General features: G+C 36.4%; 1 protein-coding gene, 1 long non-coding RNA gene and 2 other non-coding genes across 5 annotated transcripts in view; 3 read left to right on the top strand and 1 right to left on the bottom strand.

Moving 5' to 3' along the window:
• The window catches only part of LOC121174964 (uncharacterized), a 2,080-nt gene extending 2,050 nt beyond the window's left edge, over window positions 1-30 (bottom strand). Inside the window, exon 1 of the long non-coding RNA XR_005891792.1 lies at window positions 1-30. This exon is cut by the window's left edge and continues 767 nt beyond it. This is a non-coding gene — a long non-coding RNA (uncharacterized lncRNA).
• A 20,239-nt stretch (window positions 31-20,269) lies between these two features.
• LOC113002058 (small nucleolar RNA R71) lies at window positions 20,270-20,376 on the top strand. The gene has a single exon (XR_003267586.1). It is a non-coding gene; the product is annotated as a small nucleolar RNA R71 (small nucleolar RNA).
• An 8,688-nt stretch (window positions 20,377-29,064) lies between these two features.
• Window positions 29,065-34,763, top strand: LOC100788501 (polynucleotide 3'-phosphatase ZDP). 2 transcript variants are annotated; one of them, XM_014776683.3, is made up of 10 exons: window positions 29,065-29,232; window positions 29,402-29,473; window positions 30,935-31,006; window positions 31,163-31,219; window positions 31,363-31,439; window positions 31,616-31,766; window positions 31,873-31,989; window positions 33,894-34,033; window positions 34,147-34,216; window positions 34,515-34,763. In XM_014776683.3, the coding sequence occupies exons 1-10, from the start codon at window positions 29,191-29,193 to the stop codon at window positions 34,557-34,559; spliced, it is 843 nt and encodes a 280-aa protein (XP_014632169.1). In that variant the 5' UTR covers window positions 29,065-29,190; the 3' UTR covers window positions 34,560-34,763. The 2 variants fall into 2 exon arrangements, with proteins under 2 accessions (XP_014632169.1, XP_003525976.1); XM_003525928.5 differs by having other exon boundaries at window positions 29,068-29,232; window positions 31,616-31,697.
• A 19,026-nt stretch (window positions 34,764-53,789) lies between these two features.
• Window positions 53,790-53,896, top strand: LOC113002054 (small nucleolar RNA R71). The gene has a single exon (XR_003267582.1). It is a non-coding gene; the product is annotated as a small nucleolar RNA R71 (small nucleolar RNA).
• Window positions 53,897-72,089: the final 18,193 nt, after the last annotated feature.

Genomic DNA, 72,089 nt, shown 5'->3' with positions numbered 1-72,089 from the left:
ATAATTTATTAAATAATAATTGAAATTTTTTTATTATTTAAAAATAATTAATATTTTTGTTGTATATTTTTAATGTGTTTTTATTTAATTAATTATATTTTTTTTGAAGTTGATTTTTAATAAATAATTTATTCAATAAGTAAATGATTTAAAAAAAAAATTTATTTAAAAATGAATGTATAACTATTATTGTTATTTATTTATTTTTAAAATATAAGTAATTTAATTATATTTGCTATTTAAAATATTTTTTCTATAAATTTGTTAAATATCATAAATTCTAAATTTTTATTAGTATATATTTCTCAATTTACTCTAATAAGAAAATTTAAATTTGTTTTTAGTATTAAATATTTATATAAATAGTGTTTGGAAGTATAAAATTAAAATTTCTTCATTTGCTTATAAATATTTAAAAGTATTCAAATACTAATTTGTAAAAAAAATGACATAGTCATTTATAAGAAATAAAAAATAAAATTGTACTTAGATTTTGGTCATTAATTTAAGTTTACTATAATTAGTGATGTGAAGTCTATAAATTTTAGAAAAGAATTTCTATATTCATTTATGAATATATAAAAGTATTAAAAAAGTTATTTAAAAAATAATAAAATATTTATTCATGAATTATTAAATAGTAATTGATTCAAGTATTATTTGAATGATGACATTAATTGTTATTACTGTTTAAATGTGTAGATTATGATTAGAACTAGAGGATTGTGTCAAGCTTTAAGCTGAGTTGTAGGAAGAGCCTTAGGGACACACGTTAATGGTGATGCGGATGAACACCTTCAGCGTCGAAGGCCGACAACATTTGAACATAGATAACTGGCAACTGCACCTGTTGTTGAGGATGTTGAGCATGTGGATCATGTAGCTGATGAGGTTCATGAGCAGCCTCAAGAGGTAGTTACTGGTGATGTATGTGCTGATGCCCAGGATTTTCCAGGCGGGCTCCATGATACATTAGTTTTCACGAATTATGTTCATCATGTGACAGCCACAGTTTGGGTAGGAAAGATACTTATTTCTTGAATTATATGATATTTTCATAACTATTTTTCATTTAACTTGAAGTGATTAATATTTTTTTCAGGAGTGTCCTGAGTTGAAGTTGTCCTCTCATGGAAGGGAGGTACAAAAAATTGCAAGGCCTGCACCAAAGATTGAAGGTATAGTGGTTGCCATATGACTTTGACTGCATGTTCCTTGGACACTGGTGACATGGGACTTGTATCTGCTTTTGCCGAGAGGTGGCACAAGGAAACTAGTAGTTTCCATCTTTTGGTAGGAGAAATCAATATCACCCTCGATGATGTGGCATCGTTGCTACATCTGCCCATTACATGCACCTTTCATACCTTTGATGCTCTTTGTTAGTTGTCTTATACGACTAACTTTTGTATAAAAAATATTTTCTAAAACTTGTATAGTTCCCCAATTTATAGTTATTTTGTAAGAATTTGTATATAAATCTTGTTTTGTTTGAATAACTATCTTTAAAGTATCTCCCATGTAATTTAATGATAAAATTTGCATAATTTAAGGTCAAAAGAGACTAAAATCTTGAAGTGCTAAAAGGAGCAGTCGTGCTCAGCGGACCCTGTGGGCTCAGAGCGCATCCACCGCTAAGCGCAGCTTTAGCGCGCTTAGCGTGACAAGGGAATCTGAAAGAGCACAAGAATCAAGGCCGCGCGCTAAGCGCGAGATCAGCTTGCTAAGCGAGACGTTTGTCTCTTGACAGGCTCAGCGCATGACTGGCGCCAAGCCCAAATCCACTTACTCGCGCTAAGCTCGAGGGTGGTGCTAAGCGCGACGTTGCGATTTTAGAGCCTATTTGAGCCTGAATTGTCAGAATTTGGGTAACGAATTTTGGAGACCATAGCTGCATACTTTTGCACAGAATTCGAGATAGTGCTCTAGAGGCAGCAGAGAGGCAGCAGCTAAGCAAGGAAGCTAGGGTTCATCACTTTGAGAGATTAGAGAGTGTTTGAGTGATTGTGAGGTGCCAAGAAGAGGAGGAGGGATCCTCCTTCTTGTGTAAGTAACAATTACTCTGTACTTTCTGTCTCATTTGCATTAGGGTTCCTTGTATGGCTGGTTAAACACCCTAGTTGGGGATTTCTAAGGAACAGTTGATGTAATTATCTTTAATATCTAATTAATTGTGTTTTGTGTGTTCAATGCTTCTTTCAATGCTTAATTATTGCATGTTCTTGGTCTGATCACCCATTTGTGTGTACTGTTAGGTGACTTTAGCATTGGGAAATGTACTGTTGCCTTAGAACTTGATAGAAGCAGGACTAAATAACTACATTACCAGGGATGGACTGTGGGGTTTTGGTTTTCTGAATATGCTGTGATGATAATGCTGTTTAAGTTAAGCCTAGTCTTACAAGAGGGATCTACGGACGAAGCTTAGGTTAAATTAGTCTAAACTTATGAGGGATCGAGGTTTAGTACTTTAGGCTACAACATAGAACACAAGAATATGATTAATTAGAGAAATATCCTTATATGCATAAACTCATTTGTTAGAAAGACCTAATGCTTTTTACCTATTGCTGTCAACTTTTACTTACTTGCATTTACTATTTTTACCATAGAATTAGTTTATTTCTGTTTTTAACCATCAATTATCAATGTTTGTTCCAACAATGCTTTACTTCTTAATAAAACTCTATCTAATAAGCAAGTTCCCAAAGTTCGATACTCAATGCGCTTTCCGGTATTTCATTTCCCTTGAATATATTTGTTAAAAGTTGGAGAAAAAGGAACCATATGGGAAAATGAACACTCTTCATGTAGACCAAGTCATGAACTTGTTAGTTGAGTTGCTTGAAGTCAGTACACAAGAAGCAAAAGATGAGACATTTCAATGTCATGGGGCATATGTTCGGATAGCCTAACTACGAGACATTTATCATATAATACGTGACATAAGACAATGGACCGTAGCAACTTGAGCATATTTGTTGCATCAATAGGTTGCACATTGTTTGCTAACAAGTGTAATGCCTTGAAATTTCGATAACTGAAAATATATGTTTGATGTTTTTCTTGTGTTATTTGATTACTTGATTAATTTGGATGAGTTAAGGTATTGTGTGAATTAGCCATGTGTGATTTGCTTGATGTGGATGTTGAGTTATGTGGAATTTTATTGACTTAGGTTGAAATTATGAGATTTCAAGTTTTACCTAAACCTGTTCCACTAAAACCGTGATCTTGGATTCATTAACTGTTGGATCGCCTTCAAATTTGAATTATAGGCTTGCAACCCAAGTCGGTATGTCTTAATCGTTGGGATTTTCAAAATAATATCTGGAGTATGACATGTTATATTTTCACCGAAGAAGTAAAATTTGTTGGAGCATAATTCGCCTAGGCGAGCAAAATTTCGCTTAGGCGAGTCTTGCAGGCTACAAATACATCAAGTAGCGTAGAACAACCATTTTACCTCCATCTTCTTCCCCTAAACCCTCCCCCAACACCTCCAACCTCCTCCTCCACCACCATTGATCACTAGTGACTGCCACAAGCCACATTTGCTTACCGTCGGACCACCGCAAGGAGATGAACAATTTAATGGGAACAGAATCTTCCAAACTCAACTCGAGGGTTTGGTAGAGAATGGAGCCTCCAATCCTCCCTTTGTGGTTTTTTCGAGGTAACCGTTATTTCTAAACCTTTTCCTAGTTAGTTTGAGCCTATCTTTGCATCTCTTGTGACTTAGGTACCATTATGGATGTTTTTACACTTCCTTTGAAAAACCCTTGAAAATGAGACATTGTAAAAGTTGCCATTTTTATAAAATAGACTTTGTTTTTGTAACATTTGTTGAACCCTGGTCACAGTGGCGTGATTAGAATTTCAAAATGACGTCTCTTTGATATGGATCTCAAAACACCCCTTTAGCCCCTTTTTAAATTGAATGGGTATTTGACCCCAAAAAATGATATTAACCTTGTCTTTGAAATCTATACTAAATTATCTTTGATCTGGTATATAAAGGTCTAAGTTTAGACGAACGAACGTGAACCTAAGAGATCTTAGAACAACGCCGCAAGGAACTAATGAAGAAATATAGATAGGTCAAGGAAGTTTACAACTTTTGATACCATAGTTGGGGTCGGGGAACCAAATTATGGGGATGTATGTTTGTCCCTGTGCATGCTGGTTTTCAAGAAAAATTGTGTTTTTAACTAATGGGATGTGGTATACTTGTTATTGATATGCATGCTGGTTTTCAAGAAAGACTGAGTTTTTAACTAATGAGATATGATATATTTGTTATTGATGATTGAAATTGTCAATGATGTTGTTGTTGTATTGATTGGAATTTTTGGGAAAAGTCTTAATTACAGAGGAGACTCTGCCCAAAATTTTACATTTGTTCTTCTATTTACTTCTTTATTAAATTTTAAATGGGCATAAGAGTTTGTTTTGAATACCATAGTTCTCCTCTTTAATTTAGAATTTTCCTTAAAACATCAGTCTCATGATATTATGGATTCTTGTTATATGAGGTTTATGTTGCCTGAAGACCTAGGGAATGTGAATCCCATGCATGAATTTATATTATATATGTGGAATGTGATTGCTTATGATGTTGATGATGATGTTGAGATGAGATGATATTGATGTTGATAATGATATTGAGATGAAATGGTGTTGATGTTGATGATGTCATTGTGATGATCTATGTTATGTATGTACATGGGGGGTGTAGTGACCATGTTAGATATCCCTAGATGGGGAAATAAAGTATTTAAAGAGTTTTAAGCATCCTTGAGGAAGAAGGGGATGACTTAGAATCTTTAACTATCCATGGTCAGTGCATTGATGATGTGTTTCATACTTCATATTGCATGGAAATAGTATAAACTTTGTTAGTAAGTACTCGTAGTTTTTTCATGAGGAAAAATACTTGTACTTGGGGACATGTCACTCGGTTTGGAACTTCCTTGAGACTCATGTTGATCACCGGGGGGGGGGGGGGGGGGGGAGTTGCTTGTGCATGACAGGGTGACCTCGACACTTGCTGCCTAGTTTCCCTAATTGAGAGTGTCATATGGACGCTTAGGCTATTTCTTGATAAATGGTACCACATTGCATTTTAGAGTTGAGTCAGGTATATGCATCATTCTGAACATAATTGATTTAAATTGTGGAAAATTTGATGACTAGTCTGTTAAGTGTGCGTTGAACCGATGAGTTATTGAGAATGATTGTGGTTATTGTTATTGTTTTCTTGTTAATCATTGTCATTTGGTGTTTGTTGATGTTTTATAATAAACCCACCCTTGCAATTTTTGTACCGTGTGATTGGTGCCTGTGATGATCTCGAACTTTTGTCCGTGGGAGCATCTGAGTAGCATTAGGTGACTTGGAGGGAAGTTTTTTGTTGGAGCCGCCAAACCGACATGTAATGTTGGAAATTATTTTGGGGGAGAGTTGTGTTTTGTTATCAACTCTTCCTTAGTTGGTTCCTTGACTCTTTTTGATTGGGCATGTAAGTCCCAAGTTTAAATATATGTAAAAACTGAATTATGTTCTGACATTTGAATGATGTATAATGGTTTAATATGAGTGTGTGTGTGCGTGTGTATGTATTTATTCATGTATTTGAGCATTGTTTGATGAATTTATATCGCCAAACTAGAAGCTACTCGTAGGGAGCAGCTGCTGATGTGTCATCATTTTCTTCTATTTTCTAAACCCTTTTTGCACCATTTTAATTACTGATTGGTCTTAATTGTCAATTAATTAGGCAGTTTTATTATTTGGGCCCATTTAGCTAATTTGATGTTTTAAATCTAATTTCAGGAATTAATGAAACATTGGGCTTAATCCGGATTTTGGTTGTGGACTTGAAGAGGGCAAATAAAGCAGCGCTTACCTTAGTTAATTTCTAATTAGGAAATTTCGCAATTTTATTTTATGTTGTTCAGTGTTTATTTCGTTTTGGGCCAGAGTATTGTAATAGGGCCCAACGACTTTAAGTGACTCTTTTTAAATAGCAGCCTTGGGATTCGTGCAAGGCATTCTGTTATGCTATTTTCATTATTCAGAGCTTTGGTTTTAGGTTTTCACGTTTTTCTGTTCCCTTGTTACGGTTTTCGTTCTTAATGCAAATTTCTGTTTTCTGCTTCTAATTACGAGTTCATTCTTGCTTCTTCTTCTACTTTCATTTACGTTTCTGTCTCATTTACGTTTCTGTTCATTTACGTTTCTGCTTCATGTTTCATTTGCGTTTTCTGTTTGAATCCATGGAAGGCTAGATTTTCTGGTGTTGTTTCCTTTTGAGGACGAAGCCCAACTCTCTTTGAGGTTTCGCTTGTAATGTGATTTCATGGCAGTTTTCCCTTCACCAGTATCCCAAATTCGTGAATATTAATCAGTGCACGCTTCGTGTTCGATTAATTGCCTCTGAGCCTAACTTGCGTTCATGCTTAATGGACGAAGGGCTAACTGGTGTATGTGGTGCCTAATCACGTATTGACAACCCTAAGTTGATTTTCGCTTAGTAAATTGAAATAGGGTTGGATTAAGTGGTTGACTGTTAGGGACAAATTCTCCATAACCCAGGATAAGAGAATGACTTCTGACTCAGAGGAAACAACCTGTTTTTAACATTAGTAGTTTCGTATTCCAGTTTACTTGTTCTGCTCTTTAATCACAAAACAAACAAACCCCCCCCCCCAATCGTTACTGTTACTGCAAGTATATTATGAACATTTGGTTTGTCACTGCTCGTTGGGAAACGACCTAGGATCACTTCCTAGTTACTGCATTTTCATGTTTATTTGATTTGGGTACGGCCTCGATCAGCTGCATTGGTCCATATGTATGAGAATTTGAATGATGCATCAAAGAGATCCGCCAGGCAACTTGTAGGATATATCACATTGTTGTAGGTATTTATAATTTCTTTTAATTTTAATTATTAGTTTTATAATTTATATTTACTATTGATTTGAATTTTTTGTTTGTTTAATATGTCCAATGTTGGATCTATGAGCATTTCCCTACTATTGCTTCGTGTGTTGTTGATGAGGATTATCATGAGAGGAAACCACGTGCTTGTCGTTGTTAGTATGGGAAGGCATTATTGGTGTCAACGTATTGTAAGTGGTTGGATAAATTGACATCTGATGTTGGGTGTTGGATTCCTTATGGCGACCATCGTTCATTCAGAGAATTTAAGTTGATCTCCTTATTTTCCAAACAAATTAGATAGGGTCCATCTATTGTGATACACTAACCAGAGAATGTTGTGTGACAGTTTGCTTATGCGCAGACCATTCCTCCACACCCTGTTGCCCCATCTTTATCTATAGAGGAGATTGACGATAGATGGATGCAATTCTCTGAATGCATGCACTAGTGGGTCAGACTTTTGTTGCTCCTGGATAGTGTGCAGTAGGCTACATGAAGTGGTTCTACATGATATCTCACCTGTTGATGAGTCAGACACAACCTGGGGATCCTCCAAGACATCCATCCATGGTGCACAATGATACATTTATTGAACCAGGTCCTCCTCAACAACCTGTTGCCGCAACAGCTATGCCAGAACCACTTGCACATGCACTTGCTGATGTAGACATGTCTCGACATGCAGTGGTATAATATATTTTGAATTCACTGTCTGCTAGTCATTTTATGTGTCATGCATTAAATGTTTACTTTTTACCTTGTTGTCAATGTTGTAGGAGGCTTGCCAATGGATAGCAGAAAGGTTGGAACACTTGATCAACATGAGGATAGTTACTGCTGGAACTGAAGCATACACTGTGACCGAGCAGTGCCAGGGAATCACTAGGGGTGTCACTGAGCAACAGAATATTTATGTTCGGTTGAGACGAAGGCGGCACACGCCGGACGCATGAAGATTCTTGGAATTGATTAAGTTCTAGAGGAATTATGTATGCAATATGACTGAACAGTGTTTAATATTTGGTATTATTTGACAAGCGGTTTTAATTTCCGTTTATGTAGTATGCGAATATTAAATTATTGACCTAACTAGAATATTTTAAACGTAGACCAAATTAATTAATCCTCAACCCTAAATAAAAACCCTTAACCATAAAACCATAAATCATAAACCCTCAATTAATTAAGGCTTAAACCCTAACAACTACCTCTTAAGTAACCAAACAATAAATAAACCCTAAGAAGTAACTTTGGCATAAGACATAAACCATATAACAAGTATACCCTAAACCTTTGTAAACACTAATCCACGAAAATAATAAACCGTTTGATATTTTGCCTTTTTTTTTCTAATATTATTATTTTCACAGTAGATGATTACGTAAAATAAATAATTATTTGAACGTCCAATGAAACACACGTTAATTATCGCATTACATGACAACCCCATAATTATTTCACAAATATGTACGTTACAAACGTCGGCTTAACAGTAACTAAATGTTCAATCTTCCCCTAAATCAACAAAGTGTGTTATCAACCTCATCAAATTGGTATATTGCTACATTCTACTAATATATGTTGTAGGCCAATGCTTTGCTTGATAATGACAATGTGTAGATCATAACAAAGCTACTGGCGGTAAGGAACTACTGTCTCTTAAAAATACCTATTACATAGGCACATACACATTCAAGTGATCACAATACATTTTATTACAAAAACTACACAAACAAGAAGATCATGATTTTACCTGAATAAAATGATTGTCATACACATGACCGATACATATAACGTGATGTACAAAACAATCTCATGGTGATTGACTTCTAAGAGGAAAAACGTCATGCTTTGTTGGAAAGAAAGAGAAACAAGGATGACATTATACCTTGATGCAATCACATATCCCATGTTGGTTATATTCATCCACTTATCCATGGTAACCTGCACGTAACAATTTTAATTAGATTTATTTAAAGCAAAATTAATTCATCAAAACGTAACAAAAAACTTATATACCATGGATAATTCATCAACAAGTAGCTACCACTTTAACTCATCAAATCTGTCTATGCCACCAAGCAAGTTGATATACTCATTAGACCATTTTGCAAGTCATTTAAGCAAATGGTTATGAACCAAAGACCATGAATCTTCACCCATACCTAATAAGACAACAATTGCATGATATCCACAATTACCATCATGTTTGACATTGACATTGTTTTCAATGAAATCATGAATGCATGGATGAAATTGATCCAACACGGGCATGTTCCTTTTTGGTTTTGGTTGTTTAGATGATGATCTAGTTCGTTTGACTGAAGAATTGCTATTTTGCACAAAATGTAATGCATCCACATACTCCCAGTAAGATAGATCATGCTTTGTTGATCTTTGATGTTTGGTCATCGGTTTCTTTTGAGCACCTTTTGTTTTCACCTTTTCTAGAGGAGCACACATAGAATTTAGATCAAGGTAGACAATTTTCCAAAGTTTACTCTTTAGAGTAATTTAGATCAGGGTTATCGGGCTCAAATAACCCTTGGTCTAAAAACCTTAGTCTCCGCCAAAACATATGGATTATGTCAGGTGGTATGGTACCAACAAGATATCTAGCTAGCTCACATGCACATGGAAGACCATGAGTAGTTCTCATTATACATCCATAACGAGAAGAATTTTTGCCAGCATAATGAACACTCTCAAACTCAGCAGCAATCTGATTTAAAGCATACCTTTATACCATGCCAAGTAGTTTCTTGTATAAGGTAAGTTTAAGAACATGTCCAACCACATGTGTACTTGTCTCAAAAGATGCCTTAATTTTAGTGTGTTGCAGCATGATCGTGTTGTTCATGGCTTCCCAAACACTACAAAGGTCTCCAAGGCTATTCCATAGTAGTCTCTTTCAGGCATAATGAGCATACTTAACCCTGCATTTGAAATACATAAACAAGTAAACAAAAACAAGTATTTTTATCCGTTAGACCTTAAACCCTAACACCAAAATATATTTACAATTTTTATACCTGTTAGTTGTTGTGTTTCCTAAATGCATCACCTTTTTTGTCTAGGCTTTAACAAATCTTTCTTTATGGGAAATCACACATGTTTGCTTCACATAGTCAACAAACATTGGCCATGTTGAGCAAATAATTTCAAACTTCATAAGGTAGTCATCAAACTCTTGCTCAGAAGGAAAATCCACCAGACTCCCCCAGGCTTCCATGACATTATCTCATGCATTTTTTTACCAACAAGGGTTTTACATTTTGCCTTCACATTCTTATCAATGTGAAACTGACACAAAAAATTGTTAGACTCAGAAAATAGTTTTCACTACATTCATCAATGCTAAATCTCTATCGGTAACAATGACTCTAGGAAGTGCATCACGTCTCAAAAAATACCTCTAAATCGTTTTAGAGCCCAAACAACATTGTTTAGACGTTCTCCCTCCAAATAGGCAAAAACAATTGAAAATGTCATCCCTATTGGTGTCACACCAACAATGTCAAGTAACAACAACCTATACTTGTTTGTTTTGTAGATATTATCTATGAGAAATACCAAATTACACGCATTGGATAATTTCACAGCATTAGAATGACTCCAAAATATATCACGTACAACATCTTCATCCTTCAATCTATGCTAATGAATATACTGATCCCATTCAAGAAGCTTCATTAGTTGTTGCATTTTAATATTATTGCCTCTTATAGAAGAACGATATGCATATATTGCATTGTATACTTGCCAAATTGTTGTATAATTGTTGGCATTGTGCTCCTTCAATGTTAGAAGAATATTTATTGGTTTGACCATTGACTTTGTCATATCACTAATAATAATCTTTTCATCCTTAGTTAGTCGACCAACATGTGGATGTCCAACTAATGACTTAATCAATGCATGATTATGACTCCCACATATTAACTTCACCATCCATCCTTCACCTCCCACCACTAGTTTCTCTCGTAGCTTAAAGAGACACCTACATTTTCTACCGTCAATAACTGTTCGTAATAAATCTTTCTTCCTGGCCTTATATTTTTCACTCCTTTCACAATCAATTAAAACAAATGAGATCCTTCCTCTAATTCCAGTATCTGTGTTTGACCTCATAATTACTACCACAAAACCAATATCATACGCAACAGAGCGAGCCCAATGCAAAACATCATCATGGGTAACAAACACCTAAAAAATGGATAATGCATGTTTTGTCTTCAAGGGACATTCATTTACTTACTTTAACGAAAACCAAAATCATATTAATACCTGAGAAGTATTGAAGGCATAAGAACAATCAATATGTTGAAAGACACCAGGTTCCTCTCCATTTTCTTCATTCATATTGACTTCTTCAGACATTATGTTGTCATACATCCACTGATCTTAGTCCATCTTAACAAAACATTTAAAAAAATTAAATGACAAACAAACGACCCCTAACGACACCATACATATACTATCACACAATTTTTTTATTTATTTTACTACATTTAATTTAATAATATAATACATTAAAATTGATAAGCATATATATATATATATATATATATATATATATATATATATATATATATATATATATATAAATTTAGACTTGCATAAACTAATATATGACACAATTTTATTATTTTTTTTTACTTCCATAAAGTAGTTAAGTTAATAATATTTACACAAAAATTATAAATCTTTAAATACTCATCCCGTACTAGCTACCAACAAAAAATATCAACTTTTTTAGGAACTAACCTTTTAGTCCTCGCTACAAAAAAAATATATACATAAATAATTACCTACAAATTAGTTATAAATATCAACTCTTTTTTATTACAAATTATGTTACGATAAATTACTTATGAATTACTTGTTAATATTTTTATTGTTAATTGTAATTCATAAAATTATAAGGACTAAACAATTCACTTTTAAAATAAAACAACTAAAATAAAATATAACTATAAGTTATTTAAAAATAAGTATACCACTTTCAAACTATAAAAACTAAAAGTTACAAATTATGAAACTATACGTATTTAAACATATTATAAATAATAAAACTAATTATATTAAAAAACATTAAAAAAAATTAAAATAAATTTTAAAAAAAGTTATTACGGATTGACAATCCGTATGTTTCTTATGGATTGATTTGTATGAACATTACAGATTGCTTATCCTATGGATTGATTTGTATGAACCTTACAGATTGTCAATCCTATCCTTCTTACAGATTGTCAATCTATATATTTTATACGAATTATCAATCCATAAGTTATATACGGATTACGGATTATCAATTTATATGCTTTATACGGATTTCAAATTCGTATAAAACTATATTGAAGTTGCAGAATGTACCTCCACCGTTAACAGCCACACAAACCACCACCACAACCATCACTTAGCAACGAACCACTGTAACCAATGCACCTCGATCAAAACAGACACAAGAATGAATGAGCACCTTTCATGAGAATGAAAGCAAAGAATAAAATGAATGTTGCATGATGAAGGAAATGGAAGAAGAAGAAAGTAAGCAGGGGTAGTTTTGGAATTAAAAAAATTGTTGGGTGCACAACAAATTTGCTGGTGCACAAAGCAATTCCTGATAATGGGGTTTGCGTGAGTTTAGGCTGACTTTGAAGTGCTTGGGCTGCTATGATTTTCATCACTTGGTGCTCGAGGTCGTACCCGAATCAAATAAACATGAAAATGCAGTAACTAGGAAGTGATCCTAGGTCATTTCCCAACGAGCAATGATAAACCAAATGTTCATAATATACTTGCAGTAACAGTAACGATTGGGGGAGGGGTTTGTTTGTTTTGTGATTTAAGGAGCAGAACAAGTAAACTTGAATACGAAACTAATAATATTAAAAATGGGTTGTTTCCTCTGATTCAGAAGCCATTCTCTTATCCTGGGTTATGGAGAATTCGTCCCTAACAGTTAACCACTTAATCCAACCCTATTTCAATTTACTAAGCGAAAATCAACTTAGGATTATCAATACGTGATTAGGCACCACATACACCAGTTAGCCCTTCGTTCATTAAGCATGAACGCAAGTTAGGCTCAGAGGCAATTAACCGAACACGAAGCGTGCACTGATTAATGTTCACGAATTTGGGTTGACTGGTGAAGGGAAAACTGCCAGGGAACCACATTACAAACGAAATCTCAAAGAGAGTTGGGCTTCGTCCTCAGAAGGAAACAACACCAGAATATTCAGCCTTCCATAGATTCAAACAGAAAACGTAAATGAAACATGAAGCAGAAACGTAAATAAACAGAAACGTAAATGAGATAGAAATGAAAATGAAAACAGAAACGTAAATGAAAGTAGAAGAAGAAACAAGAACGAAATTGTAATTAGAAGCAGGAAATGGAAAATTGCATTACGTGAATAGTAACATCCAAGCAGAAAAACGTAAAACCCTAAACAATGCTCTGAATAATGAATAGCATAACAGAATTCCAAGGTTGCTATTTAAAAAGAGTCACTCAAAGTCACTGGGCCCTATTACAATACTCTGGCCCAAAACGAAATAAACACTGAACCACATAAAATAAAATTGCGAAATTTCCTAATTAGAAATTAACTAAGGTAAGCGCTGCTTTAATTGCCCTCTTCAAGTCCACAACCAAAATCCGGATTAAGCCCAATGTTTCATTAATTTCTGAAATTAGATTAAAAACATCAAATTAGCTAAATGAGCCCAAATAATAAAACTGCCTAATTAATTGACAATTAAGACCAATCAGTAATTAAAATGGTGCAAAAAGGGTTTAGAAAATAGAAGAAAATGATGGCAAATCAAAACCCCCCATACTTAACCATTTGCACTCCTGGGCAAAATGAAACAAAGAACAAAATCCACGGGTATTCAAAGAGAGACAAACGAAAACATTCACATATTTCTCAATGAACATCAAGGAATGAAAGGAATGGGTAACATCTAACATAGGGAGATCCGAAAAGTCAAGACATTCATGAAAATCATCCAAGCAACCCAATCATGGCAAAATAGTTAATCAGCTCAAGAATGAAAAGTGATAAAGCCTCACAAGATATACACTCTATCTCTCAAGTGTCTAGGCTACTATTTACCCTCAAAGCACCCATGAAAACAAACACCACATAAACTTGGCAAGATTCTAAAATTGACAATCAACCCATAAACACAAGCACATCAGGATCAAAAGGTCTTTTAAGGTTGTAATGGGGCCAAGGACAAGGTATGGAAAAATATGGAATAAGTGGCTGAATCCCAAAGGAATAGAGGAGCAATGGGGAATAAGTGCATATTAAGAAAAAATAAGAAAATAAAATGAAGTAAAGATAAAATTTAAACATAAAGAGTAGAACCAAGAGCCTCATCATTCTTTTGTCATTTAAGATCTTATTCACTCAACTTTACTGCTTTTCTTTTTCTTTTTCGATTCTTTTTTTTTTTTAGTCTGTAGCCTTTGAGAAACAGCATCTCATTCAGCATGTCCAACATTTAACCAATATGCAATGTACATCAAGTATGGCTCAAAATATATCATGAAGCATGGCCAACAAAACATGTTATCCAATGAAACAAAAACCCCCACACTTATTCCCAAAACAATTCCAAAGCTCCAAAATTCCTTAAGGATATGGTGATATCATGGTTTTTCACTTAAGGCTTGTAGTGAGCTTCAAAACAAGGAAAGGGAAACAAGGCTCAAAAGGGCTATCAAAGGAATTAAGTCAAGGTAAGTCCATTTGGCTAGAAGCTTATAAGAACAAAATTGCCTCAATCATTTCCAAATATGCATGTGAATTAGGAAGCATCAACAAGAATCAAGCCAAGGCTATTGTGCAAGCAATCAATGGGGCAAAACACACCAAATGATTATGATGATGGATGGCTCAAATTCTTACAAAGGTAAACTTATCACTTTCAAATTGAGCTTTCAAAACTATCATGACATGTAGAGGAGAATCAAAGATTTCAAGTCACAAAATGTCAAAAACTTTTATTTTCAAAACAATTACCCATTTCTTGAACATATCCTATAATTCAAAGAAAAACATGCAAAGTCGTACATGCACACAGAATTGACCCAAAATATTAAACTAGAAATCCGACGAAAATAACAACATTAACAAATTAACACAACTAACAAATTAACAAAACCGACAAAACTAGCAAAACCAAAGAACACTCCCCCCCCCACCCCCCTCATACTTAAACAACACATTGTCCTCAATGTAGCACAATTAAGAGATTAAAAACAATTAAATCATCAAATAGAATCGGACAAGTGTAATAAAAGCAAAGAAGGAGATAGGAAAAGAAGAACTCCCTAAGTCATGGTGGAGGAAGAGTAGGGTGGAGTAAGGAAGTCTCTTCCACCACTACGTCCACTAAAGAAGGGTTCGTGAGGAATGGCTTAAGTCGATGTCCGTTGACCTTGAAGCTCTTGTTTGTGGAGTCGCTTTTGATCTCAACTGTACCATAAGGAAAAACATTAGTAACAACAAAAGGACCAATCCACTTAGACCTCAACTTACCACTCATGAGTCCAAGCCTAGAATTATACAATAACATTTTTTGCCCAACCATGAAGTCCTTCTTAACTATCATGCTATCATGGAACTTCTTGGTCTTTTCTTTGTAGAACTTGGCATTCTCGTAGGCTTCTAGGCGGATTTCATCTAACTCACTCAGTTGCAACTTTCTTTCTTCACCAGCTTGATCCACAGAGAAGTTGCAAGTCTTCACTGCCCAGTATGCTTTGTGCTCAATTTCCACTGGAAGATGACATGCCTTTCTAAAGACAACCCGATAAGGAGACATTCCTATGGGTGCTTTGTAGGCAGTCCGATGTGCCCAGAGAGCATCATCAAGCCTGGTACTCCAATCTTTCCTACTTGGCTGCACAATCTTCTCTAAAATTCTCTTGATCTCCCTGTTAGAAATTTCTGCCTGTCCATTGGTCTGGGGGTGGTATGGTGTGGATACCCTGTGTACCACCCCGTACTTTTTAAGCAAGGCATGCATTGTTCTGTTGCAAAAATGGGTTCCTTGATCACTAATAATTGCTTTAGGTACTCCAAACCTGCAAAACAGATTAGATCTGACAAAATCTGCAACAACCTTAGCATCATTAGTTCTAGTAGGTTTGGCTTCCACCCATTTTGAAACATAGTCAACTGCAAGGAGAATGTAAACATAACCAAAAGAGACAGGAAAAGGGCCCATAAAATCTATACCCCAGAAATCAAACACCTCACAAAATAGCATAGGTTGCTGAAGCATTTGTTGTCGCCATGTAAGTGTATTTCCTGCTCTCTGACACTGCTCACAAGTGCTGTAGATCTTCCACGCATCTTTAAAGATGGTGGGCCAATAAAAACCACAATCAAGCACTTTGTGAGCTGTCCTTTGAACACCCACATGATCTCCCGGTGCGGAAGAATGACAGAACTGCAGGGCTGAGTCAGTCTCATGATCTGGAATGCATCGTCTAATGACCTGATCACTGCACAATTTCCACAATTAGGGGTCATCCCAAATAAAATGCTTAGCATCACTTTTAATTTTATCTTTTTGGGCCTTAGATGCTAAGGGAGGAAAAACAGAAGCAACCAAATAATTGACAATGTTAGCAAACCAGGGAGTAGAAAGAGAGTCAGAAATACTATACAGTATATACAAATGATCATCCGGGAAATCATCCCGAATGGGTGAATTCGTATCTGATACACGTTCGATCCGACTCAAATGATCAACAACTAAATTTTGTGCTCCGCTCCTATCACGGATCTCCAAGTCAAACTCTTGAAGCCAGAGCATCCATCGGATCAACCTAGGCTTAGAATCAACCTTCTTCAACAAGTACTTTAGAGCTGCATGGTCAGAATAAACAATAATGCGGGTACCAAGCAAATAAGATCAAAATTTTTCAAGAGCAAAAACTATTGCTAGAAGCTCCTTCTCAGTAGTAGTATAATTCGCTTGGGCGACATCTAAAGTCCTAGAAGCATAGTATATCACCCTGGGCAATTTATTAATTTTCTTAGCAAGGACAGCCCCTAATGCATAATTTGATGCATCTCACATAAGCTCAAAAGGGGCTGTCCAATCGGGTGCCTGGATGATGGGAGTGGTTGTCAGCGCTCTTTTGAGGCAATCAAACGCCTCTTTGCATCTGTCATTAAAGTCAAACTCCACCTCCTTTTGCAACAAGTTGGACAGTGGAAGGGCTACTTTGCTAAAATCCCTTATAAAGCGCCTGTAGAATCCTGCATGACCAAGAAAAGATCGCACCTCTCGCACACAAGAGGGGTAAGGCAATTGTGAAATAACAGAAATTTTTGCAGGATCTACTTCACTACCCTTATTGGAAATAATGTGACCTAAAACTATACCTTGCTCAACCATAAAATGACATTTTTCAAAATTTAGAACAAGGTTAGTTTCAATGCATCTATTCAAAACTTTTTCCAAACTATCCAAACAACCATCAAAAGAGGATCCATACACAGTGAAATCATCCATAAACACTTCTATGCAATTTTCTAAGAAATCACTGAAAATACTAATCATTCATTGTTGGAAGGTACCAGGGGCATTGCACAGGCCAAAAGGCATCCTCCTATAGGCAAAAGTGCCGAAGGGGCAGGTGAATGTGGTCTTTTCCTGATCCTCAGGAGCAATAGTAATTTGCATATAACCAGAAAAACCATCAAGGAAACAGTAGTGAGATTTACCTGCCAGGTGTTCAACCATCTGGTCAATGAATGGCAAGGGAAAATGGTCCTTTTTGGTAACCTGGTTCAGCCTCCTATAGTCAATGCAGACTCTCTAACTGTTCTGCACCCGAGTAGGAATCAGCTCCTCCTTCTCATTTTTGATCACTATGAGGCCGGTCTTCTTCGGGACCACCTGGACGGGACTCACCCATTGGCTGTCGGAGATAGGATAAATGATTCCAACTTGCAAAAGCTTGGTTATCTCCTTCTTCACTACATCTAGAATCACCGGGTTGAGTCTTCTCTGTGGCTGTTTTACTGGTTTAGCTCCATCCTCTAAATTTATTCGATGCATACATGTGGATGGGCTAATACCAGGAATGTCCGCCAGGGTCTAGCCTATAGCTTTCTTATGCTTCTTGAGAATAGACAACAACTTCTCCTCTTGCTCATCAGCAAGGGAGGCAGATATAATCACTGGAAAACTTTTGCTATCATCCAAATAAGCGTATTTTAAATTTGATGGCATAGGCTTCAATTCTGGTGTGGTTGGTTGGATAGTGGTAGAAAGAGATGGTTTCTCAGCCTGTACCTCATAAAGAAAGTCAGGGGTATGTGTACTTCCTAAAACATGGTTAGTCCTATCTGACTCTATAAAATCAATCTCGAGAGGTAAAACACCACCACCAGACATGCAATCAATATCACTTTTAGATTCACTCTCAACATCAAATTCAGACATATGATCAAGTACAATTTCAGACTCAATGCATGAAGAGTGAGAGGCATGCAGATTAGAGTAAATATCAATCATGTATTCATCAACAACATGGTCAATTATTTCAGCACAAAATACAGAAAGATCTTCAGATGGGTATTTCATAGCATCCAGAATATTAAAATGAACAGTTATATCACCAAACTCCATGGATAGTGTGCCTGCATAAACATCTATCTTAGTTCTAGCAGTTTTCATAAAGGGTCTGCCTAGAATGATGGGAATTGATCCTTGAGAAAATCTATCTTCCATATTCAAAATATAAAAATCAACAGGGAAAATCAGTTCACCAACTCTAACTAAGACATCTTCTATGAAACCAACAGGGTAGGCAACACTTCTATTAGCTAAATGAATTACCACATCAGTTGACTGCAAAGGACCTAGAGATAGAGAATTAAAAATAGACAGAGGCATAACACTAACAGAAGCTCCTAAATCTAGCATGGCATTGTCAAACTTACTATTCCCTATAATACAAGGTATGATGAATGTACCTGGATCTTTACATTTTTTAGGAATTTGGGGAACAGATTTACCAATCAATGCGGAGACATTTTTGCCCATGCTAATTCGTTCACTTCCTTTAAGCTTCCTCTTATTAGTGCACAACTCCTTCAAGAATTTGGCATATTTTGGAATTTGCTTTATTGCATCCAGCAGAGGTATGTTTACCTCTACTTTTCTGAATGTTTCCAAGATCTCTTTCTCTGCCTCTTCCATTTTTTTGTTGGAAACTGCTCTTGGAGGGAATGGAAGAGGAGGGATGTGCCGCTTCTGCAAATCAGAATTACCAGTGGAAGATTCACTTGCACAGAAATTGTTAGGTAAATTTTTGTCATCACCTTTTTCTGGAGTAGAGTGAAGTTTGACAGGTTCATTTGCAGATGAGGAAGGTGCTACGGGTTAAGGTCCTTGACACTGCTTTCCCGACCTCAATGAAATGACACTGACATTTTTGGGATTTTGGACAGCTTGGGAAGGCAGCTTGTCAGAATTCTGGGACTGTTGTTGATTCAATTGTGTAGCCAAGTGTCCTATCTGATTGGTTAAGCTCTGAATGGAGGCTCTGGTCTCTTGTTGAAACTGCATGTTCTGCATAGTCATTTGCCTCACAAGTTCTTCGAGGGAAGGTTGTGGAGGAGCCTCAACTGTTGGCTGTTTCTGGGACTGTTGCTGTTGTTGGATTGTTGGAGGAATGTATGGTCTGCTTGGGCCAACAACATTTTGGAAGGAAGGAGTAGGATGTTGCTATTGTTGCTGAGGGCTAGACCATCTGAGATTAGGGTGATTCCTCCATCCAGGGTTGTATCTGTTGCTGGAGAGGTCGTAATTGTTCTATTGTGGATGATTTTGCTGTTGAGGTTGAGGAGGTCTATTGTAAATGTTTGCAGCATAAGCTTCAGGCTGCTCAATTGCTCCAGGTTGTTGCATGGAAGGGCAAAGGTCTGTATGGTGGTCAGCAGAGGAGCACAAACCACAGACCCTTGCAACAGGTACAGATTTCTGGTTCAAGGCTAGCTGGGTTACCAAGTTAACCAATGCATCCAGTTTGCCTTCAAGCTTCTTAGTTTCAGATGATGCAGCTGAGTTTGTAGCTACTTCATGCACTCCTCTAATGACTATAGCATCATTTCTGGCGCTAAACTGCTGGGAGTTGGAAGCCATCTTCTCAATTAAATTTCTGGCTTCAGTAGGAGTCATGTCTCCAAGGGCTCCACCACTCGCAGCATCTATCATACTTCTCTTCATATTACTGAGTCCTTCATAAAAATATTGGAGAAGCAGCTGCTCTGAAATCTGATGGTGAGGGCAACTGGCACATAGTTTTTAAAATCTCTCCCAGTATTCATACAGGCTCTCTCCACTGAGTTGTCTAATGCCTGAAATATCCTTTCTGATGGCCGTGGTCCTGGAAGCAGGGAAAATTTTTTCTAAGAATACTCTCTTGAGGTCATCCCAGCTCGTGATGGACCGTGGAGCAAGGTAATAAAGCCAGTCCTTTGCCACTCCCTTTAAAGAATGAGGAAAAGCCTTTAGAAATATATGATCCTCTTGGACATCTGGGGGTTTCATGGTGGAGCAGACAATATGAAATTCCTTCAAATGTTTGTGCGGGTCTTCACCTGCAAGGCCATGAAACTTTGGAAGCAAATGAATCAGTCCAGTTTTAAGAACATATGGGACATCCTCATCAGGGTATTGGATGCACAAGCTTTCGTAGGTGAAATCAGGTGCAACCATTTCCCTTAGAGTCCTCTCACGGGGTGGAGGTTGTGCCATGTTATCAAAATGTTCAAAATCAGAATGCTCAGAATCAGAATGCTCAAAATTATAATGCTCAAAATCAGGATGTTCAAAATCACCAATAACAGAATGCACAGATTCACCAGTAATGGAATGCTCAGGATGATCAAAAGGTATAAAATGATGCCTAACTAATCTATGAAATGTCCTATCTATCTCAGGATCAAAGGGTTGTAAGTCAGATGGATTGCTTCTAGTCATACACTACATTCAGCATGCACAACTAGTTGCCTTGTCATGTAAATAAAGGTGTAGGTTTGAACTACAACTACCCTCAAAAGATATCCAAATGATTTGAAATTTTGTGAGAAACCTTATAAAATGATGAGAAGATAGCACAAAAAATTTCAGGCAAAAATTCAAAGTCTAACTATGGAAGCTAAAAATGGTAGGTTAAGAAAAATAAGTGAATAAAACTTGAAAAATAAAAAACTTTTGACAGAATCACTTTTTTTGGATGATGGAGACCTCAGCCAGCCATTTTCTACCCCAAATACATACATAATAATTGCGATTCTGATAACCGGAGCAAAAATTATGGCTGTTTGAAGTTTCGACAAACACAAAATTTGCTACTTTTTTGGAACTTTCAAATCTGACCAAACTAAAGGCTCTAGCTATTTTTCCCACAAAATATAGATTAAAAGAAGTTACCGCAAAAAAATTCAGCCAAAAATAACAACCCTAGCCACTAAAATAAAAAATCTCAAATAATTCAGCATGGGTGGTCGCTAAAATCCATCTCTACTTGATTTCTACTATTACTTTGTTTTGCCGCAAGCAAAAGTGGTCGCTAAGTTCGTCGCAAAACACTATTCACAACAAAACACCCAAAACTGAAACAGGGGAAACACTTAATAGGAAAACTGAAACAGAACACACACTAAACAAAATACCAAGACACTAAACAACACTAACACACATACTAACACAATACTAATAATTAAACTTAAAACACGAAAGAATTAAACACACAACACTAGCTAGTTATTATGAACCTTTGGACACTGCTCCCCGGCAACGGCGCCAAATTTGCTCGAGGCCGTACCCAAATCAAATAAACATGAAAATGCAGTAACTAGGAAGTGATCCTAGGTCGTTTCCCAACGAGCAATGATAAACCAAATGTTCATAATATACTTGCAGTAACAGTAATGATTGGGGGAGGGGTTTGTTTGTTTTGTGATTTAAGGAGCAGAACAAGTAAACTTGAATACGAAACTAATAATATTAAAAATGGGTTGTTTCCTCTGATTCAGAAGCCATTCTCTTATCCTGGGTTATGGAGAATTCGTCCCTAACAGTTAACCACTTAATCCAACCCTATTTCAATTTACTAAGCGAAAATCAACTTAGGATTATCAATACGTGATTAGGCACCACATACACCAGTTAGCCCTTCGTTCATTAAGCATGAACGCAAGTTAGGCTCAGAGGCAATTAACCGAACACGAAGCGTGCACTGATTAATGTTCACGAATTTGGGTTGACTGGTGAAGGGAAAACTGCCAGGGAACCACATTACAAACGAAATCTCAAAGAGAGTTGGGCTTCGTCCTCAGAAGGAAACAACACCAGAATATTCAGCCTTCCATAGATTCAAACAGAAAACGTAAATGAAACATGAAGCAGAAACGTAAATAAACAGAAACGTAAATGAGATAGAAATGAAAATGAAAACAGAAACGTAAATGAAAGTAGAAGAAGAAACAAGAACGAAATTGTAATTAGAAGCAGGAAATGGAAAATTGCATTACGTGAATAGTAACATCCAAGCAGAAAAACGTAAAACCCTAAACAATGCTCTGAATAATGAATAGCATAACAGAATTCCAAGGTTGCTATTTAAAAAGAGTCACTCAAAGTCACTGGGCCCTATTACAATACTCTGGCCCAAAACGAAATAAACACTGAACCACATAAAATAAAATTGCGAAATTTCCTAATTAGAAATTAACTAAGGTAAGCGCTGCTTTAATTGCCCTCTTCAAGTCCACAACCAAAATCCGGATTAAGCCCAATGTTTCATTAATTTCTGAAATTAGATTAAAAACATCAAATTAGCTAAATGAGCCCAAATAATAAAACTGCCTAATTAATTGACAATTAAGACCAATCAGTAATTAAAATGGTGCAAAAAGGGTTTAGAAAATAGAAGAAAATGATGACACATCACTTGGGTCTAGTTATATCTTATTAGGGTAATTGTAATTATTTTAGGCACTTGTTATATCTTAATTTTATGACTTAATGTCCCTTTTGGTCCATTATATTTTGAATTTGTTTCATTTTAGTACATTAAGTTTTAAAAGTTTCACTCTAGTCCTTTATGTTTTCCAAAATATATCTTTTTTTATCCTTTTTTCAATTTTTTGTTAGAAACATTAGTATTTTATTAACTTTTAAATTTTTAAATGATTAATTTACACATATTGGTGGCTAAAAACTGTCAATGTGAGTTTTTAATATAGTAACAACCAACATTGTGCACTAGAGAACTCGCTTTAGATTTAGAATTAAACCAAACCAACAAGACCCTCTTCCCTTGTCTCCCTCCCAACCCCCACCAAAGAGAAGATCTAAGGAAGAAAAAAGACATCACTCTCTGTCTCTAGATCTTTCATCGTCGTTTTGTTTACCTATGAAACATGAAGATTTGGGAAATCACACCAAAGCAAGACCCAATGTTTTAGATATGAAGCTTAACGTCATCGTTAAGGGACATGACGTCAACACCGTTTGCCACGATGTTGCTTGGACTGCCTGGGCAGTCCAAGCATGGTGGTTAGGAGTGGTGGTGCGTTTGGGTTAAAGGTGATGGGCCACGGGTGACACGATCGATGATATTGTTTGGTGGATGGAGGTTGCGGATGTGAGTGGCACCGACGGTGACTTCCTTTCGTGCATCCACCATGCCCTATTGCTAGATCAACCACTATTGGTGTGGTCATTGTGGTGGGTGTAGGTGACAGTGGTGGAAGTTGAATTGGAAGAGGGTTTCATGGGAAAAAAAATCTGTGCGCACATTTGCAATGAGTGAGAAAAGACTGAAAATAAAAAAACTAAAATTGAATGGTGTTGGCATGTACATAATGGATCAAAAGTGATATTAAGCCTAATTTTGCTCTGCATTAAGTATTATTTTTTTGCGGAATAAAATTGGCAGAAAAATCCGCAAGAAAATTAGCTACAAATATATATGTTCATAGGAAATTCCTGTGAATTTTTTCCACAAAAAAATTTGCAGCAAATACATGTGGATTTTTATCCGCATAAAAAATTACAGCAAATACCTACAGGTTTATTTTCACATAAAAACCTATAGCAAACACCTGCGAATTTTTTCCACATAAAATTCTGCAACAAAAACCTACAAATTTTTTTCTCAAAAAAATCCATAGGAAATTAGCAAATTCCTAGAAGTGGATACAATGATACTTAGTGATAAATGTAAGCCATGAAAATCATTTCATTACTAACCTTCTCTTGTTGTGGAGTGAATATATACTAGTCATGCAATGCATAACTTCCCTTTATGATTTGATGATAAATATTGTTAATAAATGACAAAATTTTATTGTGAAGTTAAGCAATTTGTAGTAAGACAATTCTATGTGTATTATTGTAAATTATGGTATGACATGAATTGATTAATTTGATTGATTGTTAATTTTGAATACGAAAATTATATGTTGAATTGTCAATGGATATAATATAATATTATTTGTTTTTTCAAATGACCATTAAACATCTTTTTTCTCATATGAAAATAACATATTTATTGTGAAAAGATAAAATAGCACAATTGTTAATGTACCATAAGCATCAAACTTTGACGTCATAGAAAAACAATCACTTTGTAAATCATTCCTTAATTGTTGGATATTTTGACTATATCCTAAATGAAGACAATGCAAAGTAGATGAAAACTACACCAGTAAAAAAAAATTAGTAATAATGTATTCCAAACAAAATAACATGATTGATGTGTATTTAATATTGTAATATATAGCAATATTAGGTTGTTAAATAATTTCATGTCACCTCACGTTATGTTTAAAGTTGGTACTTTTTAAACTAATTTGTAATTTTAAGTATCATACATTGTATATTACATAGTCATATTAAATGTGAAACATATAAGACAATTTCTACATAGTCATAGTCATATTAACATAAAATAAAGTCGTTCACCTTTTTAGATTTTGTCAAAAACTTCATTGTATACAACATTTTTTATAAAAAATTTGTTATTTCCTTCTTCATCACATGTCAATATTTTTAATCCATTCAAGGTTTTAACTTTGGATAGTGTGACATATTTCATGAAAGAAAATAGAACATGAAAGATAAACTCTGACATGGGAAAGAGTTTGACCTTAACTCCTGTTGATTGTCATAGAAAAACACACAACTAACAATGAGAACATTGTTTTAGAGTTTACAATAACCTAACAATAACAATTTTTTATAAGAGAGTATGATTTCATTTTATTCATTTGGATTTTGGTGTTATCTTAATAAATAAATTACATCTTTCATGTGACCAAGTACAACTACAAATGCTAAAGAGTACAAATATAGGTTATCTAATATTTAGAGGGTGTATCTAAATTATGGTAATGTTATCTAATGCTAATTAACACTTTAAAAATTTATAATAAAAATTATAATAAACTCTTGATAATGGAGTGCATGTGAATGTCTTCATAAAGATAGCAATAATGATTTGGAGCATGTCGACACGATTAATTAAAAAATTAAATATGAAATAATAAGCATCATACTATTATTATTAAATTGTTTACACATTAGTTTAAAATAACGTGTACATTAAAAAAACACTAACATCGCCAAAAAGTTGATATCATTTCTTATATACATAATAGTAAATAATTTTTAGCAAGTGTGATTTTAGTAAAAAATTGTCGAACACATGAATACTCAAATTATATAAATGATCCCCTACATTGTATAGTCAAATCAAATATTTATATGGAGAAATTACATGTTAGTCCCAACTATATCACATGTCTCATATGGAGAAAAATAATCAGTATAAAGTTGTACTACAAAAAAAAATAATGAAACACATACTATTGAACAAAATCACTTGAAGCTAAATGCCAAATTTTGAAGTTTACATGTGTCCAAAGTCGGTATAAAAGGCTTTACACAAGTAACCAATCATACTTTGTCACATCATATAATAATTCTTTAATTAAATCAAATAATAAATAATTTAAAAAATAAAACAAAGCAAGTAAACAATCAAAAGAATCATATATTTTGTTTTCACATTCACAAAGACTCACGTTCCGTTGTGGCATCACACCACTCACTTTTCGTTGCAGCATTACACCGACATTTTTATTTTTCGACAAGGCTTGTGTTTGCAACTCCCTCATGTCAGTGTTGTTGCAACATCACACCCGCAGTTCTATTCACGCATCTTTTTGTCTTCGTAACTTGCTCACTCCCGCATTGTTTCATCATTGCACCTGCAGTCCTATTCATGCACCTTCCATTGTTGTCTAGCCTCACACACCAATATTGTATTCATTACAGGTTTGAACAATAATTTCACCTCATACTTTGTTACGTTGCTTCTTTATTCATTTATTTTCTTTCTTCGTTTTTGTTGGTGTACGTTCTCTTGTAAATGGTTCCTATTATCATTCAATAGTAGCCTATGTATGTGGGACACTTTTAATATGTATGTATGTATGTTCAGGTGATGTAAAGGGTAGTGTCCAATATGTTGTATTGAGGGGATATGTGAAGTTTGGTATATTGGTTCATAAGCCATTATTTGTTTTTCTTTGTATGTTAAACTTTGCACCTCTATTAGTTCTTGGTTGAGTCATTTCTTATGCCCCTTCTAAGTTCTGTTTTTAATGTAATTATGTTTGCCTATAAAAAAATTAACCACTTTGAATGTTATTGTTCTCAATTTGATTCTTCAATATATTTTTATATGTGTCGTTATTTGTTATTATTATCATCATCTTCACTATTATTATAACTATTATTATTATTTTGTTATATAGGAATGGAGATGACAAATGTTGATGAAGATTCCATTATGGAGGTTAGTTCTAATAATAGAAGTGAAAGTGATCTTGGTATAGACTATGCTGATACTGAATTACCATTGGAGCCTTTCGTAAAGCCTTATGAAGGAATGAAGTTTTCATCAATTGAAGATGCAGTGAAATACTACACAAGGTATGCAAAGAGGGCAGGTTTTAGTTTTCATATGGGTTATAATAGTAAATCAAGCACTAGTGGTATGATAGTTAGTAAAGAGATACTTTGTTCAAAGGATGGGTTTCGGCCAAAAAAATGTGAAAGTGAGAAAACATAGACTTGCAACATAAGACGAAACAAGGATAGTGTGCTAAACAATGTTAGATATAAAGAAAAGTGAGGATAAATGCATTATTTTTAGATTTTTGAGAGATCATAATCATGAACTTTTTTCTCCAAAGAGTTCATAGTTTCTTTGAGTACATAGGAAAAAAACTAAATTACAAAAAAAATTGATTGATGTGCTTGACGATTCTAGTTTACCTCCTAGCAAAAAAAAAGTCTATCTTGTGTACTCAAAGTGGTGGGATTGATAATGTTACATTTAGTTCACAAGATGTTGTTGATTACTTAAGTAAAAAAAGACAAAGGCAATTAGAAAAAGGAGATGCTCAAACAATGTTGACATATTTCAAGAGTTGTCAGTTGAAAAATCCTGGGTTTTTATGCCATTCAAGTGGATGTAAAAGGACAATTAGCAAATTGTTTTGGGGTTCATTCTAGGTCTAGAATGTCTTACAAATATTTTGGTGATATTGTGACACCCAACATACTTAACAAATCGATATAAGATGCCTTTTGTTTCATTTACTAGGGTTAATCATCATCAACAATCCATTCTTTTTGGTTGTGCTTTGTTATGGGATGAAATTAATTTATTTGGTTGCTAAGTACATGGTTATAAGCAATGTCTGGAGTTCATCCTAAAACTATTATCAAGGACCAAGATGTTGCTATTACTAATGCAGTTGCAAGGGTGTTTCCAAATGTTATTCATCATTATTGTATGTGACACATTCAGAAAAAAATTCCAAAGTACTTGAGCCATGTTTATAATTACCATGGTGAATTCATAAATCAATTTTACATGTGCATTAACCTATCTCTCACTATTGATGAATTTAAATCTGATTGGGAAGTAATAATAAATAAATTTGGGTTGTAAGATAGTCAACGGTTACAAAAGATATATTCTATTTGTCAAAATGGATTCCTGCATATGTACGCCATAACTTTTGTGTTGGAATGTCCATAACCCAAAGGAGTGAAAGTATGGATAAGTTTTTTAAGGATTTCTTGAATTTAAGTATTCCATTGTACAAGTTTGTGAACCAATACAAGAAGGTTCAAGTTTCACGTTATAACAAGGAAAGAGAAAAGACTTTCAAGACATTGAATTCAAAGTCATTTTTTAGACCTTTTTATCCCATTGAAGAAGAAGCTTAAAAAATTTATACAAGAAAAATGTTTAGAATATTTTAGGATGAGTAGGTTGGTTCTCAAAAGTTTAGTCTCAAGAAAGTTAATTTTGTTGCTAAAGTGGCCACATAAAAGGTTCATGAAATTAACAATGAGAAGACAACTTACAATTTGATTCATCATTTGAATTCAAAAGAAGCAAGTTGTAGTTGTCATCTATTTGAGTTTTTGGGTATCCTCTGTAGACATGTGTTAGCAATATTCATAAAGAAAAATGTCCATTCTCTCCCTTCACAATATATTCTATGTCGATGGACCATTAATGCTAAGGAGAAAGTGAAAACATTGACAGATGAGGAATTTGGAAAGGCAACAATGAAGCTTCTAGCACTTCATTATTTTACAATGTTATGGTTGGATGTCTTGAACTATTTGAAAAAGGTTCACGGTCAAAAAAGCATCATGATGTTGCAATTCAAGCCGTGCGAAAGACAATTGTGTTAGATATTGGCCGATTCATACCTCTCTTAATATTTTGATGAAAACAAATGTATAAATTTATGTTAACTCCTTTATTGCATGTAAGTCAATAAATTTGATGACTAGAAGTAGCATAAGGTAAGACTTATCCATAAATGGATATCTCATATATTAAAAGCAAGAAGTATTCGTCCAGTCCATTCAAACACCAATTTGAATACACATTTTTATTAATATATCAGTTTATGTCATTTTATATGATTCTATTTAAAAGGAACATATACGCAAATCTTGACCTTTGATAAACGTGAAACCGCACTTCATGAGGCGCGAAACTCATAACCCTCTGCGGTTCCTAATTTCGCCCAAATTCTCTTTCCGCCTCTTCACTCACTCACTCACACTCTGCTCCGTAAAACTGTAATGGAAGCATTCCATGCTCCGAATGACAAGTCTGAAGAGAAGGTGATAACCCAATTAGATTGATGTGTTTCTCTTTTTATTATTTGAATTTTTATTCTGTTTCTTATTGTTTTAACTTGTCTGCATTATTAAGAGTAAACAAACTTTGTTTCCTTTTGAGTTTTGTCCTAACTTATTCACACTGGTTGTGCGTTTTACAATTCTTTAATAGGTTCTTAATGCAATAGAAGATGTACAAAATGAACCGCAAGAGACTGAAGAACATGATTCAAAGAGATTTAAGGTAAGAACACACGGTGAAAGAGTTTTTGGAGTATCAAATACTAAAGGTTAGATAAAAATATTGTATATCTTAGAAAGAGAGAGAGAGTTGAGGGTGGTTTCATGCTTCCTGTTAAGAAGGTTTTCCATTTTTTTGGCTACATATTGTATTTGGTATTTCTTGATCTTGAATGAAGATATTGTAACCAAATATTAGAATTGTGGCTTTGATAAAGAAATATGTTTTGGAGATTTTTTGTTTTGTAATTATATGAAACTGTGTGTTACTTGATATTCTTTACTAAATGTCTGTAAAAAATGTAAACAGTTGAACCTGAAACCATGGAGTGTAGGTTTAGGTTGTTTTACAGGATTTATATATGGTGGTTCATGAAGAAAATGGACCACCAGTGGTCCAAGTTGTTAGAAATTAGAATCGTAAGCTGTATTATTAGATTAATGAATGGCTGGGATGTGAAACTTGTAACTTGAACAAATGACTAGTTTTACTGATATATATTAATTCCTATTTAGTTGTTTTTGTAAACTTTGTTTCTGAGATTGACCAGTCGGGACCCTTGTTCTTTCCAAGGCTGTCCAACAACTTGACCATATGTCTGTGTGAGGAATCCAATTGATTTCCATCTTATTGGGTGTCACTCCTCAACATTCAAGGATATGGTTGAATTGAAAGCCACAACAGTGATTGTTCTTTGAAATTTGGATGCCCATTCCTCCTCCGGAGCCCATGCAGTTGTGAACCAACTACCCCAAACCATGATGTTCATTGGTTACATTCTAATCTAGTAGCACAAGCAAAATATTCAGATTGCTTATTTTATATCCCATCATCAAGTAATCAATTTACCTCTTGATTTAGCATATGATGCCTAGATAGTGCTATTGGCTCATTTTCTGCACATTCCTTAACAGGCTGACCTCTCAAAAACAGTTGCTATGACTTAAATCAGTTGCTATGATATTGTATTTCGGTGTCAGATTTTAATTCTGATCATGAAAATAATAATCAGCAGACAAACAAAATGTGTGAATATATTTGGATGGGATTTGCTGTATCTAGTCCATTTCAAAAGCAATCAACTGGGACTTTTATATGTGCTGAAGAACTCTGGGCTTGACAAGTTTTTGGAATTGTCGCCACTTGCCTTCCATGTTTGAGGTGATCTCGTTTCACCACTATGCTTAAGGATAGAGCACAAACTCATGGTGCTAGAGAGGCTCGTAGAGTTTCTAGTTTCTGTAGAAAGATAAAGTAAACAAGGACTAAATTATAATTTTAAAACATTCTTAATAAATATTAAAATCATAATGTTACCTGTCACATCAGGTTTAAGACATGTACTATATCTGTGATCATCACCTAATGATCCTGTTTTCCAATGCATATTTTTTCCTTCAAATGCCTTATCCCTGCTTAGATTGTATTGCCGTTCTCTTTATTCTTCATGTTTATTGCTTGCAGTTGTGCACACCTGATATTAAAGCTGTGGTGAACATTAAATTTTCTGTTTCTGATGTCAAGAGCAATTACAGGGTAAGATTATGGCCTTTTCTGTTTGGTTTCATGATGGCTTTAATACTTGATAGTTAAACTTTATGACATTGTCATGCTTACATTTTTCTCTACTATTCTGATCTATTTCATGTCTTATGCTCATATTATGTTTAATCAAATTATTACCTGATTCAGGATGCTACCCTTTTACCAAAATGGAAGGCATTCCAAACAGTCATATTTCTTGAACGGGTGAGATTAATAGATTAATAGTTTTAATTGGTTTTGATTTGGTTGTTTGGTTGGACAGTAGATGAGTAAACCTTGTGAAATATGTCTGGTTAAAAATTCAAAACGAACATACATACATATGGTTTTGCTCTGATAATTTACAGGATGATGGTCTGTATGATTCAAGTAAAATTGCTGCATTTGATTTTGATGGATGCCTTGCAAACACAGATGTGAAAAGGTATTTATGCATCTGAAATGACTTTGCAATTATTAATTCTGTTGGCTTTTGTGGTGCTATGGATTGGATATATTTTATCAAAATTATGCTTTCAAACTGATGTTATTGTTATTATTGTCACTGGCTATAAACATCATAAGTTTGTGATTGTTAAGAAATTTATCCTCTTCTTTCAGAGTGGGTGAAAATGCTTGGTCCCTCATGCATTCGTCAATTCCTGATAAACTACAAAGCCTATACAATGATGGCTACAAGTTGGTGCGTCCCCTATTTTGGGGAAAGATACTTGATATCTACTATAAAAATTTGGCTGACTTTAGAACTTTAGTATTAATGCTCTCCCTCTCTAATTTGAACTTGTACTTGTTTAGTAATGCTGTCCGCATGAAATCTTATATGTTGCATGCTCTTCTGTTTTTGTTGTATACTACAGGTAATTTTCACCAATGAATCCAATATTGAACGTTGGAAGAATAAGAGGCAAGTAGCTGTGGACTCAAAAATTGGACGTCTAAATAATTTTATTGAGAAAGTGAAGGTTCCAGTTCAGGTGAATTTTTTTGGTACAGCAGATGTATCTGCTGTTATCAACAATTCAATTATGGATTATTGGTTTTGTTAGTTGAGTTACAATTGTCATACTCTTCTTCAGTTACTGTGTTTTCCATTTCTGGGCTTAAAATTACTTGGTTGAGAATGTTCTTACTAACTAGTGAAACAAAAGCAGGGTGATCTTAAAATTAGAGATGGTGTCTTTTGCGCAATAGGTTAAGTATTGTTGTTTTCTTTGTTTTTCCACCTGGTAGGAATAGGCAATCAGGTTTATGGTTGATATCACTACTATTTAGAGTATGAATGTATGATTGATTTGCTGAAAAATAAGAGCCAGCACACTGAGCATAGTACAAAAGATTTGTACCTTGTTTGAGTTTTAAAAGTACATGACAAAAAGCAGCTCAAGGGAATAAAACAGTGAATTTTTTACCCACTAAACCTGGTGAGAAAATGTTGTCAGCATTACAAGAGAGAAAGACCAATAATGTTTGTCACTTCATTTTCCATGCTCTAGTGCATATGCAACAATTCACAACATAAAGGGTATTAGAATAAACTGTGCATTGTTTTACCTAGTACTAGCAGTCTTGTACTTATCACAACACAATGACAGATAGACAAATTTTTAGTCCTGTGCTTGGGGCATTAAACAGCTAATAACACAACAACTATTCCTACTTGTCTCGCACTACTTTTGTGTGTTGTCCCTGAGTATGCATCAAAAGCACCCTTTAAGTTGACAGTTTTTCAAACTCAAAAATATTCAATCTGTCTTGTGACATATTTTCTTATCTTCAAACAGTATAATATCTTTGCCATTGTCACCAAAGAAATTTATCTTAAATTGTATTGGTTAGTCTGAATTTGAAAATTATTTTTTAATATTCTGTCATATTATCATTTATTGTGTTAAATAGTAATTAGATTTGACGATGCTGTTAACTTCTTAACCCATAATATAATTCTGTTTTGGTCAATTTTATTGTAAATTAGGATTTTTCGGTGTTATTTGAAGTGAAACATTTTTACTAGGCAATTCATACTCTTTGTCAGAACTAATATCTTCCTAGTAACCTTGTTTTTACTTTTTTACTGTTTTTCCTCCAACAGTTAAGTACATAAAATTTTACCTCGACTTTTAAGGTAATATAATTTTAAAGGTGATCCTGAAGGAAGTTAAATTGTGGCATCTTTGACATTTTTGCTTCCTTTTAACTGTTTGTCATTCAAGGAAATTCTTGATCAATCATTTTAAGTAAGTCCCAGTCATGTCCTTGGTGAATGCAATCTTCCTGTTAGTATTGTGCATTTCCTTTGTGACTCAAGAACAAACATCTTCAGTACTGGTCGTATTCAGTGGTATCAATGGTGGGACATGGCATAAGGCCGAAATTCTGCCATATAAACATGCCATTGCACCTTATACTGGGCCTCCCTTCATAAATTGCCTATGGGGGTTGGCAAAAAATCCGCCATGGCCACTATTTAACTACACTGGTTGTATCTTTACATTACTGCACAATGATTTTTTTGACCTATAAAAATTTAGGTCAAAGGTCTGTTGTTGAGTAGTTCCATAGTTGCAACTTGCAAGTTTCATTCATTATTTAACAAGAGTAATTCTAGCATACTCTCTTTTAAGTTATGGTGTATCCATGCACTTTGTACAAGTTATCATTGGATCTAAACAAAATGAATACACATTATTTATTTTGTCCAGATCTACTGATAACTCATAAGGTGTATGGATGCATCCTAACTCATAGTGTGCATTGTGAAAACCTTCAACACAGAGTATAGGAGGAAAAGAAAGACTTTGTTGCCCATTTGTTTTCGAAAATGTTTAGGAAATGCATGAGAAGCTGACCTAGTATCTATATATTTTTTTTATCTATACAGGTTTATATAGCTTGTGGTGTAGGCAGTAAATCAGGTAAAGCAGACAAAAAGGAAGATGATCCTTTTCGCAAACCCAAGCCAGGGATGTGGCATCTTATGGAGCAACACTTCAACTCTGGCATCGCCATTGATATGGATCAGTTAGTTTTTCTTCCATTCAAAAGTTTTTTATTTCTTTCATTTAGAATATTATACCATATTTTATCCAGGAAGGGATGATGAAAATGTTCAAGATGCATTTTCTATGTTGTAGATCCTTTTATGTTGGTGATGCAGCCGGGAGAGAATCAGATCACAGTGATGCTGATATTAAATTTGCAGAGGTAGTTAAACAATTTTAGCCATTGAAGTTAACTTAATGACTTTTTTTATACTTGATGCTTAACACCCTTATTCTTGACTGATTCAAGCGCCATTTAGAAAATGGTCCGTTTTTATAAGAAAATCTTATGGTTAAATGAATAAGGCATGACTTAACGCATAATTTGAGCTCATTTTTCTCTCTATCTCTGATTATTTTCATATTTGTGGGTGTGTACTTCATCCAGCTGTGAATATTATTAATACCTTAAGCAGCACGGCGTGTTCATGGTCTAATTTATTAATTTTCAATGATTTCAGGCCATTGGCTTAAAATTTTATGTCCCTGAAGAGTACTTCGCCTGAGCATCTAATTTAGTCCTTGGTTCATAGGAAGGCTAAGGTCTAATTTACCAGCTGGAAGTATGGAACTAGGGCTGGCCTGAGCATGGTTTAGAAGATTGGGAGGGACCCAAAACAAATATGCAGATATTTCAATTTTATTATTATTATTATTATTATTATTATTATTATTATTATTATTATTATTATTATTATTATTATTATTCATGCTTGGCTTTTCAGCTTCTACTATTTTGCCCATTAAATACCATCTTCATTCCTTTACATAATAAATAAGAACTTTTTTTTATTGGTAGGAATTGAACATTATAATAGAGAATGCTCAATCAACTAAATTAGACCCTTTGGGATAAGAATAAATTTTTGGTCCTAATCTATATATCTTCTATATATAATATGTAAAGGAAGCTTGAAAATATACCAGCTATTTTCACAATAGTCATTGATGTGTAAAGGAAGCTTAAAGATTTATCATCGTTTAGATGGAAATTTTAATTTGTAAGTCGTTCTTTGATTCAATAAATGTCTATTATACTTAAACGTTTGTTGGTCATTAGATCAAAATTTTAATTTTACAACAATTATTGATTTGGCTAACAATTTTTTTTAAAGAAAAAATGTTTGAACAGTTTATAATCATTTTTTTTATTATTAATTTAACAACAACCATTAATTTGATTCAATATAGATTTTTGGTAAAAAAAATAAAAAAATGGAGTTCTGCAAGACTGAAGAATAATTAGTAGACATCTTCACCAAGCCAATTGCAACAGAGAAGTTCATCAAATTCAGAGATATGCTTGGAGTTCAAGACTTTTCTAGATTAAGGGGGAGTGTTGAAGATTAATCTAGAAAACTGTAGATGTATAATTGGTGGTCCATTATTTAGAGAGTTTTACACCTATGGAGATGTTGTAGTGTGTAGAAACTTCTTGATGGATGTAGAAAAATATCTTATTATCTAAAGTCATAGAAGCACCTAGAACATTAGAGATGGATGGTAGATGATAGATGAGTCTAGAAGACTCTAGGATTAAGTAGTATAGAAGTGTGTAGAAATCACCTACGTAACCTATATAAAGGCATAAGTTGTAGCAAGTCATGTAATGTAAGTAAAGAAGCTAATAAGCACAATTTAAGTTAAGGTGTCAATTTTCTAAAAACTCATCCTCTTCTTACTCCCATCATTTCTACCATATACTTCCATAGAAAAAAGGCATAACCATGCCCCATATCTTATCAGTGGCATCAGAGTAGTGTTGATCCTATGGCCTTTGCTACATCACCTAGCCCACCAACCTTCAACTATAACCAAACCTTAGTTTCCATATTTAATGGGGAAGCATATGATTATTGGAGCATCCAAATGGAAACTCTATTCATCTCACAAGACTTGTGGGATGTTATAGAGAATGGCTATCCAGTCCCAGAAAGCCAAGAAGAATTGGCTACGTGGACAGCAGCAAAACAAAAGGAGTACATGCAAAACAAGCAACATGATGCTAAGGCTATGCTATTCATCCAACAAGGAGTTAGTAGAGAGATATTTCCAAGAATCATGCAAGCAAAAAATGCAAAAGAGGCGTGGGAGACTCTGAAAAATGAATTTAAAGGCACAGACAAGGTAATTTCTATTAAACTTCAATCTTTGTGGAAGGATTTTGATACATTAATAATGCGGGAAGATGAATCTATACAATCTTTCTTCTCTCCTGTCTCTAATATCTTCAATCAAATTAGAAGTTACGGGAACATGATTGAAGACAAGAAAATAATACTAAAAATATTACGAAGTCTTCCCGTAAAATATGATCATATTGTGGCTGCCATATAAGAATCGAAAGATTTATCTAAACTCACTCTAGTAGAATTAATGGGCTCTTTAGAAGCTCATGAAGCTAGAATGAAAAGATTTGAGTAGCCACTAGAGCAAGCATTCCAATCTAAAATTAATATCTCTAAAAATGATGGAGATAAGAAAAATAATCGAGGAGGAGCATTTACTAATCGTGGTAAAAGGAGAGGAAAGCAATGGAGTAATAATGCTTCAAGCTCCTATTGCAAATTATGCAAGAAAAATAATCATGATACAAATGATTGTCGTTACAAATGCAAAAAGTGCAAAAGGCACCTACACTACGAAAAGATTGTTTTTACCGACAAAAAGAAGAAGCAAATTTTCTAGAAAATAAAGAATCCCTTGATCATACTTTGTACTCCGCTTTATCTTCTCAAGAATCAAGGGATGTATGGTATGTTGATAGTGGTTGTTCAAACCACATGACAAAAAACAAAAGTTGCTTTGTGCAACTAGATGAGACAATAAAATCCAAAGTTACACTTGGTGATGGAAATGTTCAAACAATTGAAGGAAAAGGCACCATTGCTGTTAAAACTCAAAATGGTAGCCAAAAATATATCCATGATGTTTTTTATGTGCCAGGTCTTACTCAAAATCTTCTAAGTGTTGGTCAACTTATTCATAAAAATTATAAAGTCATCTTTGATGATGATAAATGTAATATCATTGATAAAAGAATCCAGAAACACAAAGCACCTATGTAACCTATATAAAGACATAAGTTATAGCAAGCCATGTAATGTAAGTAAAGAAGCTAATAAGCACAATTCAAGTTAAGGTGTCAATTTTCTGAAAACCCATCCTCTTCCTACTCCCATCATTTCTATCATACATTTCTACTATATCCTTCCATAGAAAAAAGGCATAACCACACCCCATATCCTAACACACACCAGGGCCAGATGGTTTCCAACCATTTTTTTACAAATCTTATTGGAGTGCCATTAGTCAAGATGTGTTGGCAACTTGTTTCAAATGCTTTCACCACAGGCACTATTCCTTTGAATCTGGTTGATACTCTCATTGTCCATATTCCCAAGATAGACTCCCCAGTTTTGCTTAAAGACTTTAGACCGATAAGTCTTTGCAATGTTTTGTTTGAAATCATTACAAAGGTTTTGGTTAACAGGACCAGACTCCACTTGGATTCTTTTATTGGGTCTCTTCAAAGTAGCTTCGTTCCTAATAGAGGACCAAAAAATAATGCTCTAATTGCCAAGGAGATTGTCCATCATATGCATAGGAAGAAAGGGAAATCCAACTGCCTCCTCTTGAAGATTGATTTTGAAAAGTTTATGTGACCATGTTGACTGGGAGTTTTGAGGGTTACATTCGGTGAGTTTGGCTTTCCTCCTCAAATTATTCAGTTGATCTTAAACAACACTTCCTATACTTCTTATGCTCTTAAATGGAATACTTCTATCCTTGATAGTTTTACTCCCCAAAGAGGTCTTCACCAGGGAGATCCTATGTCTCCTTATTTGTTTATGCTCTACATGGAGAAACTTGCAATTCTAATGCAGGAAAAGGTTGACTATGGTGATTGGCAACTTGTTAAGATCTCCATAAATGGTCTCTCTATTTCTCAGCTTTTCTTTGCAGATGATTGCATTTTGTTTGTGAAGGCCTCTTCTAAACAGGTGTGGTTGGTTAAAGAGGTGTTAAATCTTTTCTATAAGGTTTCAAGCTTTGAAGTTAATGTCTCTAAGTCTGTTTATAAGGTGTCTATAATATCCTTAGAATAAAGCAGGATAAATTCTCCTCCATTGAATTTAACCATACTACAAATCTAGGAAAATACTTTGGTTTTCCTCTTTTGTTAGGTCATGTCAAGAATTCTAACTTTGCTTTTATTGTGGATAATATTACTTCCAAATTAGCATGGTGGAAAAGAAACTTATTGAGTAGAGCGGGGAGGGTCATTCTTGCTAGCTAATTCGGTGCTTGCATTTGTGCCAACTTATACCATACAAAACTTGTGGTTGCTTGAAGGGGTTTGTGACAAAATTGATTCCTATATTCATGGCTTCATTTGAGGGGTCTTCATTGTCATTGGGTTAAGTGGGACACCATAACCACTAGATCTAAGAATAGGGGTGGTCTTGCTATATGCTGCACTAGGGAAGCTAATGTTTCTTTGTTCGAGAAAAAAAATTTGGAGTATCATTAGCGAACCTGACAAGCTTTGGGTCAGAATTCTTGTGGATAAATACCTAAGGACATCGCCTATTATGAACATTGCCTATTATGTTTCACATTCACTTGGCAGCTCTTACTCTTGGACCTCTATTCTAAATGCCTTAGATGCCATTAAATCGGGTTTTCGGGTGTGTATTGGTAAGGGAGATGCATCTTTATTATATGATAATTTCTTGGAGGAAGGGCCAATTTGTGGGATGGTGGATTTGGTTCACATTGTAGATGTCATCAATTATGTCCTTGTGTATTGTTCAAGACCCACAAAAATAAATGTGACATCCTACACAACACTCAGAGACACGTGTTAACCCTCCACGTCAGCCTTGTTACAGAAGTGCAGACGCTCGACCCTTAGCAACCAGGCTTCCCAACTAATAGGTTATCTCTAACCTATTAATATTCAAATATATTTTAATATCTTTATCTATTGGTAGGTAATTAATTATCTACAAATCCACACATTATCTACAAGGTACGATTACCTTCTACCTTTTATCTATAAGCCATTGTTTATCTCTAACATTATCTATTAGCTCTCGACTATTATCTACAAGTCAGAAATTATTTGTAAAGGCTACAATAGTCCCTACAAACAAGGACCGACAATTATGCTCCACTCCTATAAATACCATGTTCCATCGAACCCTTTACACTTACATTCGCTCACACCTCGAGCTTACACATACTTGCTCTCATATGCATATACTTGCTTATTTCTCCTAACTCATATTCTTACTTGAGCGTCGAAGTATTTTTGTTTTGCAGGTCCCCCCTCTTGTCTTCTTGATAGAGACACCTCTTAAAGCCAATGTGTGAAGTTGAAGAGCCCTCTTCGGCCACGTCCACCCTGACGTATGCTAGCTCTGGATTTTGGTAAGAACATTTGGCACCCACTGTGGGGCCGCGGTAAAACATACCTCATGGTCTCTCGTAAATTCTTTCATATTCGTCTTGGTTAGCACTCGGTTTGGCCTCAAACACGAGACCCCTCTTGAAGACTCCCATTCTTGTCCGATAGCTATGACAGACACAAACACTCTAAGCAACTCCAAACCCGTATCGTAAAGATGGAGCGATGCCAAGAGGAGGAGTTGAGAAAGTTAAAGGCTGACCATGATTAGTTGGAGGCTCGTGCCAGACGTCCCCTGGGCGATGAGCACTTTGCTTGAGCACACCTAGGGGGAATCACACCCCTGATGCATAGTTAACACTATAGATGACTTAAGTCTCTCCCACATGCATCATCCCGCAAGGCAGACTACCTGTCGATATCCTTTTGTCGACCGCATTATGGAGACAGACATACACTTGGGGTGGAAACCACTTAACCTCGAGCGACACGATGGGACAATAGATCCAGACGCTACCTGGATGCCTTCCTGACTCAGGCAAACCTCTACACTAATAACGACGTGATTCTATGTCGTGTCTTTCCAACGTCCCTCAAGGGGACGACATTGACCTGGTACGGTGGGCTCCCACCTAGATCCATAGATAACTTCAACACCCTCGTCAAACAATTCAGTGCGCAGTATGCCATCAGTAGGTCTCATTGCAGGACCTTGACTGCCTTGGCCAGTCTGTGACAAGCAGAAGACGAGTCCCTCAAAAAATTCATGGACAGATTTGGGCGCACAGCCGTCTAGATCAGAAATCTTAACCCCGCGGTAGCATTGCATTCCATGCTCCTAGCCTTACGCCCTGACAAGTTCGTGGACAATTTGTGCAAAATGCCACCTGGTAGCATGGCCGAGTTGTGTGAGCGACCTGAGGGCTACATTCAAATGGAGGAAATGTCCAAACTCAAAAATGAAGTCCGACAAGTCAGAAAAAAGCACAAGTGCGAAGCAAACACCAAGACCGATTTGCACAAGTCGGACAAGAGGCACAAGCCAGACAAGCACCAGCCTCTCCCCAAAGGGCCCAGGCATGAGCGTTACACACCCCTGACGACCAATCACACTACAATTCTGGAGGAAGCTTTCAACTTGGAGGTACCCATCCGATGACCCCCAACGAAACCTCCCTGGCTGGGGTCAAATGCAACCAAATACTACAGGTATCATCATGATATTCGTCATAACACTGAAGATTGTTGCGCCCTAAAAGACATGATTGAAGAACTTATACAGGCTGGGTACGTAGCCTAGTTTGTTAAGAGGCCATACAACCACCAAGCAGGAGCAAGACTAAGAGGACACCAAGAGGGAAATTTTTTCCCTAATATACATTTTTTTTATACCAAAATATACAACTCCCCCCATTATTTACACCAATATACAACTTTACTATTCATAGTGTAAATTCGGGTTGGGGGGACCTAAATTTACACTAATGTAAAAAATATTTGCATTTTAACATTGAGAATTCAGGTTTCCCAAACCCGAATTCTCGACGTAGTTTTTGATTTTTTTTAATTTTTTTAGAAATATATATAAATAAAGGAAATTAATACAATTGGAGAAGATTATGAAGTTAAACAAAATTAGTTAAAAATATTATAATGTAAATTTATTTTGAAGATCTACATTAGTATTAAATTATACAATTGAAGAATGTTCTATTAATTTATGAATGATGTGAAATGAAATACATTAATAGTACAAAAAAATTAATTTTCTTGACTTGAACTTCCAGGACGGTGGGAGCACCTATTTTTTGAATGACAAACTAGCCTGCAGATTGAACGCCATTTTTGTTGACCTCTTTCCCTCATCCATATTTGTTCGTATTCTTGTAGATTTTGGTAGACCTTTTTTGTTGCTCCTCATGGCTGAATTGGCACATAATTGTGGTCCTTCATATGGTGGTCAGTAATCATGATGATGCATGTCTGCTAATGAGACTTTGTAGACACTTGACATGTAATCCAATGTGTACACTAGACTAACGTATAACAAGTAATATATATTAATGTGCTTACATGCAGCAATGACTTGTGCACATGGCATGTGTAGCTTTTGAGGTTTCCCAAAATCACATGTTCTTTGATCCATCCTAACAGTGAATTTCCCCATTCGATGCCTCTCTCTCGTATTCACTCTTTCCTTAACTTGAAATTGAAATCTTTGGCGGTCAAACTGTTAAACGAAGTGAGTGTTGGACTTAGTTTCTTCTTTAGTGAGGAATTTGGCTACGATAAGTGTGTAAACTTTTCTAGAGGTGATCATTGCATCAGCCTGAGTCCCACGGTCAATGAAATATTTGTTTAACTTCTCATACGTGGCTTTGACCAATACTATGATTGGAAAATTTTGAATTTTTTTAAGCATTGAGTTTAGTGACTGCCAAATTAGTGGTCATGTGTCCTTACCGTTTTCCGTCATCCCATGCCAAGGTCCAGTGCTCCCTTGGTATTTGATCAAGTCATGTTGTGTCGTGCGAGTTGTCTTCTTGTAACTCCTGGTAGTGGCGAGAAAACTCTGATTGAGTCATGGCATACCTTGTAGTTTGAAAAAAATGTAAATATGAATGTTAGTTTAATGTTAAATAATTAAATATTATGCGTTAGAACACATGTGACAAGTTGTTTGCTATCCACCCACTATCAGGTTGTCTGTATGCACTTTTGATTGACTCGCGCCTGTTAGAGATTAACCATATACCATGTTGTGGTGTCACATGTGTTCTCAAGTTTCACAAAAAAAAAGTGTCACCCATTTACTGTCTCACCCTCAACAATGGCAAATGCCAATGGAAATATGTTGTTAGCGCCATCTTGTGCAATTGCAACTAACAACGTCCCTTTGTATCTTCCATATAGCCATGTTCCATCGATTTGCACAATGGGTTTACAAAATGCAAACGCATCAATGCATGCCTTAAATGACCAAAAAAGTCGATGGAATATGACCTTGTTTGGGATTGGTTGGTTGAACTCGTCCAGTACAGGAATAGTTTGAATCTTGACAATTGTGCCAGGGACGAAAAGTTGCAAAGCTTGTAGGTATTTGGGAAGTATGTTGTATGACTCTTCCCAATTACCATATACCTACTCGAGGGCCCATTGTTTTGCCAGCCATGCTTTACGATATGTGATGGTGTATCCGAACTCTTGTCTTACGAATTCAATGAATGTAGGAATGGTTAGTTGCTCATTTTCTTCAACCATCGCAACGATATTTTTGCCTACAAGTTTCAAATCCATCTTATTGTGATCTTGTGAAATGGTTGGCATGACACATGTGTGAGGCCCTTCTATCATTCTAATTTCCCAAACTTTTAGATTTTTTCTTTTGGACGCTTTAAGTTTCCATTGGCACCATTCAGTTGGGCAACATAAGACCCATGTATCCTTCACACACCTCTTGGCTTTGAAAGTTACATGGTTCTTAATGTGCCACATTTTTACCGCGTGTTTCAGGTCCTCCAATTGACGGAATCACTAACCAACATACAACCTGTCATCGTGCGAGTTAGATTGTTGTTGTTGGTCCAAAAAATGCCTATAGTCGGGGTTGTCAGGAACTTGGTTGTCACCAACATCAGCGCTATTTGGATATGGACGATAGACATTTTTAGTTGATGTTTGTTTGAAAAGAAACTATATGTCATTATCGTAGTTGTCGTCGTTGTTGTTGTTGTCCGCCAAAATTTCATCTTTGTCGTCACTGAAGTGACCAACTACTTTATCTGGAAACCCATTTTGAGCATGATAGTCATGTTACATTTCATTGCTTTCAGATTGAGCAACATGGATATCAATAATTGGGTCAAAATTTAGTTGTGAGGGCTCATTTAGTTGGGGAGTCGTCTCATAGTAGTTTGACGATCCACCAAGTAGTTGTGTGTACGAACTAATGTAGGTATTGAATTCGGTGGGTTCAAAATGAGGGACTTAATAATCATTTGGGGTCGTGTATGGGATTTGTGAGTAAGAGGATGGGCCTTCATGGTAGGTTTGAGTATGATAGTTAGTGTATGGTGTTTTGTGAATTTGTGGCGATTGAACGATTGTTTCGACATTGGTGGTAGAAGAAGGTTGTTGTTCGTATTGTACGAGCAACTAAAAGCCACTTAAGCATTGATGTTGGTTATAGACACCAAACATGCCATCAATATCCTCATCATCATTGATGGTAACAACCTGGTAATTGGACATGCCAGACCCAACAGAAATAGGGTATCGATAAATGACTGTGGTTATGGTTTGACCTCAGTTTAGGCCCATCTTATGTAGGATTTTTTATTTCAAGGCATTCAAGGTGATGCCCTTCCTCATTGAAATAAGTACATTGTTTCCACCCTTAAACTCAATGCCCTCGTCATAGTCGACTACATAGGCATTGTAGTAGACTAGGTCAGGGACATTTTTGTTTTTGCTTGCCATGGTGATTAAGAGTGATTAGGTTTGGAGACTGAGAGTGTTTTGGTTTGGAGACTGAGAGTGATTTGGTTTGGAGACTGAGAGTGATTTGGTTTAGAGACTAAAAGTGATTTGGAACTTATGTTGTGAAGTGTTTTATGTGTAGAAGAATATGTTTGGAGACCTATTTATAGTGTCGTGGCTACGGATAGATCCAACGGTCGTCATCGCACCAACAATTTTAACAGTCCAGATTGCCTCCACAGTGTCATGAATAGTGCACTGACAATTTTTGTGGTCAAAATTGCGTGAACAGTGTTGTGAATAGTGCATTGATAGTTTTTTGCGATAAAAAAATGATCTATAATAACGTGAACAGTGTTCTGACGCGCACAATGACATAACAGTGATGTGAATAGTGTTCTGACGCACATAGTGACGTGAATAGTGTTCTGCAAAATTCTTGGCGCGCACAGTATCGCTACAGGATTCCTGACACCGATAGCTTTTTGTATTTTTTTTAAAATTATGTCCAACACATTACTAATATCCATGACACATTTTTTTTTGTAGTTTAAACGTCAAAGAATAAAAAATATATCGTGCACCAATTCCATGGACAACCACCTCAAAATATGAGAACAAAATAAAAAAAAACTATGATTTGGACCTTTGCAACAAAGCTTAAGTGTCCATATTCTGTATTTTTTTAAAATTATGTCCAACACATTACTAATATCCATGACACATTTTTCCGTAGTTTAAACGTTAAAGAATCCAAAAAATATATATATCGTGCACCAGTTCCATGGACAACCACCTCAAAATAAAAAAAAACTATGATTTGGACCCTTCCAACAATGATTAAGTGCCCATGTTCTGTATTTTTTTAAAATTATGTCCAACACATTACTAATATTCGTGACACATTTTTTTCGTAGTTTAAACGTCAAAGAATCCAAAAATAAATATATCATGCACCAGTTCCATGGACAACCACCTCAAAATAGGAAAACAAAAAAAAACTATGATTTGGACCCTTGCAACAATGCTTAAGTGCCCATTTACCAGTTCATCTAAATGCACACTTAACACTAGTGACTCATCCAACTATAAAAAAATTCTATAAATACCACTATAACTAAAGACATTTGTAAAACTTTCAAATATTCATCTCAACCCCTATCACAATGTGTCACCCAACTGCATATGTTTTTGTTTACTACAACGACCAAATCTACAACACTAATAAGGACACCACCTTCGTTAGTAACAACACAAAAACTTTCATGGTCAACAAGGCCATAACCTTTACACAATTGCTTTAACTTGTTCACCAAAAACTAAACATTGGACCACAACAACATATCTAACATCTCCACTATCGATACTCCATATTTGAGTTAGGACATCATTTTATGTACACATCTTTTATTCTAGGAGATGATGCTGATGTTCAACAAATGTTCAACATTTTTTACAAAAACTCACCACTACCATTTTTGGAGTTATTTGCCATAATTTGTGACAATAATAACCCACCAAGCAACCAACATGACTCAACCTCCAATCTTGAGGACCTATCAAATGAATACGAAAGTTGTTGGGTCAAAAACCATGGTAGTGATATTGACTCCTCTTTCGGGCCTGAAGGAAGTAACATGTCTCCATTCCACGAAACAATATTCAAACGAGATTGGTAATCTAGGGATGATTCAAGTCTTAGTTGTTTCTGCTATGAGGTTTTGTTGTAGTTTCTTATGTCGGTGTTCAGTGATCACTTTACGTAATGAAATAAATTGTTTGTTTAAATTTAAGTTAACAATTTCCAGTTTACCCACTTCTACTGCAGTAAGTGGCATGGTAACATAACAACCGAAATTCACAACACTTTGCAATTTACACTAGACTGTTAAAAAAATAAAGGCTTCACCAACAAAACTGACATAAAATGGACAACTCAGAATCTCTTTTTCACTTTGAAAATTATAATGGACGTCTGCTGCATCAGGTACCAGGGAAAAATCACAGTCCAAATTGACAACACTTTTCAATTTGTACACGTCTCTAAAAAAATAAATGTCTCACCAACAAAACTAACATAATATGGATAACTCAGAATCTTTTTTTCACTCTGAAAATTATAATGGACGTTTGCTGCATCAGGTACTAGGAAAAAATCACAGTCCAAATTGACAACACTCTGTAATTTGCACACGTCTCTAAAAAGAATAAATGCCTCACCAACAAAATTGACATAAAATGGACAACTCAGAATCTTTTTTTTACTCCGAAAATTATAATGGACATATATACTGCATCATGTACCAGGGAAAAATCAACATTAGATTCCAGAGAAACCTTTAGTAGGAACACAATTCTAACCTTATGAGATTCCAATACACATCAACAGGACAAAATGCTCATACAACTATAAATAACACCAAACACCCTCAATACAACCACACAATTTCACACAACATACATTCACAAACCAAATTCAATCTTAATACTATGGTATTCTTGGGAGAAACAAGTAGTTAGACCATTGCTAACTCAAGATTAGCCTTCATTTTTCCAAATGGATCAATCACTCATAACCAAACTAGTGTTTATTTTCAAAGTCCCACTCCAACACCAATGCGAGTTCCTAATGACTATTCTTTTGAGACACTCAAGAGTAGAATACACAACACCCTTTAGCTAACCAACGATCAATTAGTGGATGAAATCTACTACCGACAGCCATTCATAGATGCAGGTTAGCAATATTTTTTTCAATCTCTACAATTGAAAAGTGATGATGATGTTTACACAATGTTAATGTGCAATGAGCAATACTCATGTGTTGGCCCTATAGAATTATTATGCACCATCAATAGAACACTAGATGGTATACTCAAACAACTTCAATCCATTATTACTCCTACTCATGATGCAATTATGTATTACAATGGGAAGTGGAACATACCACGCCAAGGTGGGTTTTTGGGTTACTCCTTCACTGGAACAAATCTAATAAGATTTGACATTCCTTCGGGATGTAGCATGGGCAAACTCAAGGATATAATCAAGCAAGTTGCACCTATGGGGGTTCCCCCTTATGGAATTCACAAATCACAGGTGGTCAGACAATTGTTCTTTCGACAACCAGGCCATGCTAAGTATTTAGAAAATTAATTGAATATGAAATAACAGAGTTGAAAAACGATGAAGACATGCTAAAGGTGTTAGTAGAATCCAACTACTAGAAATGATTCTACCCAATAGAAATTTTAGCTATTTTTAACAAACCAGTAACCGAAATGGAAGAAGACATGTCTCCTGCACAACATCTTTCAGACTATCATTAGTTTCATCATATTTGTGTTGTAATTATATTTTTTAGTATGTTTTGTTATTCTCGTCTATCATTTCAGTCACCACACTATTTAATTTTATGTCTATTATATAAGAAAGATGTATCAATTATTTATTCACCGTGTTTTTTAATTAGTTTTAATACAACTAACTAATTTTCTCATTTTTTTAATTAACGTGCATAACAAAACAAAACCGTCAATGACACATAAATTTAGCTAAAAAATACCTACATCGTAACTAAAAAATTATATTATAATCTTCTCTAATTTTATTAATTTCCTTTATTTATATATATTTCTAAAAAAATAAAAAAATAAATCAAAAACCATGTTGAGAATTCGGGTTTGGGGGACCCAAATTCTCAACGTCAAAATGCAAATTTTTTTTTTAAATCACAGTGTAAATTCGGGTCCCCCTAACCCAAATTTACATTGTGAATAGTAAAGTTGTACATTAGTGTAAATAATTGGGAAGTTGTATATTTTGATAATTTTTTTTATATTAGGGAAAAAATTTCCATCAAGAGGAGCAACACAAGAACCACAAAGCAGACAAAAAAAGAGCAGAAGATCGAGGCAGACAAAGACAACAACAACAGAGATGTGAGTGACAACCTCCAAAAGAATAGGAACCCACCCAGGAAATCAGAGGTGTAATCAACACCATTGCGGGGGGATTTTCCTATGGAGGGCAGTCCAGCCAGTCTCAAAAATGCCATCTGCACGCCATCCAGGACATCGGCATTTATTTTGTCAATGCACCGCTACAACGAAGTATCCCTCCTATCACCTTTATGGATAGGGACTTCAAGGGCATCAACCCTGTCAACCAGGACGAGCTAGTGGTCATCTTCATCATCATTGCAAACTTCATGGTGTCCAGAGTTCCTATTGACCAGGACAGTTCCACCGATATCCTGTATTGGAAGACTTTCAAGAGACTCAAGGTTTCCCTTGACACTATCCAGTGTCCACCGTCACGCCAGTCCACTCCTTGGCTTTGCGGGCAAGAAAGTAGAGACCAGAGGCTACATGGACTTCATGACCACCTTTGGTCAAGGCAAACTCTCCAGGAGCTTCACCATCAGATATCTACTGGTTGACGCAGACACATCACACTTTGTTTTAATCGGCATAAAGACACTTAACGAGCTTGGTGCCATAGTTTCCACGCCTCATTTGAAAATGAAATTCCCTGCCTTGAAAGTCAAAATTGTAACCATTATGGCTGACCAAAAGCAAGCACGACAGTGATATACAGAGATTCTGAAGGTAGCACCATATCCTTCCACCAAGGAGCCTTCCAAGCCTCACACTACAGTAGTTGAAGGCATTCAAGTCATGAGTGTGGATGAAAGGTCTCAAATCTGAGTCTTGACCATCTACCAATCAAGCTTGGGCAATGAATTTGACATAGATCCACAAGACGACACCTTTGACAGAGGCCCAAAACCTATCGAAGAGCATGTCAAGTTGCAACTCGAACCTAAACCTGGGTAGTGCATGTGGCTTAGTAGCGACCTCACTAGTCATGAGCACCAACGCATTGCCGACGTGCTACATGAAAACGGGAATTTATTTACTTGGCAGCCGTCTAACATGCCAGGAATCCATCCTAGCATAATCTACTACAAACTTGTTATATGTTCCTAGGCCAAAACAATATCACAGAATAAAAGGAAGATGGGAGAAGAATGGCGTAAAGCTGTCAAAGAAGAAGTGGATAAACTCCTCAATGCAAACTTCATTAGAGAAGTCAGGTTTTCCACCTGGCTCGCCAACATCATCATGGTCAAAAGGTTCAACAACAATTGACAAATGTGCACCAATTACACTAATCTGAACAAGGCATGCTCTAAAGACGCATACCCTCTGCCCAACATCGACAGGCTAGTCGATGGAGCATCTGGGTTCCAAGTGCTAAGCTTCTTAGATGCCTACTTTGGATATAACCAGATCAGGATACATCCACCAGACAAGGATAAAACGGAATTTATCACTGAAGATGCCAACTTTTGCTACAGGGTCATGCCTTTCGGCCTTAAAAATGCAAGTGCTACGTACCAACAACTGATGGACCGAACCTTTAAACAACAGATCGGACGAAACATCGAGGTATATGTGGATGACATGGTCATCAAGTCTCAAAGCATAGCCCATCATGTGGTAGACCTGGAAGAAATCTTTGGGGAACTACATAAATACGACATGCGTCTCAATCCTGAAATATGTGCTTTTAAGGTAGGCGGAGGCAAGTTGCTTGACTTCATGATCACTCACCAGAGGATTGAAGTCAACCCCAACAAATGCACTGCCATATTGGAGATGCACAACCCCACCAACATCCAAGAAGTCTAGAAGTTGAAAGCTAGGCTAACATCCCTGTCCAGGTTCCTCCCGAAGCTCGCTAAAAAGGCGAAACCATTCTACAAATTGCTCAAGAAAACTGAACCCTTCCTATGGGATGAGACTAGTGAACAAGCCTTCCTGGCTTTCGAGAAGACCATAGACACACCACCAATTTTGAGTCCACCTAGCCCAGGAGCACCCCTACTCCTGCATCTCTCAGTAGCTGATGAAGCTGTTAGCTCAGCCCTCGTATAAGAGGAAGGGAAGCACCAACTCCCTATCTATTTCACCAATCGCATACTCCATGATGCCGAGAAGCACTACCAAAGGATAAAAAAGGTGGTGCTAGAACTCATCACCTTGACCGAACGACTTAGGCCCTACTTCTAGAGTCATCAAGTGGTAGTCAAGACGAACTACCCCATCAAGCAAGTTTGGAGAAAGCGTGAACTCACAGGAAGGATGGTGGCTTGGTCTATCAACTTTCAGAGTTCGACATTTAGTATGAACCACGCAGCCCCATGAAGACACAACTCATGGTTGACTTTCTGGTAGAATTCGTTGGGAATGACACAACCACCCTAAACTGATGGACCCTTTACGTTGACGGTGCATCCAATATAAAAGGAAGCGGGGTAGGGATCATCCTCGAAGGCCTTTACAATATCACTCTAGAGCAAGCCCTCAAGATCAACTTCAGAGCCTCAAACAATCAGGCAGAGTATGAGGCGCTCATTGCAGATCTGAAGCTAGCAAGAGAACTTGGAGCGTAGAAGCAAGCTTCATGAAGATGAATCAAGTTGATTCAAGATGTTTTGATGATAACAAAAGATGATGACAAAAAGCCCAAGAGAATGATTTCAAGATTGAGTCAACACTTCAAGAATCAAGAGAAATTTAATTTCAAGATTCAAGAATCAAGTTTCAAGATTCAAGTTTCAAGAATCAAGAATCAAGAATAATCAAGTTGAAGATTCAAGAATCAAGAAAAGACTCAATCAAGATAAGTACTAAAAAGTTTTTCAAAACATTGAGTAGCACATGAATTTTTCACAAAACCTTGGTGCCTGAATGATAGGGGTGGTAGTTAGTGCTCTTTTGAGGCAATGAAAGGCCTCTTTGCATTTATCATTAAAGTCAAACTCCACCTCCTTTTGCAACAAGTTGGATAGTGGAAGGGCTACCTTGCTAAAATCTCTTATAAAGCGCCTGTAGAATCCTACATGACCAAGAAAAGATCGCACCTCTTGCACGCAAGAGGGGTAAGGCAATTGTGAAATAACCGAAATTTTTGTAGGATCTACTTCAATGCCCTTATTGGAAATAATGAAGCCTAAAACTATACCTTGCTCAACCATAAAATGACAATTTTCAAAATTTAGAACAAAGTTAGTTTCAATGCATTTGTTCAAAACCTTTTCTAGACTATCCAAACAAATATCAAAAGAGGATCCATATACAGTGAAATCATCCATAAACACCTCTATGCAATTTTCTAAAAAATCACTAAAAATACTAATCATGCACTGCTGGAAGGTACCAGAGGCATTGCACAGGCTGAAAGGCATCCTCCTATAGGCAAAAGTGCCGAAGGGGCAGGTGAATATGGTTTTTTTCTGATCCTCAGGAGCAATAATGATTTGCATATAACCAGAAAAACCATCAAGGAAACAGTAGTGAGATTTACCTGCCAGGTGTTCAAGCATCTGGTCAATGAATGGCAGGGGAAAATGGTCCTTTTTGGTAACCTGGTTCAGCCTCCTATAGTCGATGCAGACTCTCCAACTGTTCTGCATCCGAGTAGGAATCAACTCCTCCTTCTCATTTTTGATCACGATGAAGCCGGTTTTCTTCGGGACTACCTGGATGGGACTCACCCATTAGCTGTCGGAGATAGGATAAATGATTCCAGCTTGCAAAAGCTTGGTTACCTCCTTCTTCACTATCTCAAGAATCATCGGGTTGAGTCTTCTATGTGGCTGTCTAACTGGTTTAGCCCCATCCTCTAAATTTATTCGATGCATACATGTGGATGGACTAATACCAGGAATGTCCGCCAGGGTCCAGCCTATAGCCTTCTTATGCTTCTTGAGAGCAAATAACAACTTCTCCTCTTGCTCATTAGCAAAGGAGGCATATATAATTACTGGAAAACTTTTGCTATAATCCAAGTAAGCATATTTTAAATTTGATGGCAGAGGCTTCAATTCTGGTGTGGCCGGCTGGATAGTGGTAGAAAGAGATGGTTTCTCAGCCTGTACCTCATAAAGAAAGTCAGAGGTATGTGTACTTCCTAAAACATGGTTAGTTCTATCTGACTCTATAAAATCAATCTCAAGAGGTAAAACATCAGCAGACATGTAATCAATATCAAATTCAGATTCACTGTCACATCTAATTCAGACATATGATCAAGTACAAATTTAGATTCAATGCATGAAGAGTGACAAGCATGCAGATTAGAATGAAGATCAGTCATATATTCATCAACAACATGGTCAATTATTTCAACATGAAATACAGAAAGATCTTCAGATGGGTATTTCATAGCATCAAGAATATTAAAATGAATAGTTATATCACCAAACTCCATAGATAGTGTGCCTGCATATACATCTATCTTAGTTCAAGCCGTTTTCATAAAAGGTCTGCCTAGAATGATGGAAACTGATCCTTTAGAAAATCCCTCCTCCATATTCAAAATAAAAAAAGCAATAGGGAAAATCAGTTCACCAACTCTAACTAAGACATCCTCTATGAAACCAGCAGGATAGGCAACACTTCTATTAGCTAAATGAATTACCACATCAGTTGATTGCAAGGGACCAAGAGATAGAGAATTAAAAATAGACAGAGGCATCACACTAACAAAAGCTCCTATATCTAGCATGGCATTTTCAAACTTAATGTTCCCTATAATACAAGGTATGCTGAATGTACCTGGATCTTTACATTTTTCAGGGATTTAGGGAACAGATTTACCAATCAATGCAGAGACATTTCTGCTCATACTAATTCTTTCACTTCCTTTAAGCTTCCGCTTATTAGTGCACAACTCCTTCAAGAATTTAGCATTTCTTGGAATTTTCTTTATTGCATCCAACAAAGGTATGCTTACCTCTACTTTTCTAAATGTTTCCAAGATCTCCTTCTCCGCCTCTTCCATTTTTTTGTTGGAAATTGCTCTTGGAGGGAATGGAAGAGGGATATGATGCTTCTCTTTAGATTCACCTGCATAGAAATTGTTAGGTAACTTACTCTTTAAATTTTTGTCATCATCTTTTTCTGGAGTAGAGTGAAGTTGGGCTGGTTCATTTGCTGGTTGAGGTTCTTGACACTGCTTTCCTTATCTCAATGTAATGGCACTCACATTTTTGGGATTCTGGACAGATTGAGAAGGTAATCTGTCAGAATCTGATTAGTTAAGCTCTGAATGGAGGCTTTGGTTTCTTGTTGAAACTACATGTTTTGCATAGTCATTTGCCTCACAAGTTCTTCAAGGGAAGGTTGCTGTTTCCTGTTTCTGGGGCTATTGCTGTTGTTGCTGCTGGATTGGTGGAGGAACGTATGGTCTGCTTGGGCCAGCAACATTTTGAAAATAAGGCTGTTGTTGCTGTTGTGAAGGATTCGACCATCTAAGGTTGGGATGATTCCTCCACCCGGGATTGTACCTGTTGCTGGAGAGGTCATAATTGTTCTGTTGTGGCTGATTTTGCTGCTGAGGTTAAGGAGGTCTGTTGTAGATGTTTGCAGCATAAGCTTCAGGATGTTCAATTGCTTCAGATTGTTGCACAGAAGGGAAAAGGTCTATGTGGTGGTAGGTAGTGGATTATAAACCATAGAGTCTGGCGACAGGTGCAGATTTTTGATTCATGGCCAGTTGGGTTACCAGGTTAATCAAGGCATCTAGTTTACCTTCAAGCTTCTTAGTCTCGGCTGATGAAGATGAATTCTTGGCTACTTCATGCACTCCTCTAATGACAATAGCATCACTTCTAGCACTAAATTGCTGGGAGTTGGAAGCCATCTTCTCAATTAAATTTTTGGATTCAGCAGGGGTCATGTCTCCAAGGGCTCCACCACTGGCAGCATCTATCATACTTCTCTCCATGTTACTGAGTCCTTCATAAAAATATTGGAGAAGAAGCTGCTCTGAAATCTGGTGGTGAGGGCAACTGGCACATAATTTTTTAAATCTCTCCCAGTATTCATATAGGCTCTCTCCACTGAGTTGTCTAATACCTGAAATATCCTTTCTGATGGCCGTGGTCCTGGAAGCAGGGAAAATTTTTTCTAAGAATACTCTCTTGAGGTCATCCCAGCTTGTGATGGACCGTGGAGCAAGGTAATAAAGCCAGTCCTTTGCCACTCCCTCTAAAGAATAAGGAAAAGCCTTCAGAAATATGTGATCCTCCTGGACATCCGGGGGTTTCAAGGTAGAGCAGACAATATGAAATTGTTTCAGATGTTTGTGCGGGTCTTCACCTGCAAGGCCATGAAACTTTGGAAGCAAATGGATTAGTCCAGTTTTAAGAACATATGGGACATCCTCATCAGGGTATTGGATGCACAAGCTTTCATAGGTGAAATCAGGTGCAGCCATTTCCCTTAGAGTCCTCTCACGAGGTGGAGGTTGTGCCATGTTCTCAGAATGTTCAAAATTAGAATATTCAAAACAATAATGCTCAAAATCACCAATAGCAGAATGCTCAGGATGCTCAAAAGGTACTAAATGATGTCTAACTAATCTATGAAATGTCCTATCTATCTCAGGATCAAAGGGTTGTAAGTTAGATGGATTGCCTTTAGTCATACACTATATTCAGCATGCACAACTAGTTGCCTTCTTATGCAAGTAACAGTGTAGGTGTGAACTACAGCTACCATTAAATGATATCCAAATGACTTGAAATTTTGTGAGCAACCTTGTAAAATGATGAGAAGATAGCACAAAAAATTTCAAACAAAAATTCAAAGTCTAACTATAGAAGCTAAAAATGACAAGTTAAGAAAAATAAGAGAATAGTACTTGGAAAATAAAAAACTTTTGTCAGAATCTCAATTTTTGGAAGGAGACCCCAGTATGGCCGGCTGCCACGACATGGGAAATTTTTTTCTACCCCAAACACATATAATAATTGCGATTTGATAACCGGAGCAAAAGTTATGACCGTTTGAAGTTTTGACAAAAATCAAATTTGCTACTTTTTTGGAACTTTCAAATCTGACCAAACAAAAGGCTCCAACTATTTTTCCCACAAAATATGGATCAAAAGAAGTGACCACAAAAAAATTCAGCCAAAAATAACAACTATAGCTACCAAAACAAAAAATCCTAATTAATTTAGCAAGGGTGGTCTTTAAAATCCGTCGCTAAGGGATTTCCACTACTACCCTGATTTCCAGCAAGTGTTCTATTCAGCAAAAGTGGTCGCTAAATCTATCACAAAATATTATTCACAACAAAACACCAAAACTGAAACAGGGGAAGCGCTGAACAGAAAAAAACTAAAACAGAACACACAATAAACAAAATAACAAGGTACTAAACAACACTAACACAATACTAGCACAGCACGAAAGAATTAAACACTAACACGACACTAGCTATTATGAACCTTTGGACACTACTCCCCGGCAACGGCGCCAAATTTGATCGAGGCCGTACCCGAATCAAATAAACATTAAAATGTAGTAGCTAGGAAGTGATCCTAGGTAGTTTCCCAATGAGCAATGATAAACCAAATGTTCATAACAGATAGTAGGAAATAGTAACAAATTGGGGGGGGGGGGGGGCGGTTGTTTGCTTTTGTAAATTAAATAAACAGCGAGTAAAATTGAATTAGAAAATATCAGAATTAAAATACGTTGCTTTCCCTTGATTCACAAGCAAGTCTCTTATCCTAGGTTGCGAGAATTTATCTTTTATCAGTTTAACCACTTAATCCAACCCTAAATTAAATTACTAAGCGAAATTTAACATAAGGCATTCATTATGTGATTAAGCAACACATACACCAATTACTCATAAACGATCATTAAGCATGAATGTAAATTAAGCGCAGGGACAATTAATCAAGCACTAAGCATGCATGAATTAATAGCAACAAATTCAGAGTAATTAGTGAAGAGGAAAAACTGAACAGAATTTAACAGTAATAATAGAACCTCAAAGAGAACTGTACTTGATCCTCAAGAGAAAACAACGCTGTGGACTTAGCCTTCCATTAATCAATAGAGAACGAAATTATAGATTGAAGAACGAAATTTTATTGATAAAACTAAAAGTCAGAACTACAATTGCAAAAATGAAAAATAAAGGAGAAAGAGAAGAGAGAGGGCCTAAACTAGAACCTTGGTGCTGTTATATAGTTTTCCAGCCCCCTTACATATCTGTTTTAAATCCAAGCCCATAAATAAAATAAAATCAAATATAGATAAGATAAGATAAGATCTAGATGAAATAATATCTAGATGAGATCAAATCTAAATAATATCTAAATGAGATCAAATCTAAATAATATCTAGATGAGATCAAATCTAAATAATATCTAGATAAGATAAGATCTAATTTTGTAGAATAAAATAGTCTGCCCTCTTCAAGTCCAAGCCCAACTCTGGATTCAAGCCCAATGCTTTGTTAATTCCTAAATTTAGATTAAAAACATCAAATTAGCTGAATGGGCCCAAATAATAAAACTGCCTAATTAATTTGACAATTAAGACTAATTAGTACTTAATATGGTGCAAAAAGGGTTAAGAAATAGGAAAAAATAATGACACATCAATGGATCATCTAAATAGATTAATTTCAAAAGATCTAGTTATTGGTTTACCAAAATTAAAATTTGAAAAAGATAAGTTATGTGATGCATGCCAAAAAGGTAAACAAACAAAAGTATCATTCAAATCTAAAAATATTGTTTCTACTAATCAACCATTACAATTATTGCACATGGATTTGTTTGGACCATCTAGGGTCATGAGTTTTGGTGGAAGTTACTATGCATTAGTAATTTTTGATGACTATTCTAGGTATACTTGGACTTTATTTCTTACTCATAAAAATGATGCATTTCATGCATTTAGAAGACTTGCCAAAGTAATCCAAAACAAGAAGAATCTCAAAATTATCTCCATCAGAAGTGATCATGGAGGTGAATTTGAAAACAATAATTTTGAAATGTTTGTGATGAACATGGCATAGAACACAATTTTTCTGCACCTAGGACACCCCAACAAAATGGAGTAGTAGAAAGGAAAAATAGAGCCTTAGAAGAAATTGCTAGAACTCTTTTAAATGACACACCACTGCCAAAATATTTTTGGGCAGAAGCAGTCAACACCGTATTTTATATTATGAATAGAGCCTTAATAAGACCCATTCTTAAGAAAACCCCATATGAACTTTTTAACAATAGAAAACCAAACATTGCTCATTTACATGTTTTTGGATGTAAATGTTTTGTCCTAAACAATGGTAAAGAAAGCCTAGGAAAATTTGATGCTAAGGCAGATGAGGGCATATTCCTTGGTTATTCCATAAATAGCAAAGCCTTTTGGATATACAACAAAAGAACCATGACAATTGAGGAATCAATACATGTTACTTTTGATGAAACTAATATTACCTCTCCGAGAAAGGAATTTCTTGATGATATTGCAGATTCTTTGGAAGATACACACAATCAAGAAAGAAATCTAAAAAGGAAGAGAAATGAAGAAAATAAAGATGTTCAAGATGATATAGTCCAAGAAAATGATGATCTTCCCAAAGAATGGAAAACTTCAAGAAATCATCCTCTTGACAACATCATCGGAGATATCTCAAAAGGGGTAACAACTAGACATTCTCTTAAAGATTTATGCAATAATATGGCTTTTGTTTCGTTAATAGAACCTAAAAACTTTAAAGAAGCCATTATAGATGATCATTGGATAATAGCTATGCAAGAAGAATTAAATCAATTTGAGAGAAATGATGTATGAGAATTAGTAGAGAAACCTTCAAACTATCCAATTATAGGAACTAAGTGGGTATTTAGAAATAAATTGGATGAAAATGGTATAGTAATTAGAAATAAAGCTAGACTTGTAGCAAAAGGATATAATCAAGAAGAAGGTATAGACTATCAAGAAACCTTTGCACCCGTAGCCAGATTATAAGCCATTAGGATGATATTAGCCTATGCATCTATTATGAATTTTAAACTATATCAAATGGATGTCAAGAGTGCCTTTTTAAATGGTCTAATTCAAGAGGAGATATATGTAGAACAACCTCCTGGGTTTGAAGACTCACAAAAAATTAGATCATGTCTATAGATTAAAGAAAGCACTCTATGGTTTAAAACAAGCACCTAGAGCTTGGTAAGAAAGATTAAGTAAATTCCTATTAGAAAAGAATTTCACTCGAGGGAAGGTAGATACCACCTTATTCATAAAAAAGAAGGATAATGATATCTTATTGGTACAAATTTATGTTGATGATATAATTTTTGGATCTACTAATGAATCTTTGTGCAAGGAGTTTTCTATTGATATGCAAAGTGAGTTTGAGATGTCCATGATGGGTGAGTTAAATTACTTTCTTGGACTACAAATCAAACAAACAAATGATGGGATCTTTGTCAACCAAGCAAAGTATTGCAAGGAACTCATCAAGAGATTTGGAATGGAAAACTCAAAACACTTGGCTACTCCTATGAGCACCAGTTGTTATCTTGACAAAGATGAATTCGGTCAACCCGTTGATGCAAAGCAATACAGAGGTATGATTGGATCTCTACTCTACTTATCTGCAAGTAGGCCAAATATTATGTTTAGTGTATGCATGTGTGCAAGATTTCAATGAAATCCAAAGTTTTCGCATCTAATGGCAGTAAAAAGAATCATAAGATATCTATTAGGAACAATTAACTTAGGATTATGGTATCCTAAAAATTCTTTATGCAATTTAGTAGGATACTCAGATTCGGATTTTGCTGGATCAAAAATAGATAGGAAAAGCACTAGTGACACATGTCAATTCATAGGGTCTGCTCTTGTTTATTGGAATAGCAAGAAGCAAAATAGTGTAGCATTATCCATAGTAGAAGCAGAATACATTTCTGTTGGTAGTTGTTGTGCACAAATTCTGTGGATGAAACAACAACTATCTGATTATGGAATTGTATTAGATCACATTCCCATAAAATGTGATAACACAAGTGCCATAAACATATCTAAAAATTCAGTTCTCCACTCTAGAACCAAACATATAGAAATTACGCATCATTTTATTAGAGATCATATTCTAAAAGGTGATGTTGTTTTAGAAGAGAATTAGGATTGCTTGATGCTAGTGGCTTATCCAAATGATCTATATCATTATGACATTTGAACAATTTAGTATGTCTTCTAATATTTGCTTAGTATGAATGCATTGTTATGAATTATGTTATATGACTATGTGATTTATATTTTGCTTCATGATTGGTTTAGATTTTTCAAATGAATGACTTATGTAAGATTAGTCATTTCTATTCATGTTTTTTGCTTCATGATTGGTTTAGAATTTTCAAATGAATGACTTATGTATGATTAGTCATTTGTGTATGTTTTATATTTGTTATGCACTTTGGCTTTTTGTTGATGCCAAAGGGGGAGAGGAAAAAGGATTAAATCAAGAAACTCACATAATAAAATAACTTAATTTCAAGTGAAGCTTAAACTCAAAACAAAGGGGGAGAATATGGAGAATTAAGTGAGTGATCGACTAGGAAAAAGTATGTGTATGTGTTTCTTGATTTCAGGGTTGTCATAATAAAAAAGGGTGAGATGGTAGAAGCAAGCTTCATGATGATGAATCAAGTTGATTCAAGATGTTTTGATGATAACAAAAGATGATGACAAAAAGCCCAAGAGAATGATTTCAAGATTGAGTCAACACTTCAAGAATCAAGAGAAATTTAATTTCAAGATTCAAGAATCAAGTTTCAAGATTCAAGTTTCAAGAATCAAGAACCAAGAATAATCAAGTTGAAGATTCAAGAATCAAGAAAAGACTCAATCAAGATAAGTACTAAAAAGTTTTTCAAAACATTGAGTAGCACATGAATTTTTGACAAAACCTTTTACCAAAGTGTTTGTACTCTTTGTTAATTGATTACCAGTTTATTGTAATCGATTACCAATAGCAAAGATTGTTTTCAAAAAGCTTTCAACTGAATTTACAATGTTCCAATTAATTTCAAAATGGTGTAATCGATTACAAGATATTGGTAATCGATTACCAGTGTGTTTGAACGTTGAAATTCAAATTCAATTATGAAGAGTCACATCCTTTCACAAAAATGCTTTGTGTAATCGATTATAAGGATTTGGTAATCGATTACCAGTGATAAGTTTTGAATAAAAATCAAAAGATGTAACTTTTCCAATGGTTTTCAAGTTTTTTCTAAAGGTTATAACTCTTCTAATGGTTTTCTTGACCAGACATGAAGAGTCTATAAAAGCAAGACCTTAACTTGCATTTTTAGAACAATCATTACAATCCTTTACAACCTTTTGAATCTATTTGAGCGTCTTCTTAAATTTCTTCTTCTTCTTCCTTTGCCAAAAGCTTTCTAAAGTTTTCTGGTTTTCCAAACCTTGAAAACAAAAGTGATTCATCTTTTTCATTCTCTTATCCCTTTGCCAAAAAGAATTCGCCAAGGACTAACCGCCTGAATTCTTTTTGTGTCTCTTTTCTCCCTTTTCCAAAAGAACAAAGGACTAATCGCCTGAATTCTTTTGTGTCTCCCTTCTCCCTTGTCAAAGAATTCAAAATGACACAGTTTGAGAATTCTTTTGATTCTTCCCATTCCCTAAAACAAAAGATTTCAAAGGACTAACCGCCTGAGAATTCTTTTGTTTCCCCATTCACAAAGTTTCAAAGGACTAACCGCCTGAGAACTTTGTCTTAACACATTGGAGGGTACATCCTTTGTGGTACAAGTAGAGGGTACATCTACTTGGGTTGTTGTGACTGATAACAAGAGAGGGTACATCTCTTGTGGATCAGTTCTAGTGGAGGGTACATCCACTAGGTTGTTCAAAGAGAACAAGGGAGGGTACATCCCTTGTGGATCTTTGCTTGTAAAGGCTTTTACAAGGTTGAAAAGAAATCTCAAGGACCGCAGTTCGCTTGGGGACTGGATGTAGGCACGGGTTGTTGCCGAACCAGTATAAAACTCTTGTGTTTGTCTTCTTCTTCCCTACACTCTTTAATTTCCACTGTGCACTTTAATTATCGCTTTTACTTTTGGTTAAGTTTCTATTTCTGCTCTTTACTTTCTTAACATTATAGTAAAAGCCTATTTGAATTTAGTAACATTAAGAAGGATAGATTTTTAATTAGTAATGGTTCATTAATAATTAATTCAACCCCCCTTCCTAATTATTCTGAGGCCACTTGATCCAATAGGAGCTAAGAGGGTATGATGATAGACAGACTCGCAGTTTGTCCAAGGATGGGTTGCCAACATATACTAGACTAAGGAAATAGTGTTGCTTATGTACTATCACATCGGGAAGACTCTCATTGACAATTTTGAATGTTTTGAAATGTACTTAATCCCCAGGGAAAGCAATACCAGAGCAGACTTGCTCTCCAAGCTGGCCAGCACCAAGAAGGTCGGACACCTCAAGACTATCATCTAGGAGACGCTCCAAACTCCTACCATAGATGTTAAGGAAATTATGGTCGGAGAAGAGGAGGAACCAAATTGGATGACCCCATACAAGAACTTCCTATTTTTGGGGGAACTACACCAAACGAGGACGAAGCCCGACGCCTTAAACGAAGGGCCAACTACTACGTCATCCTTGATGGCGAGCTATTTAAAAAAGGGTTGACATCACCCATCCCTACTTAAATGCCTAAACAGCCAACAGGCAGACTACGTCATGAGAGAACTTTATGAAGGGATGAGGCACTCATTGCAGATCTAAAGCTAGCAAGAGAAGTTAAAGCTAAGAGGCTACGATGATAGACAGACTCACAGTTTGTCCAAGGGCAGGTTGCCAACATATACTAGACCAAGGAAATAGTGCTGCCCAAGTACTATCACATCGTGAAGACTTTCATTGACAATTTCGAATGTTTCAAAATGTACTACATCCCCAGGGGAAGCAATACCAAAGCAGACCTGATCTCTAAGCTGGCTAGCACTAAGAAGGTCGGACACCTCAAGACTCATCCAGGAAATGCTCCAAACTCCTACCATAGATGCTGAGGAAATTATGGTCGGAGAATAGGAGGAACCAAACTGGATGACCACATACAAGAACTTCCTATTTTGGGGAGAACTACACCAAACGAGGATGAAGCCCGACGCCTCAAATGGAAGGCCAACTACTACGCCATCCTTGATGGCGAGCTATTCAAAAGAGGGTTGACATCACTCACCCCTACTCAAATGCCTAAACAACCAACAGGAAGACTACGTCATGAGAGAACTTCATGAAGGGATCTATGGTCTCCACACCGGAGGACACTCCCTATCCACCAAAGTGGTGCGAGCCGGCTACTATTGGCCAACACTCAGGGCAGACACCTTCGACTTTACCAGGAGGTGTAGACGATGCCAAGAGTTTTTAGACGTGTTGCGCACTCCTCTTGACAATCTTCTCAATTTGAGCTCCCCTTGGCCCTTCGCCATGTGGGGAATGGACTACTTCACTAAGTGGATAGAAGCAAGACCAATATGGGAAATTGTGGCAAACGAGGTAGAGAAATTCACCTGGAAACACTTCATCTGCAGGTATGGCCTCTCATACGCCATTGTTATGGACAATGACACTCAATTCAAAGCTCAAACTTACGAAGACTTCTTGACAAGGTTAGGCATGAAGCACCTAGGCACCTCTATCAAACACCCTCAGACTAACGAACAAGCATAGGTTGCTAACAGAGTCATCCTCAGAGGCCTGCGTACTAGACTCGACAAGTCTAAGGGCCTATGGTAAGAATAACTCTACAATATACTCTGGGTGTACCACTGTTCACCCTAGACAGCAACCAACGAAACTCCTTACCGACTCACATATGACACAAATGTCATGATCCCCATTGAAGTTGGGGAACCATTGACAAAGAGACTACTTTTCCAGCAACAACAAAATAAATAAAATATGAGGGTGGAACTTGAAACCATCGAAGAAGTCCAAGAAATGGCAAGGATTAGGGAAGAAGTTGCCAAACTCCGTGCAGCGATGAGATAAAATACAAAGGTTCAACCATGAGCCTTTCAACCCAACGACCTCGTATGGCGAGTCCGAAGTGAAGCCAGAAAAGATCCCTGAGTGGGAAAGCTTAGCGCCAATTGGGAAGGCCCATTCAGGGTCACAACCAGCCTCGACAACGGAGCATATAGACTACAAGAACTCAATGGTAAAGCGATTCCAAGAACATGGAACGCCCCCACCTAAAGTTCTGCTTTAGCTGACCAAAACTTCAAACCCAATGTTGTACTCTTTTTCCCACTCAGGTCTTTTGTCCCAAAAATAGAAAATCAAGGTTTTGGCTTGAGGGGTTTTAACTAGGCACATCTAGGATAACGAACGAAACTTATACTTAATCAAATACATTGAATAAAAATTCTACATCCCTTCTTTTCACATTTCTCTTATCAAGACAAGAGCATCCATAGTCGTAGCTCTGAGGCACTTATAACCCAAGGTTCGCCCTTGGTGGATTATATCATTAACTATTTCTTTATTTTATATTTAGGTTACGAGGAAATTATCATGAATCTAATTATTTTTGTTGCTTTTGTTATTGTTGTTGGGTTCACCGTAGGGCTTTCTTCTATTGGTGATATGAACCCTCATGGCACAAGGGCTGACTTAGGATCGTCTAAGATTAAACCTTGATGGAAAATGCGGAAATTGATTAAGGAAAGGATGGAAAATAAGGTGGTTAATTTCGTGGGTCTAAATAAGGTGGTTCTTGGCATAAAATGGATGAATGGGATGGTAAAATGTAGGTTAAGTGGTGGCTGGACAGAAATATAGAAATGGCAATAACTGAAGCTACAGGGCTCCAAATGAGGTGATTCCAAAACGAGGTGAAAGGTCTCGTTTTGAAAGTCAATTTAGGCTCAAGAATCACTTAATTTAAGTGCGTAAAATGGGAGTTATGGCCACGAGATAATTCTGGGCAGAGGTGGATTTTCTGGAATTGTGGTTTGAAAGAACAAGGGTGAAGATGAAAGGAAGGAAAGAATCACTCTTTCCAGCGAAGGCAACACACAAAGGTTGTGAAAGTCCTTTGATACAGCCAGGGTATTCTTGAATCACTCAAGAATTTAGGAGAATCACTCTCACTAAGATAAAAGAGATAAACTCTAATTTTCTGAATAAAACTCAACTTGTGTTTATTGATAAAATGGTTCAGCTTATATAGAAGCTTTACAGCAGATTTTAGTAATGACCCACTAACCTAGAATTAAAATAACTTAATGCCATTAACCTAGGGAATTAAAAAAAAAACTTAATGGCTGAGTGTAACTGAAATTGTGGCAACCAAAAGTCACCCCCAACAGCCAACAAGTCAGCCACCATTTGGTCTCCCAAAAGGCTGATGCCTAGGTTGCCAATTGGGCCCTTATTACAACTTGAACTAAACCTAACTAAAGCCCTTTTAATTGATTAACCCAAAAAATATTTTTGGTCAGCCAACTTTACAAGGATTGGGCCATTATTTAGACAAATTAAACACTCTAAAAATTGAGACAAAGTGGTGTCATTTAGTCCTCCTCCATTTGGGCCATGATACAACTCACAACCTTGGACTTTTCTCCTTGAAACTTGGGCTTGTATTCAAATAGTATGGACAACACTTGTTGAAGAGCTTCCTTGGCTTTCCTTGCTCTAGCCCTTGTCATAGGTCCTCCAAGTCCTTCAAGTGGATCCTTGCCCTTGCTCTTGGTCATGTCCTCATCATTCTCTCCCTCTTGAGAAGGATTTGTCCTCAAATTGGATTCTCCATCTGCATCAAAAAGAGGTAAATCAGAGACATTGAAGGTGGAACTAACATTATACTCACCGGGCAGCTCAACTTTGTAAGCATTGTCATTGATTCTTTCAAGCACTTGAAATGGTCCATCTCCCCTTGGTTGAAGCTTTGATTTCCTATGTTCCGAAAACCTTTCTTTTCTCATGTGCACACAAACCCAATCTCCGGGTTCGAAGACAACCTTCTTTCTTCCTTTGTTGGCTTGTTTAGCATAGCTTTTATTTTTCCTCTCAATTTGATCTTTGACTCTTCCATGAAGCTTCTTCACATAGTCCGCCTTTGCTTGACCTTCTTTATGCTTAAAAACAGAAACATTAGGCATAGGCAAAAGATCAAGAGGAGTTAGTGGGTTAAAACCATAAACAACTTCAAAATCATCAAAAGTGTTAGTGGTCAAAATCTGATTTTTGCAAAACAAGATATATAGTGACTGTTTAGCATGAAACAACCTCTTGACCTCACTTTTTGTGGCTAAATAGCTCTCCCTCACTTCAAGTGTTTCACTCTTCTTTTGTTCACTCTTTTTCCTCTCAAGTGTTTCCCTCTTTTTCTCACTCTCAAGTGTTTTGCTCACTTTTTCTTTTTCTTTTTTCTCTTGAAGAAGTTTTTCTCTCATTTTCTTTTGATCCTCACACACTTCTTGTGGACCCAATGGCTTGAGCACAATCTTTTTGTCTTGGTGCATGAAAGAGATCTTGTTGGTGTAACCGTCATGATTGGCTCTTTTATCAAATTGCCATGGTCTCCCCAAAAGTAAGTGACTGGCCTCCATAGGAACAACATCACAAAGTACCTTATCATTGTATTTCCCAATGGAAACGTCCACTTCCACTTGCTGCCTCACTTGCACCTCCCCATCCTTACTAAGCCATTGAAGTTTGTATGGCCTAGGATGTGGTTTAGTAGCTAAATTTAGCTTTGACACTAATCTAGCACTAGCCACATTGGTGCAACTACCTCCATCAATGATCACCATGCACACCTTGCCATTGATTAAGCATCTAGTGTGAAAGATGCTTTCTCTTTGGCTCTCCTCCTCATGCTTCAATTGACCACCAAGTAACTGCCTAATCATCAACAAATCTCCCTCCGGAGTCTCCTCTTCCTCTACGTACTCACTCTCCTCTTCTTCTTCAACATCGGATTCACTTATATATTCTCCATCTCTAAGAACCATGGACCTTTTGTTAGGGCACTCATAAGCATAGTGCCCTAGGCCTTGGCACTTGAAACACTTCACATCTCTACTCCTTTTAGAGGGTTCCTCTTGGGACTTTGAGCGAGTTTTTGATGGGATAGGTGTGGAACTACTAGAAGTAGCAGCCCCATCTTTCTTACCTTTGTCTTTCCAACCAGAAGAATCAAAGTTGGTAAAACTCCTCTTAGCCACTCCCTTCCTTTTTAATTGTTGCTCCACTTGGATTGCTTTGTGAAGCAAATCATCCATTTCAACAAACTCCTGCAGCTCAACAATATCATGGATATCATTAGTCAAACCATTAAGAAATAGAGCCATAGTTACCTCCTCATCTTCTTCAATATTTGCTTGAATCATGAGCACATCCATTTCCTTGAAATACTCCTCAACCCCCTTGTTGCCTTGGGTTAGTTTTTGGAGCTTGAATTTCAAGTCCCTTGAGTAACTAGCCGGCACATACCGCTTCCTCATGATCTTTTTCATCTCCGTCCATGTATCAACCATTGGCTCTTCATTTCTTGCTCTCTCCTTTTGTAGCTTGTTCCACCACACAAGAGCATAGTTGGAAAACTCTGTGGCGGCAAGCTTCACCTTCTAGTCCTCCTCATAGTTGTTGCATGAGAAAACATGCTCTATTTTCATCTCCCACTCCACGTAGGCCTCCGGATCATTCTTTCCTTTAAATGGAGGAATGTTGAGTTTAATACCATCAATTCGGTTTTGTCTAGGAACACCATCATTCCCTCTTCTCCTCCTTTCTTCTTCATTATGATCTCTATTCTCCATTTGATCCAACCTCTCATGGAGCGCATCATCTCGTTGTTTCATTAACCTCTCCAAATGTTGCATCAAAGCTTGCATTTGGAATTGCGAAAGCCCCACTCCATCATTAGGATTAGTACCTGACATCTCAAACAAACAAATCAAACGTAACAAGACAATTATAGTTGCTGTTTGAATACCTCACCCACTCAAGTGTATCACACAATTATGGCTTTTCTCTAATGAAACACTCTTGCCTTTTACCACTCTAATTCCCCTTGAGTTCTTAGGCAATTCAAGAGATTATGGCCACAACAAAGAACAATTCACCAATATGTGTAAGGTAAGGCTAGAGAGACAAGGAAAAGGTTAACCAAGAAAAAGGCTAACAATGTTTTTAGGCACAAATGAAGGAAATAAAATTCAGAATTTAGGAATTCAAGTAACAATCCTTCATGCAACCAATATATTACCTTAAAGAGATTTTTTTTTAAAGTTCTTCAAGCATGAACCATTCAGCCCAATTTTTTATTTTTTTTTTTAATTTTGCTTATACGAAATTCTGCTTCTTTTTTTTTTTTTTATAACAAAGAGATCAAAAGGCTTAACTTTTGCAATGGTTCAGCCTAAAAAAATATATATGAATAAGAAGGTAATATAAATGGCAAAGAGAATAAAGAAGGATGTTACCTAACATTTCCAGCAAAGGAAGTGTTGATCCTAGAACCGGAGCTCTGATTACCAAATGATATGAACCCTCATGGCACAAGGGCTGACTTAGGATCGTCTAGGATTAAACCTTGATGGAAAATGCGGAAATTGATTAAGGAAAGGATGGAAAATAAGGTGGTTAATTTCGTGGGTCTAAATAAGGTGGTTCTTGGCATAAAATGGATGAATGGGATGGTAAAATGTAGGTTAAGTGGTGGCTGGACAGAAATATAGAAATGGCAATAACTGAAGCTACAGGGCTCCAAATGAGGTGATTCCAAAACGAGGTGAAAGGTCTCGTTTTGAAAGTCAATTTAGGCTCAAGAATCACTTAATTTAAGTGCGTAAAATGGGAGTTATGGCCACGAGATAATTCTGGGCAGAGGTGGATTTTCTGGAATTGTGGTTTGAAAGAACAAGGGTGAAGATGAAAGGAAGGAAAGAATCACTCTTTCCAGCGAAGGCAACACACAAAGGTTGTGAAAGTCCTTTGATACAGCCAGGGTATTCTTGAATCACTCAAGAATTTAGGAGAATCACTCTCACTAAGATAAAAGAGATAAACTCTAATTTTCTGAATAAAACTCAACTTGTGTTTATTGATAAAATGGTTCAGCTTATATAGAAGCTTTACAGCAGATTTTAGTAATGACCAACTAACCTAGAATTAAAATAACTTAATGCCATTAACCTAGGGAATTAAAAAAAAACTTAATGGCTGAGTGTAACTGAAATTGTGGCAACCAAAAGTCACCCCCAACAGCCAACAAGTCAGCCACCATTTGGTCTCCCAAAAGGCTGATGCCTAGGTTGCCAATTGGGCCCTTATTACAACTTGAACTAAACCTAACTAAAGCCCTTTTAATTGATTAACCCAAAACATATTTTTGGTCAGCCAACTTTACAAGGATTGGGCCATTATTTAGACAAATTAAACACTCTAAAAATTGAGACAAAGTGGTGTCATTTAGTCCTCCTCCATTTGGGCCATGATACAACTCACAACCTTGGACTTTTCTCCTTGAAACTTGGGCTTGTATTCAAATAGTATGGACAACACTTGTTGAAGAGCTTCCTTGGCTTTCCTTGCTCTAGCCCTTGTCATAGGTCCTCCAAGTCCTTCAAGTGGATCCTTGCCCTTGCTCTTGGTCATGTCCTCATCAATTGGACCTAGGGTTGGTCAAGGCACTGCTGCAGGGCAAGCTGTAGAAGGGATTGCACGAAAACTGGAGGCAGAGGGGAAAATTCTAGGTACTTTATTGCTTAGTTTGGCTTTTATGGAAGCTTTAAAAATTTATGGATTGGTTGTAGCATTAGCACTTTTATTTGCTAATCCTTTTGTTTAATCCTAAAAAAATAGAAATACATATCCTTTTTCCGTGGACTTGTTTTACCGGTCTTGCTTTTTCGAATTCTATTTATATTAATATTTCACTCCTATAATTCTTTATCTGTTCGGACAAGAACACAGGGGAAGGACTAATTGAAAGGTGAAGAATTAACATACTGATTCGCCCTCTTTCTTCCCTTTTTTAGTCCAATGACCCCCCTTTTTTAAGATAATTTTTCCTCTAGCATTATGTCTCTAGTATGTGTCACTTTGTAAGAGGCACATATGCAAGAGCATGTACAACATTATGACTCCAGTATATGTCACCTACGACAACTGACATATATGCAAGAGCATCCTACTAAGTCTCCAATACATGTCTCCCATGGCGAGTGACATGTGTGCACGAGCACACTACTACGTCTCCAGTACACGTCACCCACGACAAGTGATGTATTCACACGAGCACCCTACTAAGCCTCCAGTACATGCCACCCACGATGAATGACATGTGTGCACGAGCAAATTACTATGTCTCAAGTAAATGTCACCCATGGCGAGTGACATGTGCACATGAGCACCCTACTAAGACTCCAGTACATGTCACCCATGGCGAGTGACATGTACGCATGAGCACACTACCATGTCTCCAGTGTCCGTCACTTTGTATAAGGTGTGTATGCAAGAACGCACCACCATGACTCCAGTATATGCCACCCACGGCGAGTGACATATATGCAAGAGAATACTATTAAGTCTCCATTGGATGCCACCCACGGTGAGGGACATGCATGCAGGAGCATACCATCATGACTTCAATATATGTCACCCATGACAAATGACATATGTGCAAGAGCATACCACCATATCTCTAGTGCATGTCACCCATGGCAAGTGGCATGTATGTAAGAGCACAGTACCCAAAACCCTGGTTGGACAATTCCCTGGTCAATTGTTAGTCGGTGAAAACAACTAACTTTTGTGTATAAAACTTGTATAAATTGTATCAAACTCTCCCAATTTATGGTTATTTTGTAATGTTATAAGTATCCGCTAAGCGCAACACTCCCAATTTATGGTTATTTTGTAAGGCTATTTTCACCTTCTCGCTAAGCCAATTTGCTGGCTTAGCGAGCATCCGCTAAGCGCAACACTCCTGGGCTAAGCGCGAGGAAGAATCCAGAAGAGGATGAGTTGTACAGGTTCGCTAAGCGCACCGCTTCATCTCTCTAAGCGCATCGCTTCAGTTCATCCGCTAAGCGAGAAAGGCGCGCTAAGCCAAAAATCACTAGCGTGCGCTAAGCGCACAAGCACGAACAAGGTCACCTATTTAAGCCTGAAATCAGATTTTGTGAAGGGATTTTGGACTGGGATTCAAAGCTTTGCATGTCTAGGGTTTCTAGAGAGTGAAAGGTCCAAGTTCCAGAGAGTTTTGAGAGATTTTGTTGTGTGAAGATCTGCAGAGACCAGAGCTTGAAGTAGGAGCCGGATTGAGAGCTTGAGATGAGTTTGTGAGTGATTGTGAGATCCTAGAGGTGAAGGAGACATCCTCACCACTTGTATTTTTGCAATCTTTCATCTTGTTCTTCTCTTTGTTGTTAAGAAGGCTTCCGGGTATGGAAAGCTAAATCCTATGTTGGATCTTCCCTGTAGGTACCTAATGTAAATATATTTCTATCTATTTAATGATGTTTTGTGTGTTCTTTGTGCTATCTGATTTTCATTCCAGTATGCCTTTACCTTGATCACGTAGATGCATGCTTTGTTAGGGTCATTCAACAGTGGAAACTTGTCTGACTCTAAAGTCCTTAATAGTGCAAGGCTGAGTTGCCGTGCTTTCACGAGGAATCGGGGCGTGATAAGTTAGTTGATTATGTGCATCTTAATGCGGTCCTGGTTGAGTTTAGTCTTACAAGAGGAATCTGCAGACGATGCTTGATCAGGATTAGGCTAAACTATCATGAGGAATCGAGGTTTAGTATCTCAGGAGACACCATAAGAACACATGAGCATTGTTAGATAGAGAATATCTTTTTAGCATCAGACACCTATTAGGAAGACCAACGTGTTCTCGACTTGTTTTGACACATCATTTCTCTCGCGTGATTTTCTTTCTTTTTTCTAGTTTATACACTTGTTCATATTCACACTTACTTTTACACACTAGACGCCTATTTGCTAAAATAGCTTACCAAATAACATAGGTTCCCCGAGTGTTCAATACTCGGTTCTTACCGTTTTATACTACTTGTGCGATCCGGTGCACTTGCCGGAAGCTAAACAAGTTCTTGGCGCCATTGCCGGGGAACTTCTTTTTATTTGGGAAGTTAGCTCGTTTTTAGGTGTCTATTTTTAATTTGTTATTCTTTGATTGTTTTTGTGAATATTCGTTCATAAATTCTATTTGTCTTTTCCTGTTTAACTGGATAACCGTTGTTCTATTAGTATTGTATATGCATAGATCTCCCACAAGAAATTTAGTTCCTCTGGACTTAGAAATTGAAGCTACATTGCGAAGGAACAGGGCTGAGAGGAGAAGGAAACTTTTGCAAGACAGAACAGTTGCATCCATTCTTGAGGAGGAGACTCATTTCTCCGACTTATTATCACCTGATTCACCATCATCAAGGGAATCTGCCACTCAATTACCTGAAGCCATTACCATGGCTGAAGAGCATGACCAAAGGATTACCCTTGAGGATTATTCAAGTAGTTCAGTACCATAATTTTTTACCAGCATTGCACGTCTTGAAGTGCAAGCTAACAACATCAACTATCCACATTCCTTAATTCATTTAATACAGGGGAATTTATTTCAAGGATTACCTAATGAAGACCCCTATGCACACTTGGCAACGTTAATTGAAATATGTAACACTGATAAGATTTCCGGTGTACCAGACGAAGCTATTAGGCTCAGCCTTTTCTCATTCTCATTGGTAGGAAAAGCCAAGAGGTGACTCCACTCATTCAAGGGCAACAGTCTGAAAACCTGGGAAGAAGTTGTTGAAAAGTTCCTAAAAAAATACTTCCCAGAGTCCAAGACTGCAGAAGGGAAAGTTGCAATCTCTTCATTTCATCAGTTTCATGATGAATCTCTGAGTGAAGCATTGGAGAGATTCAGAGGCTTGTTAAGAAAAAATCCCACTCATGGGTTTTCCGAGCCAATCCAATTGAATATGTTTATAGATGGGCTGAGACCACAAACCAAGCAAATGTTAGATGCTTCTGCAGGGGGAAAGATAAAATTGAAGACCCCGGAAGAAGCAACAGAGCTAATTGAGAACATGTCAGCCAGTGATCATGCCATTCTACGAGACAGAACCCACCAACCCACGAAGAAAAGCTTGATAGAGCTATCATCACATGACACATTATTGGCAAAGATCAAGTTTCTTTCTAAGCAACTGGAGATT

The sequence above is a fragment of the Glycine max genome, chromosome 6, assembly GCF_000004515.6.
Source record: "Glycine max cultivar Williams 82 chromosome 6, Glycine_max_v4.0, whole genome shotgun sequence".
Taxonomy (NCBI): Eukaryota; Viridiplantae; Streptophyta; class Magnoliopsida; order Fabales; family Fabaceae; genus Glycine; species Glycine max.
Note: the sequence above shows the minus strand (reverse complement) of the source record. Positions and strands in the feature narration are given on the sequence as shown.

Coding starts and splice junctions, on each gene's coding strand:
- LOC100788501 (XM_014776683.3), top strand. CDS start 29,191: ATGGAAGCATTCCATGCTCCGAATGACAAGTCTGAAGAGAAG. Junction 31,007..31,162: donor ATGTCAAGAGCAATTACAGG/GTAAGATTATGG, acceptor TACCTGATTCAG/GATGCTACCCTTTTACCAAA. Junction 31,220..31,362: donor CAGTCATATTTCTTGAACGG/GTGAGATTAATA, acceptor GATAATTTACAG/GATGATGGTCTGTATGATTC.